Source organism: Solea solea, chromosome 2 (assembly GCF_958295425.1).
Source record: "Solea solea chromosome 2, fSolSol10.1, whole genome shotgun sequence".
In the NCBI taxonomy this organism is placed as follows: Eukaryota; Metazoa; Chordata; class Actinopteri; order Pleuronectiformes; family Soleidae; genus Solea; species Solea solea.
The window spans coordinates 26,861,103-26,922,050 of record NC_081135.1 but is presented as its reverse complement, the minus strand read 5'-3'; the positions used below and the strand labels follow the sequence as shown (position 1 = coordinate 26,922,050).

Sequence of the window (60,948 nt, the reverse complement as noted above, 5' to 3'; positions counted from 1 at the left end):
TTTTTATTACACATTTTCTGACCATGTGTCCATATTGTGATATCAAGGATCAAAGTGCAACCAGTAAAATCAAATTTGATGAAATGCTGCACTTACAGGTTAGAGCAAATCCAGTGTCTGCTCATTTTCCCACCGCAGTACAATGTGTCACTGAACAGGGGCGCTGTTGAGGCTTCTCAAACTGCTTTAGTTCAGTGAAATTGACATTGTGCTTTTCTTTTCTTTTCTTTTCTTTTTCCATCAGTCACACTCGACACTCGAATGTGATGCGAAGAGACAAGAGGAACCAGAAACACCAACCCTTACATGCTCAGAATGGCTCAACAGGTAGATATTAAGTTGTTGTTTTTGGAACAGTTGAGTAACAGAGTAACAGTTTTTACTTTTACTTTTTCATGTTTTCCAGCTAACAAATGAAGAAGGGACCACGTTAATTCATTCACAAAGAGTTGCTGGAAAATCAAGAAGTTCAACGATATCTGCAACTTTTAATTTTATCAATTCCATCATAGGATCAGGGACTATAGGTAAATATCCACTTCATCATTTCAAAAGCCTACATCATATATGCTGCTAATATTTTCTTGTAAATACTGTTATTATTATTTCTGCACTATTCTGCACTATCCCTAACTAGTCATTGTGTTAAATGCCCTGTGTGGTGCTTTAAATTGAATTGAATTGCATATTGCTGAATGATAATGCACAGTCTGTTGTAGATTCCAAGCTTTAATGTAAAGGTTATTAAAGAGATTTAGCTAAATAATCAATTGCAGTTGCCTATTACAGTAGAGTGCAACAAGTAGAAGCTTTCATACCGTTGAAGCCCTGCAGTGTAAAAGCCTCTGGATCATATGACTTGCGCCTGTTGACCCCCATTCTTTAATTTTAACTCTTTCCTCCTCAAAACAATCTGACTACACATGCACATAGAACTTAATATTTGCCCTGCAGCAGCAGCAGCAGCACACTTGTGACTAAATGCATAGCTTATTTGGTTTATTACTTGACAACCGTGTCTTAGAATGTTATTTTATAGATTCTATGTATTCCATTTACCTGATTTGTCCCTAAATGTGTCCCCAGATCAATTAACCCAGATGTCCTTTGAGTGTTATTCAAATTCTGCAAAATGTGTGTAAACTGCATCATCTACTGCAGCCGTATGTTTTATTTACCCTTTTAAATGAAGGATTGCCGTACGCGCTGAACCAGGCAGGGCTGCCATTTGGCCTCCTGCTTTTGACAGCTGTTGGCTTAATCACAGGTGACTATCTTGGATATGTTCTTGTGAGAATGAAGACATGTGTCTTCCAAACGGACAAATCAATAACATTTATGTTGGTATTCCGTTGCAGACTACTCAATCATTTTATTAATTAAAGGAGGCAACCTCTCCGGGACAAACAGTTATCAGTCACTGGTGCAAAGCACATTTGGTTTCTCTGGATTCTTGATTTTGTCTGGACTGCAGTTCCTTTATCCTTTCATTGGTACGTTTGTTTTATTTGAACGCCCCTTCTTTATTATTACAAATAAATACGCATGTTGTTTTACCGTGCTTTTAATCCCCAGCCATGATTAGCTACAACATCACGACTGGTGACACACTGACCAAAGTATTTCAGAGAATACCAGGAGGTACAGTATGTTACATAGAGTTTCTTTTTTACCTCATATAAAACCTTAAATGACACCACGAGCATGCATTGCACACGTGAATGTAATAAATACTTGTGTTTGCAGTCGGCCCCGATCACATACTTGCCGAGCGTCACTTTGTGATTTTGCTGTCAACCGTTGTGTTCACGCTGCCCCTTTCCCTGCATCGAAACATAGAGAGACTTGGGAAGGTGAGGCTGATGATGAGACACTTTTCAGTGTAATGTGATGATTTCAAGGCTGCTCGTAAAACCTCAATGTGTGTTTACCAGGTGTCCTTACTGTCAATGGTGCTCACACTTGCGATCCTCGTCATTGTAGTCGTCAGAGCAGCTACCTTCGGAGGCCAAATGTATGTGTCTGCAGTTTATTCCGTCAAGATTTCAATTCACTGTTCTTGTGGGCAAACATGGGGTTCTCTTTTTAAATTTCTTAAATCCTGTTAGACGCACATTTTCTGGTCTGTGTTCCGTCATGAGTGAATATGAACATTGCTCTCTATAGTCTCCCTACAGAGAACGCATGGGCTTTTGCAAAGTGGAATGCAATTCAAGCTGTTGGTGTCATGTCTTTTGGTGGGTATTCTGTTGCTATTGGAGCCGCCTCGGATTTTGTGTTTCTAAAAAGTTTGCACCGCAGGAGTCAAGATAACATATTAATTACTCGATTGTGTAAACATGAGTATAGGCCATCTCTTGATGAAAGTCAGTATCTGAATATAAAATAATAAACTGAGTTGGTGGTGTCCAAAACAGAGCTAAAGACATGTTTTCAGTAGCACTATCATTTCTTTTAGGCATGCAATTGTTTTTCTGCCCCCTACTGGCCAAAATTGGTTTATGCAGCTTAAAATGAACACAGATGTCATTTGCACCCACGTACGACAGAGTATAAGGGCCGTGCATGAAGACAAAAATATTATTCTTTTGTCATGACGTCACTAAAGAGAGAGACTGTAGGTGTTGGATATTTTACCGCTTCCAGTCAAGAAAAGAGTTTCAGGTGGTCAAAAACTCACGTTCACATTCCAACCACGTCTGAGACTGACTGTCCAGATTCAGTGGAGCGTTTTGTCTCTGGACATGTCGAGACGAAATGTGGAGATTAAAGTCGATTTAAGTCTCGACCAGACCCTCCAACTTTATTCTCGAAATGTTGAGATTAATCTTGTCATGGCAAAAATGTTTTCTTCTCCACGTGTGGCCCTGTACTCGTCGTACACAGGCAAAGCCAACAAAGACACAAGTCACTAGGTATGAATACCATTATCTCACACAGACGTTGAACAGTGAGCTTGTGTGTTCCTTTGCCTGAAATAACACAGATAGTTGTCAGCCTCTCCATCCCCGATGAATTGGATATACGCTCAATTTAGCATCAAATCCCAAAACACTGTCTGCCTCTGTTGTGTTGTTTTTATTTAAGTAGAACAATATGATATATTCAAAACGGCTTCTATCTAATAACAGATCTCTGTGTGATTTTCTGGCCTTGTGTGTCCCTGTAGCCTTTATATGCCACCACAACAGCTTTCTCATCTATGGCTCTCTGAAGCAGCCCACTCTGGCTAACTGGTCTCAAGTCACTCACGTCTCAGTTGGTTCTTCACTAATAATCAGTGCAGTGTTTGCTGTTGCTGGCTATACCACCTTCACTGGCTACACACAAGGTAAACAATACAACTGACGCCACTATGACATTATGACACGCACTTCATTTATTTTGGAATACCACGTATGCATTTTTCAGGAGACATTTTTGAGAACTACTGCAGAGATGATAACCTGGCAACAGTCGGTCGGTTCTTTTTCGGCCTCAGTATAATGACCACATATCCACTGGAGTGTTTTGTGACACGAGAAGTAAGCAGTACCCTCCCAACTTGAAACTCAACAAGTGACATGACAACATTTATGTTCGAGCTGCATATTCTTTGTATGTACAGTATATGGCTTTGTTTACATCCAGCCAGTGACAGCTCCACAATCTGAGCTTAGATGCTGTTGATCCTCTTATTCTCAACATGCAACACACCGTGTTAATTAAAGTTCCCTATATTTAATTCCAACAATTCTCAACAATTCAACTTCATATTAATATGTTTACTTTCAGGTGGTAGCCACTGTCATTTGCAGTCGGGATCTTTCAAAGTTTGAACACGCGGCCATAACCGTGCTCATTGTTGCAGTTTGCACATCGATATCTTTGGTCTACAACTGTCTCGGAGTTGTTTTGGAGCTGAATGTAAGTCCAGTACCAGTTTACATTATTTTCTTCTTAAATCTTACTATATTTCTTTCCTTCTTTATTATTATTTTTTTTTTTTTAAATCCAGGGTGTCCTGAGTGCCACACCTCTGATCTTCATCATTCCATCAGCGTGCTTCCTCAAGCTCTCTCCTGGCCGCTGGTTCCAGGGTGAAAACTTGATATCTACCATTTTGATCATAATTGGCTTGTTTGTCATGATCACTGGGTTGACCATGACCAGCCTCTACCCTCAAGACTGTACACATGGTATAGATATGTTCTACTGTGCAGATGTCAACGTCTCTGGCACGGCATCACCTGAATGAAAGGAAATGTCCTCCTGATGTTGTTCGGGTATGGCTAGTCAGTGACAATCACTACGTTAAGTATCTGTGGTATCTTTGTTTCTTCCAGACGCACAAAGCTTTTTTCTCTATGATGAGCGCCTAAGAAGAGGAAAAAGCAGACAGCATCCATAATGTTTGGATGTTTAGATTTTTGGAGAGGTGAAAGTGGGCATGACTAGATGTTTCCACGAGAGATTTGGTGATGATCGATCTCTGTTTTCAGATGTTAAGTGTTTTTAAAATGTCCCCACAAACACCAGTTAGGTACTGCCAGAGGTGGAAAGTAATGGATTACTTTTACTCACGTTACTGTAATTGAGTAGGGTTTTTTTGTGTACTTGTACTTTGGAAAGTTAAGTTAAGTTTTTTTTTGGAATACTGTACTTCACTTTGTTTTAAATCACATCCGTTACTGAGTAAATGTGAGGACAGGTGAACGATAAGGACAGGTGAATTGGAGTGAATTAGAGTGAGTGTGAAAGTTAAAGCATTTGTGACCTTTGACCTGTTTTGACTGATACATTATGTGTTTCCATGTTATTTTATCAGAACTTTAATTTGTAAAGGTTTGCCTTTAATTGAAAACAATAAATGTGAGGTTTGTGTCCCCTTGTCCTTTTTGCACGACACAAGAAAGAACCCCAACCTTGTTAAAAAAGTAACAAAGCAACTTTTAAACGACACATTTTGAACGAGCTACTTTTTTTTTTTTTACATTTTAGACCAGTACTTTTACTTGTACTTAAGTAATCTTATGAAAATAGTGGTACTTTTACCAGAGTAGAATATTTCAGCACTCTTTTTACCTTTGGGTATTGCTTGACAGAGCATCATACAAATAATGTTACTTAATCTCTGTTCACAAAGACCAAACAGAGACAGAATGTAAAAAAAAACCACTAATAGTTGCACACTGTTGTTTTATGGTTACATTTATTAAAATTTAAATAATAATAGTAATACAGGGATTTCCCTTTAAAGCGCGGAGTTATGATGTTAAAGAACCTCCTCATATGGTGGCATGTTCTGCATGTATTGTACTGTCATTGCAAAGTTCAACCACAAGATGTCACTGTGGGCAAATAAAAGGTATGAAAAGGAAGTCCAGATGTCTTTTGGTGCAGCTTATTCGACTCCAAAACGAGTGAGCTTGTTTGTGTTGTTCTTTTTGAAAACACTGTTTACATGATGTGAGGTTGGACTCGGTACCGTTTGGTCAAAAGCCCCACGAGGATCCGGAGGGGTGAGATAAACTGGATCATAGAGAGAGGGAGAGAGAGAGAGAGAGAGAGAGGGAGAGACACGTCCCACTTCCACGGCTCAGCGTCGCGATGCACAGGATACACAGGGAGAAGTTGGCAGAGTCGGGGTTTGGTGTCAGGAGGGAGATGATTTAAACTGCACGCTTTAAAAAAAAAAGAAAAGAAAAGAAAAGAAAAAAGAGAGAAGATCAAAAACGCAGTTAAACTACACTGGAGCGGGACGCGTTAAAGGCGCAGCACACACAATCTAAACGGAGTCATGGAGCGTTTTTATCCTCACAAGCTGTGTGTGTGTGTGTAGCAGCCTAACAACAAACTTCCCTGTTTTTGTTTTTTTGTTTTTTTTGAAGACCGATGGAAGTCGACAGCTGCTTCGAAAACCCACTGCATTCATGGTAAGACACTTGAGTCGTGAAACCATCAAATCTGGCGAAAAGAAAGGAAGAAAAAAAGGAATATAACAGCGATGAGCTCATGATTCGCCCACATATCGGTGTCACTTGAAAGCAGCAGCAGCAGCTTCTGCTGCCATTTAGTCTGTGTGTGAGTGAACTGCTACCAACACAATGAAATGTGCTTTTTGTTTGTATTTGTCTAGTCCGAGGGATTTTGTTAAGCCACTGAGTTTAGTCATGGATGATCATGGATCCCTGCCACATCCTCGGAGCTCAGGTCTTAGGTATGTCATCTGTCATTTGCATTAGCTGCCTCCATCATCTCCTCTGCTTATTTTTCTTTGTCAGTGCAACTAACAGGACCATGTGTGTGCAGGCAGGATTGTTTTTTTTACTATGAGACATGTGTGTGTCATAGTTCAGTTAAAAGTATAAAACAAAATCAAAGAAGGAGGCAGTAGAAGTAAAGAGCAGAGAGCCGAATGCAATGCAACTCACGGATGCCAACTACTGCATACCACCAATAATATATAACGATAAACGACAACAATCCTAAAGTATATTAAAAAAAGAAAAGAAAAGGAAGGGAAAAAAGGGCCTTGAAATTGTTCCAGTCTGTTTGTGTACAATTATAATACCACGCACACAGAAATGGAGTTCCTCTGTGAGTGGCAGCGACTATTCTAACCAGTTGTTTGTGAGATAATGCCATCTTTGTAAAACAATGCAACTGCATCATCCACTCTCAAAACTAACATCCCTTTCACCCAGTACAACTCTGCAACGTCACAGTTGCTGCAGACGCTCCGACCTCTGAACTCTCCTCATTTCCTGCTCTCTGAGTTTGACTGAGGAATCGCCTCAGCCATATGTAGAGGTCATGGGAAGCATTCTGCAGGCACAACATGCGACCTCCTCTTGTCTCCGCGATGAGCCTGACGATGGTTTCCCTCTGATAAACTGATCGTCTCCAAAAGTACTCGTACGTCATTGCCAGGAGACGGAGAAATTCGTCGTTAAATGGGGCCTGTGAGTATGTGACATGTCGGAATTTCTCATCAGTTATGAAATGATGTCAGCTGCCTTTATTCCAGTGGCTGAGATCATTAAAAAAAGGGGGAGTAGATTTCCAGACCCTTCTTTCTTCTTTTTTTTTTGACACAGTCACTACTCACTCCTTTGGCATTCAGAGTCTTTCAGATTTTAATTAGAGGTGAGAATTTAACATTCGATAGTTTCCGATGCAGTATTCCATGAAAGCGAAGTTTCCAGTCCTGCCCTGTGTACTGTAATTTTCCTTTTACATACACAGTTAATGCGGAAAAACACCATCTTGGTATTATTTCTGTTCAGATTTCATAAGTATTTTGTAATTTGGGAGCACAGCCACGCTCTCTGGCAACGGAGCGAGCAGCAGGGTGCCCGAATCACTCGGTGGTTTGACTATTATAAGTACACCACGCTCTTCCATAAGCTGTTGGGGTGTGGGCACAGAGACATATGTTCTCTGTCTTATTTGCGGTTTCTTATATTTGGAGCCAATAGAGCTGCAGCCTCTCACTTTTTCTAATGTGAAGATTTAAATTTGACCCTCAAAGCTGCACTTCATTTGTTATCCAAATACTGCCCATGCCAGAATCACTGAGCGGGCAACTCTTCCAAGCACTGCTATTGCTCTGAAACTAGCAGGTATGTACTTCATTATTTAACAGCATTAACTGCATTGCTTGCTTCCTTAGCTCCGTGATCCTTTGTGCATATCTGTTCATTGCGCTGGAGCTCGGAGTCCTGCTAAATTGGACACACCTTAAACCATGATCTCACATGGCTGGCTTTCCTCAGGGCAGAATGTGGAATTAGTTAAGGTATCGTGAATCCCCACAGCTGTTTCCCGACATGCAGGCAGTCCAAGGGCACAGCTGCTCAGCTGAGTCTTACAGATGAAAATCGTGGACGAGGATGACGGGCCAAACCTGAGATAGCTGAGGAAGATTGGCATGTGGAGTGGAAACACAGTGACCATCAGAGACTGGAGCTGGGGGAAAAAAAAAAAAAAATGACAGGGCCTTGAGTTGACTGAAGAATATCACAGTATTCTCTCCTTGAAATGATGCCCAGACACAACAAGGCCGTTTTTATCAAGTGAAAGCTGTGTCTATAGCATGCTGCCCTCAGAAAGCCCACTCGCATCATCTGTGGTCCGAAATCGAGATAAAAGATTCCATTCAAACAAATCCACCCACTTGAAATGAAGGAGTCGAGGAGAAAACCAAAGTTTAAGGCAAAGCAAACTTGCTCTGCTAATGAGCTGGTGCGTCGTTTTGAATAGTGGGAATGTTTTATCTGGGATATTTTCTGCCTCACGGGGCTTAACGCACACAGAACGGCTAACAACCAGGGGGACAGGGAAGAATGTGTTGCCTTTGTTGTCACACGAAAAACCAACGCTTTGACTGTAAATACCAGTGAATGCTTGTCAACATCAACACAGTCTGTGTTGGTCATAATAGCTTTTTTTTCCCTTTACATCAAAAGTAGACATTAAGGTAAAGTTCACATCTATTATACTGCAGCAGCACATTTATACAGATTTGCCTTACAGATTTAGTTTGATCTCTGATGAAATAGCCTGGAGGTCTTGGCCCCTCTTTGTTTCTGTTACGCACTCTTCCTGGGCATAACAGTTGGATGCCTCCCACACTCAGGCTGTCTAGTTTGACCCCGTCATGAATACGTCCTTTGTGCGCTCGCAGTAAGAACTTTTATTTATCTCCGATTTTTACGTGACTAATGAACGATTTGCGCTGTTCTGCCTGACCTTTTATTATCGTAGCGTTTGTCTTGTTGCGATGAGATAATGTGTGTATAGAAGAAGCCTCATGTCTGGCAGTGGTTGAGTTAACAAGAGGTTCTGTTAAAAAATGACCTTGACAAGCTGTCTCGCTGTAGTCCAACCAACGACAAATCTTAAACCGATATTGGCATAAACTGAGAAATGGCACGCCTTGACTTGAAGTGTTTCTCCATGTTGTAACTACTCAGATTTTTGTGCTAATGGGTAATGTTGTATTAGTTGCTGTGTGGAATTAAGCCAAACTTCAGACTGAACTTGAATCTTAAACTTTCATCATCGGCAGCAGCAAACATCAGTGCGAGAAGGGAGCGGAGCAGCTCACTTCCATTTCATACTGTGCCTCTGAGGTGATACTGTTGAATAAGTCGAGGAGGAGAAATACATAAACATGAAAATCTAAATCTTATTATTTAGTATTCAGAGAGAAAGTTGGAGGAAAGGAGCAGAAGCTCCTCCCTCTCACCGTGACATTCGAAGACCTGAGTGAGAACATGTCGTCTAATTCTGGAGATTGCGTGTGACAAATGGATGTAACCCTGGTGCCATCAAGATTAACTGGAGTTTTCTTTTTATATTCCATATCTCAAGGTTTGGGCAACACTGACTATTCTGTGTGCGCACTAAGTTTGCAAACATCGGTTCATGTGATCCGCACACAGAGAGAGAGAGCATGCTGTTGTGCTTTTGAACGATGCCCCACTGTAGACAACGCCGCATTGTCCCACATGAAAGAATACGGCGCGAGAGTTATAATTATGACTCAAAGCGGAGTTTTAGTGATTGTATCTACAGACAGAAGACACTTGGAACGTGGTCACCAAAGGTGAAAGGGATAATTATTGAACTCACCTTTTTAAATGTGTTAAATGTTTTTTTTTTTAATTCAAAAACTTTTAAAACACGTTATTTTGTGCGTGTCTCACGTTTGTCTTTGCAGAATCTGGGCTTGCTTCGGTGTTTAGAGTTAAAATATTTGAGCTGCTTTGAGATAAGGTGAGGGTAATGTACCATAGCACATGCATGGGCAATTGTATAGGGAGCTGAGATCATACTGGCCTGATAGCTTAGTCTGCCCCCCACTGTAGGACGTTTACTGGAAGAGAGAGAGAGAGAGAGGAGAGAGGAGAGAGAGAGAGAGAGAGAGAGAGAGAGAGAGAGAGAGAGAGAGAGAGAGAGAGAGAGAGAGAGAGAGAGAGGAGAGAGAGAGAGAGAGGATAGAGAGAGAGAGAGAGAGAGAGAGAGAGAGAGAGAGAGAGGAGAGAGAGAGAGAGGAGAGAGAGAGAGAGAGAGAGAGAGAGAACCAGTGGGAATAACAACGCTGAGTGAAAATGAGGCGAATCATGAAAGACGGATATCACGTCGTGCATTAGAGAGATAACTGCTCCGAGTTTGTATGTGATGGTGTCACAGAGGCCTGGAGGGTTTGAGTTTAACCCGGCCTGTGCTGCAAAAAAATGCTGTGGGAAAGCTTTTTTGTTTTGCCTGCAATAATAAACAGTACACAAAGGAAGTGGGAAGTTCTCATAGGGTCCCTGTACTCTTTCTCTCCCTAATCTCTCTCAACCCCACACTGCCTACGATAATAGTAATGGCCTTTCCAGACTCAGTTTACTCTGAGTGACTTCTCATCAAATTACCAGCTGTGGCCCTGGAGCTGTGTTTTGTCCCCCAACCCGAAACCCCCCGTGTAACTTTGTAACTCCTCCAGTCTGCTCCTACACGCCAGCATCTCCCTTCACCACTTAGCCTCTCCATCATGTGATAGCGTTTGCTGAATGAGACACACATTCCTAAGTGAAAGTGTAGCGGTGCTGCTGACTTACCTCATAACGGATGGTCAAATGTGCTCCCTCCGTATCAGGCCGTGTAAGGTCTGCGAAACGGGCACAATTAAAGAAAGCATTATGGGTCATAGAGCCCAAGACGTCGGGTTGATTGTGTTAATCTATCGCTTCGTGATAACAACAGAAGTCACAATAAGCTTCTACTGTAGGAAGGTCCAGGTTACAGATCGTTGTCTAAGATCAGCAGCTTAGTTTCAGTGCTTTCTCACCATTCATCCTGTTGATTAAATTAACAGTGACAGCATCAGACAGAACATCCAGAGTGTAAAGTCCAAGGTGCTAAATGTCCCATGTCTCACTACACTGATGACTGCTGAAACCTAACTAGTGGTGTTTTTGTTGTTGTTGTTGTTGTTGATGTTGCTATTCTGCCTCTGTTTGATCTTTGGGAACAGAAACAATGGAATGAATTTTTCATCTGAAAATGGGCTCTGTCAAGCAATACTATCAGATCAGACGAATGAACGATTGGATTCTCTGAATCTTCTCGTGGCTGCTGCTTTGTGTTTTCGGTCATACTCCAACCGTCGCCTTGCTTTACTAGCGCAATGTCGCTGTTGCCAAACTAATCATTTCCTGTGCGCAGCGTTGGATTGTCAACACGACATCTCAACATGTGGAGCTGATGTGGAGGCTTAATTAGAATGTAGGGAACCAATTTGACAACGGTTTGAATGTAACAGACATTTGTTAATATTTAGACGTTATGCACGCGACGCAAGTAATTTTTCATTTGAAGTGAAACCGTGTGAAACCGTGTCTGGCTGCTGACCACAAGTTAGTCAGTGAGTCGATGGAGGGAGTGCGCGCGGCGTCTCATGCCGTCGTTTGTCAGGATTAATACGCTTGTTGTTATGCTCAACTGACAAGTCTTCTTACATGATTCTGGAGTGAGTCAGCTGTGCAGAGGGAAGGTGTGGCTCTGAGAAGTGAGCAGCGTTCTTTGCATAATGAAAAGCAAACGCGGGGAGAAGAACCTGATTAAATTAGGGAGTGGAAGAATTCCAAGAGTGAGTGAGGAGATTAGAGTCTATTTAACTCTCCTCCACTCATGATTAAAACACTTGTGGTGATTCAGGATATTGACTCTCGTTGTGTTGCAGTGTTGCACCACTGGCCCCACCCACAGGTTCGTGTCAGCACAGGGAGGCAAAGCTGCTTACCTTTCTGCTCGTGACTGCAGGGGGAGCGCTCCCAACACACGTACCGGAGACACGGTGAGGGGAGTTGGACAGGGGAGACATATTTGTGATGTCACAGCTTGGGTGTGGCATTAAGGTGGGCCCTTGCAACCTGTGCTGATATAGCTTTAGTGTGTTTTGACTTCTCATGGGAGATCCACCGCAGGATGGGAATCATTTAAGGGGAGGCAGCCTTCGACAGAGAGGTAAGAGTGTGGAATGAAACGTTGGCAAAGTGAAGGGAAAAGCAGGTCTTTCACACCTGCTCTCCAAATTTCCGCTTCCGCTTGTGTTTTTTTTTTTTTGTTCTCTACAGTGTTATCTTTACAGCGCAGCAGTGTTGTCTCGCAAATTCCCCCTCAAAGTGTCGAACAGGACCTTGGAATACGTTTGTGTACTTTTCCGTCTTCACTTTGACTGTTCACTGTCTTATGTGTTTTGGCTCAGAGGGAGAGGGTGTGTTGGTCTTGTTGCACTGGCATGTTTGAGCCTGCACATTTTCACTGTACAGCCACAGCTTTAAAAAAAACAAAAAACCCCTGCTGCCATTAGAGTTGTAAGTTTTGGTCAGTGGAGCGTTGAACTGTCACTGCTGTTTCTTAAAATACTTTGGGTGGTGTCAGACAGACCCTTTTTTTCTGACAACCTGTTTTTGTGTTAACATTGAACATGAATTCCCTGTGGGGCCATCCTGCTGCTGAGCAGCTGCTAACATACCACTGTAGGCATTTTTGATAATCCTCCACCTTCTCAGAATCTCAAAGTTAAGTGCTTTGGCCTGCTTTCTTCCTCCAATCTGCACCCATTTGATCATTGTTATATTTGATGTAGGATTTGTCTGAAGGGAATTTCATGGATTAGGTAACAAAACAAAAAAAAAAATGCAATGAGGTGGCCAAAATGTTTCTGGTAAAAGTCATAGCTGAAAGAAAAAAATGAAATACAATTGTTGACTTTAATTGATTCTATTTATTTAATTATAAGAAAGGGCATAAGTGTGGAGTTCAATCATACTTTAAACTCCCTCTTCCCCATCTCTGGCTTTCACTTTGTCTTTTTCTCACATCAGCACAGAAACATTTCAAGTATTTTTACTCGAGGAGTAGCATCTGGATCCTTTGCTGGCCTTTACCTTTCCTTTCGTTGAGGTTAATCACAAGTGATTCAGCTAAAGCCTAATCGAGGCAGAGCACCTCTTAGAACTGATGCACATCCTTAACTCATAAATCATTTCATGGTTGCAGTTTAATCAACTATAGCAAGCCACCATATCTCACAGTGTTTTTTAATCATTTGACACTGAAGTTTTGATACAATAAATTCTTTCAATTTTCCCGATAAATCAATTAGTTTGGTCTATAAAATGCTGAAAAATGTTCACACAATTATCACAATTATGATATGCTCAAATGTCTTTTCCTGTCCACAAACCAACATTATTGTTTGAATGATTTCATTGTTCACCGGAGCAAAGAAACCAGAGCGTATTCACATACAAGAAGCTGAAAAATCAGAAAAACTCTTAAAAATAAACAGTAAAACCAATTGATTATCAAAATATTTGGCGATTTAAATGAAGTCGTTGATTCATAATCGACAATCGGTTGATTGTTGCAGCCCTAAACGACGACAGCGGCGCTGCTATGTTGCGCTAACCTGCGATCACGTCTGTCAGGCATGTCCTTGGGTTTTTGAAAGGGCATGTTTGTGAGTGTCAGACCTCCCAGGGAAACCCTGTGAATGAAGCATCAGCACAGTCAAGTTTCAACACGTCTCTCTCTCATTCAGCAACACATCCTGGCCTTCAGAGGGAGAAGAAAAAAAAAAACAAAAAAACACCACAGTGTCAAACGGCACAAACAAACCCTGTGTGTCTGTGTCTGTCCTGATGACATCGCTGATGACACAGCTGCACAAACTCCACTGACCCTGAACCTGAGACCTGGGTGTTTATATTTGAATGTTTTTAACTTTTTATTCCATGATCAATTATTTCTAATGCTGGGATCACCACTGAATATTAGGTGCAAGAGTTATTATTTATGTATTTATTATTTTTTAACACATTGCTGAGGGATTATTATCCATTTGCCAAAAAAACAGCGAGAGCCACGAAACAAACTGGGACTTTGTACCCAGAAGAGACCACAGAGTTTTACTTTTTAGTCTCTTTATTGACACGTTCTTGCCGAGAATTCATGATCACACTGCTGGTTCTTACACAACAGTGTCTGATCAGTATATTTGTTTTAATCTCTCCCCCTCTTACGACTGGAACGATCTACTATAGCGCATGGGGCTAAAATGTCAAAACTGAAGGTGAAAGCACTACACTGCTCCGCAGCTGTGTCCTTACTGTATGTAAATCGGCCTCTTTCATCATGTTGGCTTCGTGTGAAGTGTGAATGTTACTCATTTATCAACTCAGATCAAGTGCAGAAGTGAGAGTAAATAAAAACTCAACATTTACAGTAGCTCAGCACTACTTATTTAGTGTAATTGAATGAATTCATCAGTCGGTTTAAATGTTAATGTGCTTATATAATCATTGTAACAGTCTGATTCAATCAATACTGCGAGTAACTCGTCATTGATTATCTCAAAACTGTAGAACTATAGCTTCTAAAGAAATATTGCATGTAGCTAGATGGAAGTAGATCTATCAGTACTACATCGTGTGTGTGTGTGCAGCCACCTCCTCCTCCTCCTCCTCCCTTCCGTCTGAAGTTTCTCCATAACAAGTCACTGGACCAGCATTGGTTTGATTTATTAGATGTTTTGTAGTTGGTGACAGGCGAAAAGATTACATGATCACTGTCGTCCAGAGAAAAACCACTCCAAGACACATTCTTCGTTAATCAAATTTCAGCCACTGGAAGAGGGACAGGTTCTAAAAACAGGCTGATGTATCACCAAGACCTTGTGACATTGTTATGTCAGTGTCATGTCATCTTACTGAAGCCTTAGGTTTTGCTTCCACAAGACAAATATCAAGCGCGTTATTCGCAGCATTCTTTACGCCGCATGTGACGTTGAAAATATGTTGTCTTTTGTTCTCGTCAAACTCATTTGCGACATACTGTAAGCATGGCGCTGTGTTGTTAGAAAAGGAAATACAGCTGTCACTCTTTTGCACACCGTTTTTATTAGACAGTGGAAAGCAGAAGCATGAAGTGTCTGTTGTTCTATTGTTGCCTCAGCTCTTCTGACAAATTCTAAAATGACCGTGCATCTTCCTCTGCACTTCCTGTAGAACAGAGGAAGATGCTGGCTGACAGCATAGTGCACGTGCCTTAGGCACAGCTATATGGACACAACAGCCTGTTTGAGTTGTTTGAGGAATAGCATAGACGTTCAAAAACTACACTTTAAGAAACAAATTAAACTATATTGTATGTTTGTTAGCAACACGTGACAGCTACCGTGTGTAGCATTTCAAAAACCATGACTGCATTTCCATATACAGTACGTCACAGTCGTAGGGTTTAAGGGCAGCCGCCCCATAGTGAGACTAATAATCCAATGCTAGACGTCCTTCATTGAAGCCGGTGACCTTGCATTGCTCAGATTCCTTTGTTTGAATAAGCAGTTCCCCCCCCCACGTGAGACATTACAGGCTGCACTCTTTCATCGTGCAGGGTCTTTCATCTACTCGTATGCCAGTGACAGTTTCTATACGTTAGTAGATTCCTTGACTTTCTTCATGACTTGATAGCTTTTTTTGCTGAGCCGATGCCATCTTGTGATGACTTGGGGCTTTTTGATCGTAACATCAGCAGCTCTTCATTTCAAGTGAAACAAAACAACACGGGTTACTGCTCATCTTCGGACATCCTAATGATGAGAACCACTGCAAATCAAAACATTGTTTTTGTGTGTTTTTCATCTCTCAGGAGCATGAGAATAGTATCATTATTTTTAATTTAAATACGTTAATTAAACACACACTTGTACACACATTTGCTGTGTATCAATGTCTGACATGGACAGCTGAAACCAGTAGTACATACCATTGTTCTCACGTGACTGCTACTGCTCTCCCTCTCTCTCTCACACCTTATTGACACAGCTTCCAGGAATGTCAAATCCATACACACACTCCCTAAAAGTTTACTAACAAAATAACACAACTGAAATCTCTCTCCTGCTTTTCATTATCCATCCCTCTCAGAATTGGCATCCTCTCACAGCCACATCCTCCAGGCGTAAAAGTGTCCGCTTGGTTGTCTTGTGACTTGTTTGCAAATAGGACTAATAATAGAGTGCTTTTCATGTTGTAGCTTCACTGCTCTCTAAAACCTGAATCAGGTTATTGTTTGAGTGGACAGCCAGTCCCACTCATCTCTGTAGTGTTGCCGAAGCTGTGGTCAAACTAACAAAATGTGAAGCGGGAGAAATCTGAGAATAACGCACACTTTCTTGTTCCAACGCAGGGTGTCGACCAAAAGCAAGGCCCCATCCCCACCAGGACTAAAGGATCCGGATTCCCCAGGTTTCTCGCAGTGGTACCCAGGCAACTCTCACTTAAACATGGACCAGAAAGAGAACCTTATTGATAAAGACCTCTCTCTGACTGTGGTTCTGCCCGGTGGAGTGGAAAAGATTACCACTGTTCACGGCAGGTACGGTAACACCACCGAATCAGTGTCTGCCGCGGATTAAAGACAATTGCATACATGCGACACGAGCTGCTGAGTGTGCACACGGAGGGCGCTTTGATTCCATGGCCAAATTCAGCCGGGAACACCGTTCGTTTCTTGTTTGTTCAGAGGGAACGTCTCCGTTTAAACATTACGTAATAAGTCATCCCATAAAGTTCAGTTCCAGTCAGATTGAGTCAGATAGGTGGAGTCCCAGAATGCGTGGTATTAACTTAATATTTACTTGTGGAGCACTTTTTAAAATTGTTTTTTTATCCCGTTAAATGACGTGTGTAATGTTTTATTAACTCTCACTTCTTAAACTACAACAACAGACACACACACACACACAGTACATTTAAAGCTGAAATACTTCAGAATATCTCTATATCGTGGCAGCTACCACCGATCGTGGCGACATCACCGACGGCTGCTTTAAATATTTCAAGGAAAACTACAGCACAGGGTGCCTTTTAAGAACATGTCGTCCCGTGAGTCGACTCACTAACACGGACTCAGGCTTTCCATCAACAGAGAGTTTACTCAAGATATCATTATCTTTCTCACAATGCACAGTTTACAAACACTCTCGCGTAGATATCTTTTTCGCAGCTTGGCCTCTTGAGCAATGACTGAGACCGATCTGCTCTGACAGGATTAAGCATTGCATTCTTAACCCTCTTTTCTCCCACTAAACCTCTGTGATGCTCTATTTTGAAGATTACATTCAAGGCATTGTGTGCGTTCTAACTTTATTATCCGTGCTGAACGCTTGCTTTGCATCACTGCCACACATTCTGCACGGTTTATTCACATTTTAAGTTTATGTAAAATCAGCGCCTGTACTGTAACTGACATAATTGTCAATTCAGGTATCAATAATGTCAAATAATTTGTATTTTTTTTAATCTTATTTTAAAGTGTTGTGTTTTCTTTATTTTATACGTGGCATCTAACCATATTTCACTGCTCGTCTTCCCTCACATTATGTCTTTTCAGCAAACCGTTAATGGATCTACTGGTGACGCTTTGTGCACAATATCACCTGAACCCATCGGGCCACACTTTAGAACTGGTCACCACCAACAGGAACAACATCAAGCTCAAGCCCAACGCTCTCATAGGAACTCTGGACGCGGAGAAGATTATTCTTAAACCTAAAGGGGAAGACAAAAATAAGAAGACGAGTCCTCAAATGCCTGAGGTATGCATGTTCTACACATGAGCCACCATGCTGGCTCATGTCCTAAACCACTTCTGCATTATGTCGAGTAAACAGAAACGTTGTTTATTTTCCAGGCCACTGTGCGGATGGTGATAAACTACAAAAAGACACAGAAAACAATACTGCGAGTTAATCCCAGGGTTCCCTTGACTGAACTTTTACCGGCCATATGTGAGAAATGTGAATTTGAAGTGGCGACTACAGTTCTGTTGAAAGATGTCCAATCACTGTCCCCTTTGGATTTGTCCTGCACCCTCAACGACTATGCGATAAGGGAGGTGTACGCAAGAGACACAAAAGGTAAGTGCTCATTTATTGCTACATTTTCGACTGGACCTGCTCAGCTCATATTATCGCGTCACAAGTCAATTGCTCTGTTCTCAATCTCCGCAGGACAAACTGCTTCTCCCGTGTGTCCGTCCTCACCAAGTCATGCAGGTAGGTTTGTAAACTGTGATAAACTGAGTGATAAAACAGAGCTGCGATATTTCTGACTGATAAGATCGACAATATCATTGTCCTGCAGGTACAGTTGTGCCTGGCAAAGATAAAAATCAGAAGGAGAAAGAAAACAAAGGCCTCTTCAGCAAGTTTCGAAAAAGCAAGAAAAACTCTGAGCAGGTAACATTTGGATTGTGCATGTGTTTTAGAGAACTTTAAACATTCAGAGGGAGGTTTCCTCACTTTGGTTTGCCATTGGTTCATGTGCACTGGTGTTTGGGAACAGTCCTCCTTATCATGCTCTGGTTGGATGTTTGCACTTTAAAGGCCACAACAGCCAGCGCCCCGGCTTCTCCCGTACTAGTGATCAAACCTCGACCACTCAGCATGGCCTTACCCGGCACAGATTTGCCTCCGCTCAGCTCCCCCTCGAGCCCCACCGATGTGCCAAAGAAGAGACGCGCACCACAGCCTCCACTCCTTGTTTCTCAGAGCTTCTCCTCGGAGTTTAGCCCCCGCAGGAGAATCCACTCTGAACCGAACTATCAACCGGACAGTGACCAGGTGAGTGGACTGAAAGTGACTATGGATTTCTGTGATTACATGTATTGACTATGTAAATGAACTAAAATGCTTGTCTGTTATGCAGATGGCTGGTCTAAGTCGTGGGTCTTCAGCAGAATCTTCCCTGAAAAGAACCAAACGCAAGGCTCCCGCACCTCCTGTTGTCCAGGACTCAGTTGGTGCAGATGAAAATACAGGTTTGTGTTTGCTTAAAATTGGCGAGCGATTCTACTCATGAGGTTGTTGTAGTCATTCTTATCAAATGTGGAAAATATTTCACGGCTGTGTTGAATATTGTTGTGTGATATTATGTCATGGATTCTTACTTTGGCCTCCACTACTCCACTTCTCAAACTATGCAACCTACATTTTTTTTATTGAATAAGACTCTTGTGCCTCCTAGTGGTCATTACTGTACAGTGCTTATTTTAACTCAGCAGCAAAGACACATAGTCATGGGAACTTCATGGTGGTGAGAACATGGAAAATGATTCATTCAATGGATTTTATGTTCGACTCCTAAATAATTATACACCGTGCTTCATCTCTCAATAAGATTCTGTCAAAAATCCAAAACCACAATCAGCGTATAGGTGAGAAATCAGTTTCTGAGAAACCAGTTCCCCCCCCTTCATTTCAAATGACTGTAAGTTGCGAGTTCGTTGGAATGTTTCCTTTTGTTGAATATATTTAACCTGCATTGGCATACTTTCCTGTGATTGTATAGACATGTTTGATCCTCACTGTGTTGTCCTGCGAGGGAAACACCACCCTTTCCTGTATACAGAGAATTTTAAAGCAAAACTATGATTATTAAAAAACGTTTGTTTTATGTTTTGGAAAAACATTTATTTTCTTTTAATTGCCTAAAATAATAAATATTACCTTGTTTCAAATTCTTAGTGCATCTTAGCACACACACACACACACAAAAGGTCTGTGGTCTCTGTGTGTCTCTGTTACCAAGCTGACACAACTGAGCGGACGTTTCGTTTCGTTTTGAGATTTATTTTATACCAAAGCGAGACAACTTTTTTTTTAGTGCCATTAGTGACACAACCATCATGTTAGACAGTGAATCCAAAAGTGAGGGCTGCAGCCCCCTGGTGACACATGAAGGTACTTCAAGTGGGCCTTGCAAGGTCACTTCATTCTAAGTTTTAGTTCTGTAATGAAGCATCAACCATAAAACTTTAACAGTTGATATGGAGAAGTAATCTGTGGTAGTAATGAAACAAAGGCATGGGGATTACATAAAGGCATATTCTTGTTTTAATCTAGATTTGTATGGAGCCTGTAGACCTAGTGAAATGGGTGTCACCATATTTGTGTCCTCTCACACTGGAACATACAGTATCTCATATTTAGTGGGGTTCATATTTGATTGAATACTTCATTATGTGCTGCGTTGGGCATGATGGAGACGTGACTTTCAGGTGAACGAAGTAAAGTGTGTTCAGAATATTTAAAAAAGAACTGTATTTGTTCTGTGTATTGTACACAGTGTATTGTAAAATAGGAAAATATCTCAGCTTCTCTACTAACCTTATTGTGTACACCAGCAGCAAATTTCCCTGACCTCAATACTGGATAATGTACAAGAAAATGTTTAGAAATTTTACAACTATTTATTCATACGCCACCGAGTCTGTCCTTCCATTGGGTTCACAGTGACAGATCTCTGTTTCCCAAGCAGCTTAGTGCAGATGTAGAGAGCAGAGGTGGAGTTATCTTTAAGTAGCCTTGAAGTTGTTTTTGTTCCCTGTCAAAAGGAAAGTGATGCAAAACACTATTAGGGGGAAGGGGGAAAATAGCTAAAACGAAATGTAATACGCTAAACCAGTTCAAAAGTCAACTGTTGACTTTCCACATGTTTTATTTAACAGATGTTGGTGAGATACTTTTTGATTTTTTTTCTTCTTTTGACTGATTTCTCTTATGTTGATGTGTTACAGGAGGTGCAGCAGCAGCAGCAGCAGCAGCAGCGAACACACTGGAGGAGATTATGGAGCAGGAGGAGACGACTCCCTCTATAATGCCCACTACTGCTAATGCTAGTGATACCCAGGGAGAGGACCGCAGCATCAGCACGTCAGCTGATGTCTCACTGCATTCCCCGTCCCCAGATACTGAGATGTTAAGCACGGTGACAATGGAGGCCATTGAGGAAGATCAGTCTCCTGGTCTGTCCTCAGATGGCAAGTACGAACTCTGGTAAGACTCCTTAAGGCTGCGCCATGTTTATTTTTTATTTTTTTCATTAGCACGAGCAATACTTTTATTTCTTTATGTCTTTGTGATTTTCACAGTCAAGTGCAGAGCACTGCAGCTGATGCTGTACCGCTCAGTGATGTGAGGACAGCTGCTGGCACAGCCTCATCTGAACCGGAACATAGAAGTGAGTTTGTCTGTGGATCGTATTGTTCACACATATTATTCATTCTGAAGATGTGTTTCAAACATTCTCATGAATATAGGCCTTAAAGAAGCCTTGATGTGCTAAGGCAGGGGTGTCAGACTCAAATGACCTGGGGGCCAATGAGCATCTAGTCTGGTCAAGCGGGGGCCGACATAGAGGGGAAAAAAAGGAAATAAGATATTCATTATGATATTAGACAGAATTGCAAAGTAAAATTGCTTGTTTTGATATAAAATGATTTACAATAAAAACATATTTATGATGCACAAACCAGAGAATTAAATTTAGAATAAAATTTAGCAAATGATGACGAGGATAATTGTGATTAAAACAGCTTAAATATATGTAATACATGTGGCCCCGGGCCACCAGTTTGACACGTGTGCTAAGGCACTGTGTTTTTGTTTGTCTAACATGAAAATAACCCCTGCTTATTTCTCTTATATAGATGGTGGTTTGTGTCAAGTTGAAAATGTAACCCAACAGCCCGTCTGTGGGGATTCTGCAAGTGAAAGTACTGCAGGTGATTGCAGGACCATAGCCAGCAGCAGCCTCTCTCAACCTGCAATGCAGGAGGCAGACGCCCAGACGCCTGTTCAGGCAAACACTGAAACCCCCCGGGAGCAGAATGGCAGGTCGGAGAGCCCAGTGGCCATCAGCACGTCATGCCCCGTTGGAGAGGACGCTGAAGTGCAAACAGATTTCACACCGCTCCCTGTGCCTCCTCAACAACACGCGGACAAAGTTCCCTCCGGAGCCACTGTGCCTTCACTTGAACCACCAGGGAAAAAGGATATGGCCACTTTGACGGATAAGCTGAACCCGCCTGACCTCGAGAAACCTGCCTCATCCCACGTCTCAGGCACATCATGTCAAGACTCGACACCAAGTATCCCTGCCACAACAAAGGCACCAACTATTTATGCCGCAGACTCTGAGCCAAAACCTAAGCCTTCCAATGAGCTGACTAGGGACTACATCCCCAAGGTGGGGATGACAACATATACTATTGTGCCTCAGAAATCGCTTGAAAAACTGCGATATTTTGAAGTCGCTTTGACACTGGAGGCACCGCCTGCAGCTCCAGAGGAGACACTTGATATTGGTTCTCTCCACTTGGAGGAGAGTGCAGCACTAAGTGAACAGATGGGCGAGTCAAAGGAGAAAACAGAGCTGCATCCTACTGTACCCAGGAAAGACTTACTGATAAGCACTGCTACTACTCAAGACACTGTTAATAGAAGTACACCAGACTCTACTCATCCCTCATCACCCGACGGTTCACTTAGAGCAGATGACAAGATCTCATCCTTTGTTGATGTGGCGTCTCAAACAGCAGCAGAGGTCAAGGAAATGAAAATTCCACCCGCAACTAAACCTAAGCCTGGTTCTTTCCGCTTGGCACAGCACAAAAAAACACCTGGGTATTATGTAACTTCAGCAGCAGACAAAAGTTCAAGTGCTAGTCCTGGCCCTGGCCAGAGGGAGGCTCCTGGAAGTACACTGAGAGCAATGTCACCACCCCTTCCTCCCTCACCTCCAGTGCAGTGTCGAGAAGAGATGACAGGGGCCACTAACATCCAGCTGAGCCCGAAAGAGGATGACAAGAATGTAGCCACGCGAATGACCAGGCAAAGCAGTTTGCCGTGTAAAGAGCCAAGTTTGGGGTTAAGCCTGGAAAAATTAAGAAGCTTTGCAAGCCCTAGGCCCTATTCTCCTGCAACCCCAACCCGCTTTGCCCAGGCAGTGTCATCTGCTGTGAAAAGGAGCCAGTCCTTATCCCATGGCCCGAGCTCACCTCGCACACCACCGTTCTCTCCAATTTCAAGTCGCCCACAAGTCATAGACACCAAAGGATTGTCGAAGCTCAAGGTGAGTTCTTATAGCACAGCAAATAGATTAAATATGGAAACAAAAAGTGAATGATTCAAGTCCAAGAGTAGTAGTAGAATAGTAATCTGCACTTTTTGGGGTTTTAAACCCCTTTAAATCAGATAATTGGATGAACCATTGTTGTACATTGAAGAACTTGCAATTGTGACTGCAGTTGTAATCCTAATAGTGTTGCTTATCACACTGAGGGTTCATTGTACATTTCTTAATCAGAAAAAGAAAAAACAAAAGTTTGATTAGGTGTTCAGTGCTACTTTTGGATAGATATTGGCATGTCGTCTGAGTTACATCAGTTAACAACAATATTGTGACTGTTCAATGTAGATTCTTAGTGCTGAGTGGCTGCACCGATCAATGATCCACGCACCTTTTTTTTTTTGCATGAATGACTCAAGTGTATGTCATGGAGATCAATGTAAAAAAAAAGCTTCTTTCTGTCCCTTTGTAGCAAAATATCTTGGATATTAAGTGTTTCTTTACTGTATGAAAAGAAAAACCCAACAAATGATCATCATTGCCTGCTAATAGGCCCTTTGTGCAGCAGTCAGTGGGAAAATCAAAGGTCTAAATGATCAAATTAATGATGACGTTTAGCTTCCACGGTGTCGGAGTGTGTGCTGGTTCACCATCACACTGTCCTGACTCACGTGAACTAATGTGATCAATAAAAACCTGTGCTTTTCCTGCTAAAGCATGACAAAATGGCTGCTATGCAAAAGGGCACATTTTCCATAATGGGCGCACAACAGGGCAGATGAAGGGAATAACAGATTATCTCATTACAGTGGACCCTGGCAGAGAGAGGGATATGTTAGGCAACAAGTAAACAATTTGTCCTTTAAGTTGATTTGTTGAAAGGAGAATAGAGCAAACTATGATGGCTAAGGCTGCATTTATACTGCATGTCTTATATTTGATTTCTTTGGAGGACCTGCGTACATTGTCTTTCAAAAGTGACCCATATCTGATATCCACATTTACACTGGTTAACACTTGGGTAACAAAGCACAGGGTTGGCAGGGTTAATCTATATTATTATAATAGGATGAAATGGAAGTGAGAGTGGTGCTATTCTGAAATTTTTAAGGCTTAAAGGAATACTCCCAACCTTGAAACTGCAACGCTAATTCTGCACTTTTTAGACCCACTCGTAGGGGGGCGGGACCTCATTCCCAGAATGTAAACAGTGTCCGCCATCTTTGCTAACAGTTACACTAACAGGACCAAGTGTCACTCATGTAATTGTTGATGGTGTATTTACATCATTCACCACCGTCCTGTTTTTAAGGGGAATATCTGAATATCTGTCCGCTGACATTGTAGATGCACACATGTGATTTATTTCCACATACGAATGAGGCCTGATCTGACAATATCTGAATCCATATGTTTCCCCCCCCTGCTTACAGTATCATGGATTATGTCTGATTTGTGCCACACGGGATCAAAATTGGTTCAATTGCACCATGTAGTGTAAATGCAGCCTATGTGACAGGGATGTTCTCAGTCTGCAGAGGTCAAGACTCTCAAGTGCAAAGCTGACGTATGGTCTGTTGTTGGTAGAGTTACCTGTTGTTGTTGTTTTTATTCTATAATGTGTGCACATCAGGAAATACATAGTTGTCATAGTCTAGGAATAAGTCAAGTCACAATTTAATGCAAAGTCGTTGACGCCGTGCCTGTATGTGACATCGTGACCTGTAGAAATACTGCTTTTATCTTTGTGGGATGTTATAAAGTTGTTTTATTGGGTCTTAAAATATGTGCAGCCCTTGTTTTCCCTTTTCTTCCTCTTTAATTGTCTGGCCCAGTGAAGTCTTCAGTGACTGCATACATTGTGTCTCTTTTCTCCCCCCCCCCCCACACTGTCGCAGGATGGTGGAAACAGAGAGGCGGATGGTGACAAAGGCTCTATTCTGTTGGGAGCAGAGGGTGAAGCACCATCTTTTACTGAGGCTGTTAAACTGGAAGGAGAGAGCAGCCCATAGCAGTGCCTTAACACTTCTGACAATCTATCATCTACTGTAAGCTAAATCCAACACATTTCAGCGCGATATTATCATGTATACATGTACTAATGTATGGAATATATGCTCTTTTTTCTTCCCTTCCAGGAGTAGCTAATCCTGTCCACTTAAGGTTCTCCAGGACCCTTTAATTCCCATGAGGCAGAAGCAGGGACTGTCTTTTGTTTTACCTCTTTTGGTAGATTTCGATGGTGTACACAAATAAGTTTATTTTGAAAATTAATAATTGCTGTATATTGGTTTATTTCTCACACATCTTCCTGAGCAATGTCCCTGGCTGATATTTGTAATGCTTTGCTTTTGTTTTGTCTCACGAGGACAATTTTGCATTTAATGCATCGTGGCTGTGAGTGAACAGGAAAATTAATTTAGAACAATTCTATAAATTATTTGACTGATTTTCTGTGTTATAATAATATTGGATTGATTCACAAAACGTATTATCTAAATAATACTGGGACAGGTGTGACCTATGGTACATAAATGCTCCATAGACTATACATGGAATTTATATTTAAGTATTAAGGAGTTTTGATTAAGCTATGCAGAAAAACACTGTTGTGCACAGCCCACCTGTTGTTTCTGTTGGTGTTATGAATAAAAATCTTTTTTTTAATATATATATATATATATATATATCATTTCAGTTGTCTTTATGATTACCATTGTCCCCGGTGCGTTTATAATGTACTCTTTCCTGCAGTATAACACCTGAAAGTTGACTAGTAGAACACCTCTTTTAGTGATAATAATATCAGTAATAATAGCAACACATGAAAGAAGATCATATAATGTAATAAAAGGGCAAAGATCAGAAGATATAGAAAATAAGCATCAAGGAAATAGTACAGTGAAAAATAGTAGACGCTGATTCACTGGGATATTACTGGAAGTGAGTTATGTATGTGGCTGAGTTTATGCATTTTGTTTAATGGGTTTATTGAATTAAAATGTGTGAATCAAACATTTTGCATGCAGAATAATGAAATTAAGCGGGTATTTAGGGTCGCTGTATGTTGGGGTCAACATGGTAACAAACTTCATTTTCAGGGCTTGGATCATAAACAGAATTTATAGATGCTAAGTAGTTTAAAAAGTTTAAATCTGTCCTGAATTATCCAGGACGACACAGGAACTGTTTTTCCTTTTCATCACACGACTGCAACTTCATAGCTGACAAAAACAAAAGGCTTACTTGTTGTTGACACGGACACGTCTGACAACCTCCACCTTGATGACGGCCATTACCAACTGGACGGCAGAGTGAAATGTCCTTTTTTTTCTCCGTCCGTGACATGTAGAGGAGTCACCTGCAGAATGGACAGTGATAAAGCATGGATGAGGTGCTGTTTACCTGTTTGAGCAAACACAGAAGTACCTTAATAATAATAATAATGACAATACTAACAATAATAATAATAATAATGCATTTTATTCATAAGCGCCTTTCTGTCACTCAAGGACTCCACTAGACTAGTAAAGATTGCAGAGAAAGCGAATGACAACAATCTCATTAGATGAGTTCATCTGACTGAACTTCTTGTACAAAATATAAAGAAAATTACATAGAATTAACAAAAAAAGAAAGAAAAGAAATGTATTTTTGTTGGTCTTAATATATATTGTTATTGGCTCTTTATATCTGTGTGAAAGAAAGTGTTTCATTTCCTTTTTGCCACTCTATACAGTGCCTGATTTTTAATATTACGGGATGTTGAAAACACAGATGTGGATAGTAATAAAGTCCATAAATACAAAATCCATGTAATGAACCCACATCTGCATGTTGCAGAAATGTGAGACGCTGTTATTAACTCCCTAAAATAGATCTGGCATTCAGCGAACACCAATGTAATTAGCATTTGCATTGACTGATACCAAAAGAATGTGTTCCAGGCTGCGAGTTATTTCTGGCCCCCTCATGCTGCCTGGGGTTTCTTGTCCTTGTATCAATACACTGTAGGACCTCAGCTGAATCATTCCTCTACCCCCATCTCCCTCTGCACTCTCTCTCCTCTTGCAAAAGCAACCTCAAGAAACTAATATTAACCCTGCAGGTTTTTTGCAGCAGTGCTGGCACATCCTTATTCCAATCACGGATTGTTTTTCTTGCACAGTTTTGTTTGTAAAGCACACAGAATCGAGCTGAGGTCAAAGAAATCCCGAGCCACGTGGAGCCGATGTTGTGACATTTGCTTTGGTAGCAACACTTCAAGGAATGGATTATCTCCAAACAAGACTTCATTATTCTATAAAATCAAGTTTAAACCCATGCTGCCTGTTAGTCTGTATCTCCAGTAGCCTGTCAGACACACTCTGTTACACATTACCTTTCAGAGATGTTATCATCCCAACCACCCCCCCACCAGGAGGCTTCTGCCTTCTTCAGTTTACTAAGTTTAAAGCGCTATTTGGATCCCCGAGTGAAGTCCATGACAAAGGAACAGAGGACATCCCCCTTTTTGTGTAAGTGTGATTTGTGCGTACACCTCCTACTCTTCACATTGCAAAGGGGAACTATATAAAAAAAAACAGAAAGAGGGGAAGCATTAACAAAAAATACCGATTATTAATACACTACTGTGTCAGGGCAAGACTGTTTTGGGAGTCGGTGTGTTAAAAATATCTTTATTGTGGTGGATCATGTTTGGGTAGGAGGGGTCGTTTTGCCCCACTGGGCCACCCTCGTGGGCAGCAGATGAGCCAGAGAGACCGTGTGTGCGTGCGCGCACGCGTGCGTGTGTGTGTGTTTGTACTCTGCTGAGCTGTGAGCAGAGGAGCCACACCAGTCAGCATGCTTTAACTGTGCTCTCTGCACACACTCCACTACTGTAACAGCTTGTCTCTTCCCGCCGCCGTAGATGATGCCTTGGATTTAGTTGGGCCACATGAGTGATATGAATAACACACTGGACAGAATACGCACTTCCAGAAGCCTCGGAGAGAAAGCAGAGATTTTCCAGAGTGGCAGAGGTAATGTGAGTGGCTTTGTCAGCCCAGCCCTCATCCCTCTGCGAGCTCCTTCACTAACACCAAATGCCCAGAAGACCAGGACTACGCTGTGCAAGGGTAACAGGTACGGCTCCTTCTTCTTTGAAATTGCCCTGAATGATGCCACTCTTGTTTCTAAGATTCAAAAAGAAAAACAACTACTGTGTGGTTTATTTTGTCCTCTACACTGCCCTGCAGAAGAATAGTACACCCTCTGTGTTGGCAGGAGTGAGACAGAGAGGTCTTTTAGAGAACTGTAGTGCAGACTTTGTACCTGTAAACATAATTGGTTCGACCCAAATGCAGCTGTCAATGGAGAGTAATGTATTATTTCAACAGTACAGTTAAAGACTTGGCATCAAATCAAACACCTGTTAGTCTGTGGGAGATAATTAGTAACTCAGTAACCGCTGTTTTTACAGAGCAGTAAAGAAAGCTCCAGTCCAACAACTGCACCTTTCACAAACCCGGGGCCCTTTATTTTGCAAGTGTGCTGACATTTTACCTCCATTTATAGCTTACTTTATCTTGTTTTGAGGAATACTTTTGATTTACACACAGATTTTACACAAAAGTGTAAAATGCATTTTCTTTTTTTCTAGAAGAAATGAACTTTATATGGACTGTTTTTTTTGTCCTGCACACAATTTGGAACACTACATACATGCCCTCGTTTGTAAAATGTGAGAACAACATGATTTTGTGATTATAATACAAAATAATCTCTTTACATTATTGATTATGTGATTTCTTGATTATAATGAACGCTTGCCAGTGCTGTACCCGTTTGCAGCCTGCTGTGTTTTTATAGTGGCAAAGTCAGGGGCGGTTCATGTGTGCACTTTATCTCCCATCTTATCAAAAGTCTGTTGGTGACTGGGGTGTGTCGTGTGAGCGGTGTGTCAGTTTGTTTTTCACCCGCTCCGTTCATACTCAGTACTCCTGTGTATGGGACGTGAGCAACGGAGGACGCAGCATAGATATGTTGTCACACAGTATAGCGTAGAGTCTCATAACATGACTGCAACGCCACAGTCAAAGTCTGTGAAATCAATTGTTGAGCAGCACTTTGCCTGCGCGCAACCATGTGTCTCTTTCACTCACTGTGTCTGTTTTTCATTCTTTAGGAGCAATAAAGCGGGAGAGGACTCACTCTCTTCTCCTGTTCCAAACCCCTTTCCTGAGCCTCTCTCCTCCAGCCTCCCCCACTTTGTGTCTGAATGTTTGTTACCATGGACCAAACGCAGTGCAACTCAGGTGAGTGCTTTATTGATTTACATCACACCATTCACAAGACTTGTGTTTATTATGCGCACGTTACTATGTGCTACTCCAGGCAGCAAAGTCTGAGTCTTAGATGATGTTTAGTGTGTGTTTTGTCAGCGAGTTAAGGACCTATGGATGGTTGAACCAGTTATGTGAGTATGGAAATCAGTCACAGTGAGGAGATAAAAAATGCAATGTGAGCACAGTCACATACTATGTTTGTTTTTTGAGCTCTTGAGATTCGTAATTGCATTTGCTTACGGTGCGGCCTCTAAATAACAATACAATAGACGTGCATTATATTGGAAATTAGATTATAACTTCAGTAAATACCGGGCCTTGTGCTCAACAGCCACTCTGACACATTTGTTTAAGCTCAGGGTGTGTGTGTGTGTGTGTGTGTGTGTGGAAATGTTTTACTGCAGTCTCGATGTGGAGCCATATCTGACAGTTCAATAAAAATTAAAAACGCATTAATCCCAGTTTGACCATTTTGCAAAGCCCTGTCTCTCTTAGTTACTGTTGCTATGCCTGGCAAGTGTTTTTTTAATGTAGCACAGCACACGCAGCTGTCAGTCACAATCGCCAAATTCACTGCTTAGTTTTGAATAAACAGCAACAACTCTTTGATTTTTACCGTGATCTTTAGATATTAGGGCTCATCATTGCCAACCAGTGGCTTTTGATTTATTCGGCTGAAATGCCTCTTGCATACTAATCAGCTCTCACTGCACGGGTTACCCAGAAAATGCCTCCATTTTCTTCAAAATGAATGAAGACCCTCCACTTTCCAACGTCCTCTACCACAGAGCCACTGGTGCCCTAAATCTACTGTGTGCTACACTTGTGACAGCTAAATCTGAGCCACATCCACACTTATCCCATATCACTACAGTGGTAATTGATGAAAAGTTACCAATAAGAATTCCACACAAACAAAATCGTAATCATAATTACATTACCACTATAACTCTAAAATCTAATAATCTCGTATTTTTTTGCAGACATAATGCAGGTGATACACAACTGATGATGAATAATCATTTCCTTCAGGTGAGGATATATAATATGTGTGCATATGCATCAGATATGTATATATATATATATATATATATATATATATATATATATATACATATATATAATATATGATGATACACACCTCAGAACACAAAAAACGACACAAACATTCAAATAACACAACAATAAACACACATAGTTCATGAAAGAACAGTGGAAAGGAGAACATATTAATGATGTCAACAATTATGGGTCTGTTTGTGCCAGGATTCTGTCTATACATTTTCCAGGGCTGTTACAGTAAATGAGTCCGGTTTGTCAACATTTCCTGGATGTGGAGCTCTGTTATGTAGATTTCAGCTTTTTTTCCAGTATCTCTGTGGTCTGTGGTCTGTGTGTGTGTGTGTGTGTGTGTGCAGCAGCAGCAGCAGGGGGGCAGCTCAAAGCAGTGACTCATGGGAAAATGTAACATTACAGAGCTTGGCAGCTAAATGACCATTAGCAGTGTCAGACCTCGCTTCGTGTGTCGTCTTCAGACCGAGGATGAAAATATTTACAAAGATTTGCATTGGGCATGTTTTTGCTACGCTGCAGTGAACACACGGACACGTCAATTTAGAATTCGCTCCTCTGCAAGCAGTGTGATAGGATTGCTTGGGTTATGACACTGGAGTGTCTCACATGTGCCCTTCTATTACATCCTCACTCATCACACTGTCAGAGGTTTGGGATTTTCATGAATTTGGCATTTTTGTGTGTGATAAATAACTTTAATATTCTTAAACCCTCTCAGTAAAGAAGCATCTAGTCAGGATATTTGCAGACAAATCTGGGCACGTATTTCGAGCTAAAAAGACCGTACCAACACCATATCCATACCTATTCAGATTCATATACATATGAATCTGAGAGCCAGAACTGCTATGTCAATATTCCGCAGACTATAAAAGCTCCATGTGTAGAATCCATATGCACATGGTTCCATGACACATCGTATTGTATGTCAGTTCACCCTTCAAATGCACTTGAACAGATGCCATGGAAACTCAGAGATAAACAAATCATGGTGTCCTCCTCCACAGCCTTCTCCTTCTTTATGTAGGAAAATCTGTTGTTATTTGTCCACAGTAATAGATTAGAAAGGGGACTCTGGTAGTGGGAAAGTTAAAAATCGGACTGCTGTGAAGCAGAAGATTGGCTTTTTTTGAAAAAGAACCGAACATGTGTCTCACAAGTGCCATCGTTGGTGTTACAGACTGTTCCACGCAGGGTTCTTATCTGTCTGTGATCAGGTTGACCTCGCCTTGCAACAATAAATCAAATAAATCACCCCTGTTAGCTCATTTTGTCAGAGATCCTTATGTATCTTAAGGCCGGTGTGTGCTGCTCATGGGCCTGACAGTCAAGACTTTGCCTGCCTTAGCAGTATTATGAAAACAAACATAGCATACTAGGCTGAGCTGTTGTTTTTGTAGGATAATCCTCATTTCACAGCTTTGTATTTAGTTCCAGTAGCACTTCAGAAACTTGCTGGATGGGTGTAGCCCCTCATCGCTCACTCACCCCATTCCAATTTTTCTTATGGCAATTTTCCACTACACAGTACACCGGCACAGCTCGCCTCGGCACGGCTCGACTCTACGCGGTTTGGTTTGGTATTCCATTACTATAGTGCCTCCTCAACATGGGCATGTTTTACATGCGACACACACAAAGTAGTGACTAGTGACTAGTAAATCAGTTGTTTTCAGTGTAACTGAATCATCACTTAATTAAATAGATTATTTCACTGAATCGTTCAGTGCTTCCTGCGTGACCGGAGCCGGAAGTCGCCGCTCGCGATCGCGTCCGTGCAGTCCCAAATACACCAGATCCTTCTGTTCAATGTTGAGATTTGAAACATTTCCTTGCTAAATGTTGGAAATTAACACATTTTTTCAGGATTTCGAAGTCTTTTTTAATTGATCTGACATTCGGCATTGTTCAGTTTGATTCCTGTGTCGGACGTCACGCTCGTGACCCTTCCAGTGACTACACTCTGTCACGTATAGTGTCGGCTCAGGTCGCTTGGAACCTCGCAATAGCAGGTACTAAAAGACTACCAGGTACTATCACTAATGGAAAAGCAAAACAAAAAAAAACGTGCCAGGTCGAGCTTTGCCGGGACTGTGTAGTGGAAAAGCCCCATTAGTGGGGAAATACATTGAACTGAGCCATGTCATTTGGGGTCATATTTTCTCCATCACTTACACTTATTTTAAAATACTGTAGTAATAATGTTGTACTTTATTTATTATTAATAATTGAGCATGTTAAAGAAAGACAACTCAACCGTCTATAGTTGAGACCCATAGCTTGACACGTTTTAAAACTATTGCCCTAATGTGAAACTAGTTAAACAGAGGTCCACTGTGTTGGCACTATAGTTCATTTCATCAATAGCACCATGTCATGACAGCCTTATTCTGTCAAGGGCATAAAGAGAGTTGCCATATGTCAAAATGCACTTGAAGTTGCTGTGTACTGAGGTGAACCTGGCATAAAAATGCAGTGTACATTAGGTTAAGACAGCCGGATTGTTAGGAGAGATCAGTTTCCATGGTGAATAAATCAGTGTGCGCGCTGTGCTACCTCAGCTGTTTCAGACATACAACTGTGACATGAGAGATTACTTTGTGAAATGAAATCCTCCTGCACTTTTGAGCTTGACCTCAGGAAAAGTGCCCACTGGCAACGCCGAGGGTTCAGCTTCTCAGACTGCCGCCATCGCGGCGGACACACACACACACACACACACACACACACACGCTGTGCGGACAGTGGCATGTTCCAAATCAGGGAAAGGTGTCACCTGGCTTCGACTGCGCCACCATGACAAAAGGGCTGTATGTCCAAAATGCACTCGTAAAAATCAATTCTTTTTGGGGATGTCCGAGTACAGCTGGCACTGCCTTCACTTTCCAGGAATATAGTGGGCAGTCATGGTTGGACTCTCACCAGAAACCTGAAGCACACAGCCAGACGGTGCTGAGTGCTCAGTTTAACTGTATGACTCAGAGGAAATGCCCGTCACTTTGGAGATGTTATTTCAGATGCAACACGCATCATGTCCATGTTCTCACCTCAGAGTTTCAGGCTCTCCTCTACAGCAGATGTTACGTGGTCCTCGGGGTCATAATTTAATAGAAATAAATCGCCGAAAGATGTTCTCACTACCGCTAAATTATTAAAACACTGCTTACTGTCAAAACAAAGCGGAGCACGTGAAACATTAGACATTTACCAACGTGCGTCGACATTTAAACGAACAAACATCCTTAAATTAGGTTGGTAACATGACCGGCTCATACTGAAATGTGTCTCTGGCTAAGTTGATCAAAGTCTACTGTAAATCCCTGTACCCTGAGGTGGATTTACGCCGTACACCTGCACATGAGCGCGACTGCACCTCTGTTTGGCATCTCGTTACACTTACAGAGGCGGCAAAGAGATCTTGATTGAATCAGCTGTGGTCAAGGACAGTGTGTCTGCAGCGTGGTTTATTATGAGAGCCGTGGAGACTCTGTTATCATTCTGGCTCCATTAATTCCAATTCATTTTAAGCGACGTGATAACTCGCAGCGTCTGTTTGTCTGTGCTCTCCCGAGTCATTGTACCGTGTTTTCAGATAAACACGCATGCTGCTGTGGGAGGTTCTTCTCCCATCTGTTCTCACAAGTTGAAAGAGAGGACAATGACTGGTTCCAAGCGTCCACAGTCAGCGCAGTGAAGGCAGATGTGATACGTGTGAGAGTTTACGTTTAAAATGCAATGCAAATGTTTTGTTTTAAAAATAACTGCAAAGACATGGTTGCAGGACGATCTGGAACAGATGAATGTGCATTTCTTTTCTTTCTTTTTTTAACTTGGCGGACATTTTTACATACACACAACCCCTAAAAAAAGCATGACATGTCCCTTTCAAATCAAAGCTGCTCCTACTCTTTTTTCCCCGCCACAATTGTGAATCTGCAGCATAACAACACAAATATGTGACACTGACTAGACAATAAATACAAACATACATAAAAGGCAGGTTGCAGTATTTAACCTTCATTTTGAACGTACGTTTCTAGACAACACAAAGGCCACGCCGACAGTTAAACATACGGCTATACAACTATATATATACAACTGTATAACTGCATACAAAAATCCTCGCTTATACATCATCTATCAGAAACAAACAAAATAGGACAAGATCTATAGAGATTACAGAAACAAGAGAGCATGACTGGACCTGTTGTTAAATACCTGACATATCTGTCTATTCTGTGCACTGGTATCTACTGTAAACTTGTCAAATGACTCCATATAGTATATAGTTATATATAGTTAGAAACATAATATGGCACACATGAATTATATACAGTGTTTAACACATTTATTAGACCACCTGTCATAAAAAAACCAACAATATTTTAGAAATCTTTCAAAAATGTTATCCTTATTTATTTGGCAAATAGCAAACTGAATTCACTTTTTTATAACCAAAGCATAATTATTCAACCACTAAAACTATTATTTATGTTCAGGAATGCAAGTCAATTACTATCATTTTACATCTTAATCAAGAAATACAATTGTGCTTTACTATTTTTTCTTTTTTTTTGGAAAACATTACATTTGAAAACTGGATAGCAACAATTATTATATTTCAGCATTAAAAACATAATTTTGGTTAAAGAGCTTCTACATACTGGTGCATTAACATTTTTTTGATAATCACCAATGCTGTTAATTTAGGGCAGCTGTGGCATAAACTTTCAATTGGGTGGTGGTCTATTACATTACACTGTTAAGCACTGTATATGATATAAAATGTACATTATTGTCAACCTCCAGAACTCTCATATTGATTTTAAAGGCCGACCTGGATGTCACCTTCTGCTCAATTATCTATCTATCTATCTATCTATCTATCTATCTATCTATCTATCTATCTATCTATCTATCTATCTATCTATCTATCTATCTATCTATCTAACTTAGTTCTCACTCTTGTTCTCACGGGTCCAAGTGGAAGACATCAGATCCACTATTATTTTTTCTGTGTCAAATTTACATCTGTGCTGCCACCGATTGTCAGTAAGTGAAAAGTCACACATCGGGTGCAAAGTGTGCCTAAGAGCACCCTGAACATAGAGGAAAGCAACCAATTGTTTTCTTTCATGTTTTTGGAGTGAGCGGTGACCGATTTTAATTGGAGAGGGCTAAAAAGTGACCGGAGCAGAAAGCAATAATCAGGAGAGTTGGAGGAGACTGCAGCTCTGAAAATGAGTGGAAGTTCTCATTGTTCTGCTCTGTTATGACCTCTACCACTACTTCTTCTTATAATAATAATAATGACAACAATAACAGCAACAACCCACAAACATAGTCTTAGTTTTTAACCGATTTTTTCACAAGTGATCACTTTTTGCCAATATCCTTATCAGCAGTGCATGAAACAAGTGGCCATTTTCATGAACATCATGTACTGTGTGGGAAATCTTCAGCTCCATTACTTTGGTTTTGACATTATCAGATTGCCAGAATTTGTTATTTTGATTCAGTTATTTTAGCTTTCTCTGACCTTGAATTGTATATTTTTGAGCTTTATTTTTCAGAACTGCCTTTCTAAAAGTAGAGAAAAGAAACAAGCTTTTTATGTTTCCAAGGACAAAGGAGGAGTTTGCGTTGTGGGGAGGCAACATGACTCGGTTTCTCACACTTTCATTGTCAAGGATCTCGCTGAGAGTGGTTTTCCGTAGTATCCCGTAAAGTAACCATGTAGGGAAAAAAACCAAAAAGTATACAGTATAAATGATCATCCTCGCTTCAACCACAATTTGTTTATAGTTATTACTTTTCGGTGCTTCTGTATGGATATTTTTTTTGTCGTGCATCCAAGACAGAGGCATGAATTTCCATGCAAGAAGAGTCACCTTGCCTTCCATCACACCGCTCTGTCTGCAGAAACGGGTAAGAATCACGGATGAATTTCCTCTATTACTGTAACGATACTCCTTATGATCGCACATTGTTTTTGTCCAAAACCTCAGCATGAGCACCGTGTGATAATTCCTCATTATATATGTTCTATTGTAAGTTTTTATCTTGATAAATATCCATGTGTTGTTCACATCGTTTGTCTGCAACAATTTGTCAAAATGGATTCTTGGAAAAAAAACGTTTTGCCCGTAGCGGCAAAATTCTTTGAATTAACTGACTCATTGGAAAGAATATAACCATGGCTGGGGGCATTTCTAAACTGCCCTAATTAATTTTCCTCGTTTGTGAATACTACTTGTACAGCACTTACAGCCCTTAGTTAAATACTTAGTTGACGTAACACAATAGTAGTACCAATAACACAACATACTGTACAGCTGTTATGGTATAAACTAGGTCTGGCCATTATAGATTGTCTTATATTGAGGTTTGAGTTTCATTTTTCTCTCGTGTTGTAACAGTGGGGAGCAGGGAGCACATTTCTCAATGTTTTTTCAGAGAGACGAGGCTGGAGGCAACCTCCTCGCCGCCACCACTCAGTGATAGAGCTGCAGCTGTGAGAGTGCGATTCAAGGTTAAATCGTGCTAGTCTAATTGGCAACATGGCTCACGCTGTCCTGTCCTTGAGATAAGAAGGTCTAATAGAGGAGTCTCTATTCAACAAATCTAGTCCTGTCTAATCCATGTCTGCATTTACTCTGCATTGTATGGACTTTATGCTGCTTGCTTTTCCTTGAAAGCCTCTTGAAAGCCATTTAAAACACAACATATTCTGTTGCACTGTCCACCATTTAAAGCTGTAATTAAGTGGTCTGAGGTGGTGCAAAACAATACTTTGAAATTAGATAAACATATATCATATCTGACCCATGGAAATCTCAAAGTGCCTTTCACAGTATTGAGAAGAAATATCAATGCTATCAGGCTACACAGAGTGATGCATTCATGGTCAGTGCGGTTGAATTGATTTATGTAGGAAATCTTTGAGGGACAGTAAAAAGTGTCTCTATTTTTTTTCTCAGTGGTTCTACTCTAGGGCCACTAAGAGGTTGCTTTTGGGCCGCATGTGGCCCACGGGCCGCCATTTGAACAGACTGGTTCTAGATCCACTGTTGGGGGAGGCGGTGTAGGATTTGCAAAGTTGATTTAGAGCCAAAGCGGACTGGCTGTTTTGTTCTTGAGAAACAATAATCTATCTGTCTGTCATTTGTGCATGTCGCAACAGTAGGTGTGCATGACTGACACTGTGTGGACGGACATGAAGGCCTTTCAGGTGAAAGCATGTGTACATTTGGATCAGGGTTACATGCTGATGAATGCTGCTCTGTGTTCACTGATAAAACCATAGGGCGGATTACGTGGCGTGCTACCTTGCCTGGCCATTCATTATAACCTCTGAAACAATGATTAACAGCACTGTCTGCTCAGGGGTTTTGATTGCCGAGTGTAAAACATTGATGCATAATAACAATACTGATTGTAGAATTAGATTGTAGATTGTAGATCGTAGAATTAGATTAACTACTTTGAGAGTGGTAATTACAGTAATTACGATACCATTGGACCCATCTGTTCATATCCTAAACTGCCTCTTTATTTCTCAATTGATGGCTGAAAGTTGTCATTTGAAATGCAACATTACTTGAACCCAGCTAACCATTTTTGGTTGCCATAACTGGGAAACGTTAGCTTTTAGTTGCGGGAACGTTCCCTGAAGGTTCTCCTGCGGTTGATATGGAAAGTTTTCCAAACATTAGTTTTGGGTTGCACATTTGGTTCCCAGAACCTATGGGAACGTTGCTGTCGTTATTCACATTACTTACAGTAAGAATCAAAAAGATGCTAAAAAGAGCCTAACTTTATCTGCTCTATTATATCAAATGGAGAACCCTGTATACGTATGTTTATACATCTTTGTATTGAGAGTGGATAAGTGAGATACATCTAAAACTATTTTATGACCAGAATTAAAGAGGCTATATGTAGTACAGTTTAAAAAAAAGGGTTAAACAGTTAGTTTGAGGAAGGTAAGAACCAAAACTCTAAGAGGAGCTACACTTTTACTCCTTTCCCCACAACATAAGCAGAATTTAAAACCATCATTGTTGTCAATGACGTATTTTAAATTAACATTAGTTATCAATATTTCTTTAATATATCCTTGGTAAAATAATTTGTGATCATTTTCAAAACAATCCAATAGTGAAAAATGGAGAATATAGCTGAATATGCCAGTGAACATAATGTGATGTCAGCATGTCTTAATTAGACTGTGCCTGGTCCTGGCTGTTCATCTGTTTGCCTTCATCCCACTCTTTGTTCTCACCTACTGTATATTTAGAAAGTAAATGGTCTGTATTTATACTCTTATATATTATATAGTCTTGACGACCACTCAAAGCTGCTTTACAAAACAGTTTCATATCCATTCACAGCCGATTATTCAAAGGCGACTCGCTCTACCACTGAGCTGCCGTTGCCCCTAAAGCTGAATATGAAACATTTCCTATGGCAAGGATGTTTGTCCGTCTTGTTGTGAGCAGCATAACTTTACAAAAAGTAAAGAACATGTTTTTTAGGGGATGTCTGTTTTGGCTTAAGGACAATATGATTTTATTTTTGTGGTGATCCAGAGTGGAGTGTACTGTATACTGTGGGGGAACCGCGTGTCCTTGGTGGATGTGTGAAGTGCTTTCACTTTCTCTTTAATTTTTTTCTATTTCAGTTGAAAGACAGTGGAACTTAAAACGTCATTTTAGCGATGTCTGTTAAAATCATATTACATCCATATTACCCTTACACACATGCTGTACACAAAAATGTAGTTGAAAAATCAGGGGAATGCTATTACATGCTATGACATGCTATGACATGCTATGACATGCTATTACAATTCATCCAGAAGCAAATACATGATATGAATGTCTCAACCAAAACCACATGCCAGCATCATGGTGGCACTGACACAAGGAAAGGAAAAGGCACAGGATTACCAAACTCTGTAGGATTCATCCTCTGGGAACCATTCATATTTGTACCAAATTTCATGGCAAGAATCTAATGCCATGGTTCTCAAACTGTGGTATGTGTACCACCAGTGGATGAGAGCTATACCAGTGGATGGGCTCAATATTTTCCCAGGTGGTACTTGGTATAAAAAGTTTGAGAAACCACTGCTTGTCCTTCCACACCTCAAAAAGCATATACAAAAGTGCATAGTAGCAGCTGTAACTATTTATTATCTCAGATGCAACTCAAAGTGCATGAAATCAAAATCATTTGAATTGAATCTTCTCTAAAAATGAATGGTATCTTCCAGGTGAGGCAACCAAACAGCAGGATTCTGGAACGTGTATTTTCTGTTTATTGGATCAGTGATTTGAAATCATGTGATCCAACTTCCAGACAGGCAACACTTTGTTTGCAAAGTGTGTTTCATCTCAACAGTGGAACACAGACCCACCCATGAGCTGGCATAGGTATTACAACACAGCTTACAGCATTAAAACCACACAGCACCATATACTGTAAACTTCCCGTCTCGTCCACTTGTGAAAGAGCTAATTATTCAGAATACAGAACTATGACCAGCAACAATCCACTTCTGATTTCAGTTTTAAATCCTCATACACTTAAGTTACGGATAAAGGCTTTGCTGTAGTTTCAGCAGTATTTACTTATTCACACTCACAGTAAATTACAAGCCCAATAATGCTGTATAATACAGTATATAAGAGTATACAGTATGAGTGCATGCGTGCACCTGTGACATGTGTGCATGCCTGGATAAGTTGTGACTCATTTCGTGGGCTGTGTAACGACACATGCTACGGTAACATAGGCTGATAATCATAAACATAGAACTGATAATTAAGCCTTCAACACCTAAGCCTCAAAATGCCTGTCTGGACTTTTTGACTTATTTTAACCATAAAAGGTTAAACCATTTTTCCAGAATAACTTTCAATATCTGACAGTTATTTACAGTTTACTGCATGTTAAAATAGGGAATTAACAATTAAAAATGAAGAAAAACAAAAAGTGTTATTTAAAAGAACACTGTCGTTGTAGTTTCCATATTAAGAGACATAAATAGTCGTCTCAATCACTTTTAGTACAGTAACGTTCGTCAAAGGCACAATACCAGGTGTGCTAATTCTAAACTTTAAACAATGTGTTTTAGGATTACCCCCCGCCCCCCATTCCTCAGTGGTTTGGTCCACTCACAGCACTGCACTTCTTCTCTCACTGATTATTGCTGTTTGTTTGCAGGTGTATTCAGTGTTATGTTGATTAAAACCTCCATACATAAGTGGACATTAAATCATTTATTCACTCCACTTGTTCAACAAGCACATACAGAACATAAAATGAAATGAATGAAAAAACATTTTAGTGTGGTACTTATTGTACTTTACTTTCAGTAGATAGATAGATGAGTTGTATTTTATTTAAAGACCTAATTTATAATTTGAATGTTTTTATTTTTTTTTAAGTTGTGTTATTATGGGACAATTTCTTTTGTTTGGCTATTCATTGCAGTATTTTTTTTTTATATATATATATAGTTTTAGAAATGATTTTGAGCTGTTAAAGTGTGTAAAGCCATGCACTGTAGCGGTGATTAGACTGGTTTAACATGCACAACTGTACATGGGTAGGATACGGACTAACAAGGAACACATTATTATCATTATTTCAACATTTTCACATGCTGAGGACTCAACACTGAAAGACTGGTCAGACCTCAGTCTGGTTGGAGAGCGCTGTCGTCTATTTCCACACAGGAATCAGACTCGTCCTGCCCAGCTTTAATTTAAGGCCATGATGACCCAACTACTACTATAATTAAGCAACACCACTGAATTATTCTCTTGACCAATGCAGGGCATTATGCTGAAAACTCTACTTGCAATTGGTGTGTGAGTGTGAACAGAGAGGGGGTTGGAGCTTTGTGACTCTCTCTCTCTCTCTCTCCACCCACCAGTGAATAAACTGAGCCACAGTAATACAAATATGTGGAGTCAGAAAAGCACTCTGCTGAAAAGCAGTTTTATCTTATTACCTCTTTTCAGCTCCACTGCAGCACAGGCGGAGTAAAGTGACTAAGAGAGGGAGGGAGAGAGAGAGAGAGAGAGAAATGCTGTGTACTCAGCCATGTATAGGCTACAGAGCTTGTCCAACATCAGAACTCTGTTTGGTTTCAAACAGAGGGACGGTAAGTTACACTTTGAGATGGATTCATTCGTGTTAAACTAGGCGTTGGATGTCGACTGCATGAGATTACTGCAGGGTTTTGTTCTTTACACGCTGGAACTGTGTGTGCACATAGTTTTCTACGCAGATTCTACTGAACTGCAGTTTCTAGGTCAAACTGATTAGCTGGTCCGATGCATTTCCTCATGTGTAATACTGATCATTGCTTTACAACGACTTGAGCTCCCGATGAACGGTTTGTTGTTGCAGGTAATCAAAGTGTATAATGAAGATAACACCAGCAGAGCGGTAGAAGTTCCAAGTGACATCATAGCACGGGACATATGCCAGCTGTTCGTCTTGAAGAACCACTGCATTGACGACCACAGCTGGACTCTTTTTGAACACCTCTCCCATCTGGGAATAGGTAGGTTTTTGTGCTCAAGATGTGTTTGAACACAGGACCTCAACACAGTCAGAGCCACATGATTTTCTGTGTTGTAAATTGTAGCCAAGAAACACTCCTGAACATATTTGTTGCCAGTGCAGTTCAACAGCAGAATTAAGTTTGATCTAAATTGCGATGTTAAACTGTCATGATTCTACACACATTATTAAACACCAGCCATTTCAATTGGTTTCTGCTTTTAAGACATAATATGTACTTGTATTCATAGTGTGATAAGGTAAGGCAAGGTTTGCTTTATTTTGAAAGGAGCAGTAAATGGTGGCTTGGTGAAATGTGATAGTTGAGCGAATCACTGTTCTCTGTGTGTTCTGTTGAATCTCAAACCGCACCGGTGGTGGATCTGATGTTAGACATTAATTATAGATCTAAGTCATGTTTTTTTTCTCGTATTTCTCGTCGTCTGTTTGTACCGCATTAGCAGAGACACAGCGCGGTGCATAAATGAAGACATCACTGTCTACCTTGAGCCATAGAGATTTTCTCTCACTCTGCACTTTTCGACCCTTAACATTTTCTTTTGAGCAACACCACCTGCTGATCTTTGAACATTTACTGTCAGGTGTGAATATAATATACTGTGATGTCAGTATATGTGAATCAAACAGCTCACTTTCATTTGCATTCACCAGTGGTGCATGACAGGTAAAACAATATTGTTATTAACAGGCCAACGTGGAAAACACATACAGTATCTCACAATCATGTAAGTGAGAGAGGCATTATTCCAATTCATGGGGATAACTGGGTTCATGGCATTTAGGCTGTAGATTAATGCTGTTTGTTGTTTGTTGTTGTTGCACAACACTCACAGTTCATATGGGTGTATACAAACACCTTTTCTGTTAAATCATTCATTGAGCAGTTATGTGTTGCCTAAAGGCTTATTTGCCTTGACATTGTTCATATTTAAAGGGTAACTGAACCCTCCCTTCTTAGGCTAACTCTGACAAAGGCCTGATTGAAAAATGCCAGGAAGTGGGCTGAGAGCTGAGTTAACGAGAGGAGGAAGAAGGGTGGTCGGGGAGCACAGCGGGGGGGCGCGGTCTGGTAGTGAAATGTGACACCACGTTGCAGTTGTGTGAGGTGTTCAGTGAGGCCACATCCACACGTAAACTGAGTGAATAGTAAATATCTTGCTCTTTGCGGTTTTGAAAAAAGTTTCCTATATAATCAAAACACTGTTGTACATATGCCAGGCCTGTAAGTGGCGCTGTAGCGCTACACTAAAAACAAAGAAGAACATGTTATACACATATAATAACAGAAGTGGAAACAGAAGAAAGGGAAATAAAGACATTTCTATTTCTCTATTTCCTCTATCTGTAATTTAACACTGTTTTTAGACTCACTAAAGACGGGACAAATCACTAGAACATGTCCTGTGTTTTGTGATTCTTAAAAAAAGTGTCTTTTCAGACTGACTTTAGTTACTTTTCATTGACAGTAGTATACTGTGAAGGTAACACAAACAATCTCCAAACTCAAGACAAGACAGAGGAGCCAAGACGATAAAAAGCAGTATTCCTATTCACCTACACCTGTTTCCGTGTGGAAACAAGCTTCCACACTCTTCTCCGGTGTTTCTAAGAGGGGGAGGAGTCTGGGACAAGGAGCCTCGTGCTGATTAGACAAGAGAGCCAATGGCAAATTTGAATGCAGTCGCTGTTGTTTGACTGGAGAGGCAAAAGAATGCTGTACAATTTCAATAACTTACAGTATACTGTGAATATTTGCACCTTTACCCATTTAATTTATACTTAAAACACTGGCTATCTGAAGCAAAAGGGTTTCCCATTATTTTAACATCATGTCCCTTTCTGGGAAATTTATATTTATGTTAATGTTGTACTTTTTGACATGAGAGCCACACTCAACAAGAGAACACGCACACTGATAAAAGGTTAATAATCAAACTCGGTGCCTGAAAGGTCAGAAATATAAAACAGGAAAAGTTGTTTATTGATCTTTGGTTTGGCATTGTCCCTGCTTAAGATTTCTGTCTTTTATCTACAGAGCAGTTGCAAACAGATGTTTTATAAGATATTTTCCCCCCTCATCTCACTAGAGAGAACCATTGAAGACCATGAGTCTGTTATGGAGGTGCTATCGGGCTGGGGGATGGACTCGGACAGTCGGCTGTATTTTAGGAAGAATTATGCCAAATATGAATTCTTCAGGAAACCACTGGTGAGTTTGTTATGAAATCGTGTGAACGGTGATCCATTCACATCGTTTTGAACTAACTCATCAGGAATTCCCACCAGAATATGTCTTGTATAAGTATTTAGAGATGTTTTAAAACTGTTTTCATGTTGGTAGGAGTTTTTCCCAGATCACATGGTCTCCATATCCAGTGAAACGGATGGAATGGTGGATCCCTCTCAACTTATACAGGTAAGACTTCTGGTACTGAAATCTCTTTGACTTGATCAAGTGCACTTAAGCGTGTGCTGACACATGTTTCTCTACCCAATACAGACCTTTCTCAGCTCTCGCACTTGTCCTGAGATACATGGACACCTACACGCCAAAGAGCAAAGCAAGAAATCTTGGAAGAAGTTTTATTTTGTGCTGCGGAGGTCGGGCCTTTACCTTTCCAATAAGGGAACTTCAAAGGTCAGTCAAAAAAAAAAAACATCCACATTTTCCGGAGAATCAAAAGCTATAAAATCCCAGTGGGAAATTCAGTTAAATAATGAGGTCTCATGTGATGTGTAATTGCATTACATTCGTCTCAGTGCTTGAATTAAATGAGTAAAAAGCTGGAATAAAAAAAACAAACAAACGCGTGGCACGAGTTGCCAAATTAAAACACTCCATCAAATGTATGTCGTCTGTTTTTTCACCACAAGTTCATTCATATCGCTCGTGTTGTGAGAGGGGCAATGGAACAGGTTGAGCTTGATTTTCCTTAGGTCAGCTGGCACAGCAGCCAGGCAGAGACAGCGCCCTGAAAGCTGCTGACAAGTGAACCTTATACCTCGGCACCAGCCATGCCAACACAAACTCCTCAACTGCTTTCATTTCCTACAACAGTAGACCTTTTGTTGTCATGCACAGGAACGCTTTGGTACAGCGCACACACATTTGTGGTCGGTCGGCGCAGACACTAACAGCTGTGGCTTTACTTAAAACAAGGAAGTGGGAACGGTGTGTCACATGAAAGCAGAACAGTGGTAGTCCTTGTGCTCTTTTCCCTTGGAAATGTATCTCTGGCACAATTTTGCTGTTCATGCCGTCTCAAAAAGAACCGCCATCAAAATTTCTTTCATTAAATGTATTGTTTAACCAGACCTTGAAATACTGATAGGTACAGAGCCCCAGACATAACATGGGGGGGTGGATTGACTTTGTGGCCACGAAAAAAGGTACAACGTGTGCACCTAATATTACTTTGTGTAATAATTTGGTAATAATGATTCTGCAATAATAATCCAGGCTTTTGAGAATATCTTTGTAACTCTTTCCCAACCTAAAATAAAACTCAATCACACTATAATCTCTGTCCATCGTGAAGCTTCAGCCCTCTTGCTTCCATTTTGTGCTTATGCAGCTCATTCATGGGAATGATATTAATATTATTACTTAGTATTTAAGGCACATGTTATAACTATTTTGTGGCCACAAATGACTATTTCTTGGCTACAATTTAGTATTTTGTGGGCACAAATGAGAGTTTTTTCCCCCCCATGTCATGTCTGGGGCTCCGTAAATAGATTTATTGATAAATAACCATTTTATACTGTATAATTATGCAATGAGAGTGAGCGAAACTCCACCTGTTCTAAATTTGCCTTTATGTGAATCTTTCTCTATTAGATTCTGTGGAAAAGACACAACTCTACTGTATGATTTAATGTCAGATGAAAGTACACATACCTATTCTGCACTTCTGTGTATTTAATAACATCCACGTCTTTCACAGGAACCAAGGCATCTCCAGTTCATCGTTGAATTTAGCGACAGCGACGTCTACACCGTCCTGTCAGCCAAAAAGCTACACGGAGCACCTGCAGATTACGGCTTCTGCGTGAAGGTATGATCACTTTCTTTCAGGAAAATTGATTTATTTTTATTTTTTTAATTGACTTTGTTTTGTTTTCATGCATCTTCTCTCTCCAGTCCACGAAGTGTAGTTCGGCCCGAGACTTGAAGCTGTTTTGTGCAGACGATGAGCCGACCAGGACCTGCTGGATCACAGCCATGCGCTTGTTAAAGGTTGGCTTGCTGATCACATACTTGTTTCTTAAAGGAGGAATGCCGTGTCAATGCTTCAATCAGATTTAACTTTTGGAGAAGGTCAAGGGAAAATGTTGCGCGACGCAGGATTAGTGCGCTCACTCTCGATAGATGCAGCATGTGTTCATTGTCTCGATGTCTGCTGGAGGCCGTTTTTAGCATCGCACGCTGTCATGCTTCTCTATAAATAATATACTGTAGAGCACAAGAGACTGATTTATTTGTATGTGTCTATTTGCATCACTATGCCTTTTTAAATTTAGCATGTCTCGGGCTATAATTGACAATTGTCATGTTCATCTATTTCAGTATGGGATGCAGCTGTACCAAAACTTCATCCAGCCTCACCAAAAACAAAAAACCTCACCGATGGTAAGCTGAAGATCTGTAGCTGTTGTTTAAAAAATGTTTTTAAAAGGTCTTTTTCGGCTGTTGTAATCCATAATTAATACACACACAGTAGCAGTGTAGCGTTTGAGCAATAGATGCACAAATTAGGGTCGTTCAGTGTGTGTCGATGTAGGATTGTTGTCCTAGAATAGTCTCAGACTGGACTGAGGGTATTTTCGTGGCAGTGGCCACGGTCTATTTATGGCCTTTGAGCATGTCCGCGAGCCCTCTTCTTTCTAAAAATACACAGTGATCAGCTGCTCTCAGCTTTAACAACTCGCCACCTCTCCTCTGCTGTTAAGAGTTTCAGATGTGACCAGCGGCCTCGCCAAGAGGATTAGTGGGAAAGATAGAGGAGTACATGAATCAGCAAAAACCCGGGGTAGATTTATAGGTTCAAATAAAAGTCATATTAAAAACACAACATGACTGCAAGTAGCACTTACTAAGAATGCATCTGTCCTCAGAGTAAACACTGCTGTTTGTTGCCCACTTGTTTGAATTGAAAGCTTAATAGATGGTAGAGAAGGAAGTGTAAGTAAGTTTCTTGTTAAGCCTGATTCCTGATAAGAAGAATTTCTTTGTGCTCAGCGATTAAGAGCCGCCCACAAGATGGCAGCTTAAAAGGAATAAAATGTGTCCATATGTCATTCTCCACCACTGCCACTCTAATCTTTCTTCTTTTTTTATTTTATTTAAATGGTACTTTCTGTCTGGAATCATTGAGTAATGATGAAGATGGAGTCGTGTTACATAGACACTAGATGGCAATACAGTACCACAGCACCAGCAGCTTGCTCTCCACAGTACACAAAGGAAACTGAAAAATAAGATTTCTAAATGTAACACATTTAGTTTTTCCCCTCTGTGTTTTCATCTTTCTCATAAAACGTGATGAAGTGTTAACAAAGCAGAGGCTCATATACAGTCCATCCAAAAATAATAATAATAATAATAACATGGTATCAACTGTATCATTTTAGAGAAGCATCTCAGAGAACTCATTGGTGGCCATGGACTTTTCAGGACAAAAGAGCCGGGTGATCGAGAACCCGTCTGAGGCGCTGTCTGTGGCCGTGGAGGAAGGACTGTCATGGAGGGTAAGTCGTGCGTCGTATTTGACGACCTGCTCCTCTTTTAAGTAAAGCAACACAACAGTTGTAATACTGCAAACGAGGAAATGGCTAACCAAACACTAGTAATTGAATATGTGTTATTTCTATAACTAAATGACAGTCTCTAAAATAAATGGGTGTGAGGGAATAAGAATAAAGTATGTGCTGTTATTGTAGAGTTATTAAGAATTCATTTAAAAAAAAAAGTGATGCTGAATTCACACACACACACATACACAGACAGACACACACACACAAGAGCTGGTTACACAACAGCAGACTAAATGATCTGTTATCTAAAAATGAATTTGGCTAATGTTGCGGCTCTCTTCTCTGCCTCAGAGGAAAAGCTGCCACCGGCTGAGCGGTCACATGAGCCCCTCCACATCCCAGAGCTCAGTGTCCAACATAGGTTCGTTGAACAAAAAGTTGTTGTTGTTGTTGTTGTTGTTGTTGTTGTTGTTCTGCGTGTACACAAACTGACATAATAATAATCTGTAACACGATTTCTGTTCAGCTCTACACTTAGCGCAGCCGTGGTTCCACAGCAAACTGTCTCGGGAGGAGGCTCAGCGTCTCATCACTCAGCAGGGTCTTATTGACGGGTAAGCAGACTAAACAGGGCACTTCACACTCTTGACAGTGTGTCAGTATACAGACAGCTGCACGCAGCGCAGTGCTCTGATTAAAGGGTCCTTCACCTTAAAGATACGTTTGACCTGAGTCACATTCAAATTGTTTGCACCTCACAAATCGCATAATCAATGTAACTTGGATTACAAGTTTTTGTATATGTATATATATATATATATATATATGTATATAATGTATAAATAAATATTTTAAGAGAACATAATAGACCATAACTAGCACACATTTATGTCTTTATACTGTAACAAGGCGAGACGGCTGAAGCCAAATTGTCTGGTTACTATGCTTTATGACGCATGTTATGCTTTATAATAATAATATCATGTTTTGCATTAGTTATTATTTGCATTTCAAAAAGTTCTCAGGAATAAGTAAGGATTCAATTAATAAAAACAGTAAAATGTGTTGTTTTTTTTTGTCGTCGTTTTCAGAGTATTTCTTCTGAGGGACAGTCAAAGCAACCCTAAGACATTTGTGCTGTCTCTCTGCCACATGCAGAAAGTCAAACACTTCCAAATCTTACCCGTGAGTACGATTCCCTTCGCGACACAGAATCAAAAGTGTTCCAAAAATGAGCGTTATCTTTATTATTAATATGATTACATTGCAGGTGGATGACGAAGGGGCGTTATTCTACAGCCTGGATGACGGCCACACACAGTTTACAGACTTGATCCAGTTGGTGGAGTTCTATCAGCTGAACCGAGGGATTCTGCCCTGCAAGCTCAAGCACCACTGTGTCCGAATAACCCTCTGAACAAGGGAACCAGAGACCCCTGAGGGGCCACGTGCAACAAAACTCCAGGGCCTTTTCTGGACAAACACTCCCAGTGTTCTTGTGCCTTAAAACAAACAACAACAAAAAAACACAATTCAAACAAACAACTGAACAGCCATGCTTACTGAAAATGATGGGCCAGTGAAAGTGGTTCTCCTTGGTGATAAATCCACTATGCAAAGTTAAAAACATGTCAAAACTGAAAATTGTACTGCAAACTTAATCATGCCAACAAAGACAGCGGTTTTTGGTTAAGTGACACTGAGTTAGGTTTTCACTGAAAACATTGAAATCAAAAGTCTGCTGCGGCACATATACAGTAATTATATACTGTATAGCTGTCAGTTATAGTCCGTCAAAGCTAATGAATCCCACCAAAGGCCGTCGCCCTTTGTCCTGTTAAATCTCAGTAAAACTAAGCTAGCACACTTTTCATTTCATCTCTCTGAGCATTCAGGGTTTTTTTTTTTGTTCTTTTTGTAAGGAGATTTTTTTTGTTTCTATACGAGAGATGAAATGCCCTCTCAGGAAGAGTCGCTGTGCATGATCTGTGTGCCGGGCTGACACTGCTGTAGAGAGAAATGCTAATGTACAAGTGAGAAGTGGCTCACGAGCTCACTTTTCCACACTGTAGATGAATTTTAAATGTGTGTAACTGAATAAAAATGTTTTTATTACGGGGAATTAGTGTTGAAGTTGCTCTCGAGTCAGGGCAGTGAGAATACTGTGCGTCACCAATTTTCCTCATAAGCCATTGAGGTGGAAATCAGAAATACTGTATGACTGACTCTGAATTGAATGTATACTGTAATTTAGCTTTTGTATTTTCCAAAGATTCAGATGATGTTTGTAAACCCCTGGGTTGTACATTGATGTTATTAACGCTGCAGTGCGTATACAGTGACAGATAGAGTTTTTGTTTGTTTGTTTTTTTTGGAATAAAAACAATAGCTTTTCACTTGACATGATTAAAAAGTATCATCTGTTATTGTTCAACTGGACGACACTGAGCAACGGATGTCGTCGCTTTATACATAAGTCTGATTTCTCTATGATTGATTGTCACTTTGCAGTGTTTTCAGCCTCCCTAAAAAGAGTAAATTTCATGTTCGCAGTTTGTTCACAGCAACCATAAACTCTAAAAGCATGAATAAGACCTGGTGCGACGTGAGATAATACATCACACGGCGAATAAACTCTGCCTTTATTTAAAAAGTAGAGCAGTATACATCGCAGTCTTTGTTCCTCAGTAAGTAGGACGTACATTGTCGTGGCGCGAGGCATCGACCGAACCATCTCATCACAACACAGTGGGGTGGCTCCTCTCTGCTCAGAGAGATGTTTTTATAGTAAACACATTACTCAAGACTGAATCCAGCAGGTGGATAAACACAGTCGCGCGGCAGCGAGTGTACACGCGACGTATTAGTTAAACATTGTCAGGCGTGATTAACTGATTTCTGTGGCCGTGTGCCTGCGTCCTCCGTGGCACCATCGCTGACCTATCGTTCATAACCACTAGATGGTACTAGAAGCATTTGGCTTTTATTGGGGTTTGAAATCACACTGCATCGAGTTCCATTTTAATTACATAATACGTGCCGAACGTGTCAAATCATGTGCAACTGAGATCTCATTAGTATTGATCATTTGACGTGAAAATAGTTCGCTGAGAGCACACCAACTTATGTGTATGTAGAAGGGAAATAGACAACAGTTCCTGTACATTTTTATAATTTGCAATGCAAATTATAAAAATGCAAACAGCCAGTTTGAGGGAATCATGCTCTCATTTTCGTGTGACTTTTATCGTTTGCACAAATATAACCTACCTTTACATTACTGTTGCCGACGCGGCGAGGGTAGAAAAAAAGCAAACGGCCTCATCTCGAAGCATCTGTGTTAAACAATCTTCTCTGTTGTGATACAAACACATTGCCCCATATACCTCCCCTGCTCTGCTCTAATAGCACATTTTTGAAACAGCTCTCTCTCATCCAGGGGAGATGTGCACACACAGAGAAGTCTTAAATGCACCCCTGCTTCCGAGGTCTTGTGCTAAATGTTGTTTTGGATGTATTCCTGCCATTGATCGGAGTCTGGCTGCAGGGGGAGAGATGGCAGCTGGGAGAGACTGCGCTTCCTTTAATGAATTCATCCAGCTCTGTCCAGCCCAAACGGCCTGTGGATACAGCATCTCTCCCTGCATCTCTGCTCTGTCTTGGCCCTCATGGACAACCAACACTACTTGCAACATTTCACTCCACTCGACTGGATTTTCTCCTGCCTGCACTCTTATGACTCCAGGTTTTATACTTGAACATTGTCAGCTTCATCCTGTACTTAAATGCCCCCTCGTCTTGTTTTCCGTTGTCTTGCTCTGATGGCGTTGGCTAAATACGGATGTTCTTAAATAAAGTGTAAAGTGTGATAAAGTGTGATTGTTCTCGTCCGGGTACACACCGGGCAGGATCTGCGCTTGGTTAGGAGTCCATGAACCAATGAGGCGACGTTGAGGGCTTTAAATATCCCTTTGCAAAGAGCTTTCCTGTCATGAGTACCTAAAGCCAAAAGCAATTCCAGCAGCTCTTTGCTTTGACTGCTGTGGCCAAAGTGGAATGTAGGCAAGATAATCATAGGATGATTTAAAACAATTATTGAATACACGAAAGGAACAGTGACAATGAACCGGTATAATTGTAAATGTTCCACCTTTCAACACAGAGCTGGCATCCGTGCAGAATATTTTTATGGACTTTGTAAATAATGTGTTATATTTGCATGTCAAGTGAAAAGAATACTACCTAATAGACTGAATAAATGTTTTATTTCTCTTTCTGGTGGTAACATTATTAGCTATTATTGTCAAACAAAAATAATAAAAGAGATTTTTTTTATGGCGCATAAAATCGTCTAAGCATTTTCACACGGTTTCCTATTTTCTTAGACTTTTGATGTGTGTTCCTACAAGTGAAATCTCTTGGCCGCACAAACTTATATTGATTATTCTTTGCTTGAAAATGGAATATTATTTTATGCAGGTAACTCTCGGGCTGTAACTACAAAACCAACAAAAAACAACATATTAACACATTTAATCTGCAGCTACCATACAATTAACTTCTTTTATGTTTTTACACACTGCGATTGCCTGAGAAAATGGTGGTGTCAGGGTGTGAAGGGGATTTTATTTTCTCTTTCTTGGTGTATTGAGCATCTTTGGTATAATGTATTATGTCTCAGATAATTGCCCAGACAGTGCTCGCTCTAGAAGTCTCCTCTCTAACCTCTGATATATCTTTTCTGGAGGTCTTGGAACTGGCAAACGGTAAGTGCCAAGCTTTGTTAATTACAAGGATAACATATGCGCTCGTCAAGTAATGGATGTGGTTTGCAATTTTAACTTTTAATAATCAATTACTGGCTGTAATTCTCTGTGGAGTCACAGGATAGTCATTAAATCTCAAAAGGCAAAGCAATGTAGCTTTCTTTCTTTTTTTTTTTTTTCAGAAGCCCTATTTTTAAATACATAAGGGAACAGGCTCTGCTTTAATCCAGTGCATTTTGTTGCCTTATTACAATGTAAAGTAGCTCAATTAGACGGCGACAGTGCAGCTTGAAAAATACCTGTTTAAGACAGTGAGTGATGGATGGTCATATCAAAGCTTATTCCTTCAGGAATTGAGCCAACAAGGACAAGAGTGGAAAGATGCTCTGTTGGAGTAACAGAGCAGATTTACTGCTTTTATTATGTTGTAGCTTGGTGTTCTGTATAAACACACATTAAGAAGACATATCTGTCCTTCATGTTCAACCTGGAACACCTCTGCAACTTGCCTCCTAGATCTTAGCAAACAGGTAGTCGCCATGGTCTCAAAATTGGCGCGCCCCCCCCTCTTTTTTGTTCCTATTCAGCGGGGTTCCTGTTATTCTATTTTTCCAGTCCACCTTCAAAAACCCAAACATTGCAGAGGTTCTTCTTGACCTTGAGAAATTAACATGGGAGGACTGGCTTTGCTCCGAGGGAGCCCAATAGAGGCCACGTCCCCTTTCTAATCCCAAACCTGAAAGGCGTACCACCACTGCTCAGACGATACAATCCCAGCAGGCCCGGTGTTTACATGATATCAGACAATAATGCTGACACGACACAAGACATAAAAGGTTTCGTTTAGAGCTGCAACTAACGCTTACTTTCATAATCGATTCATCCGTCGATTATTTTCTCGATTAATCGTTTGGTCCATAAAATAACACAAAACCTTAAAAAATGTTGATCGGTGTTCGTCAAACCTGGAAATGATGATGTGTTGTTTTGTCCACTTTTAATGATTTCTTTGCTATACGGAGCAAAGAAATGAAGAAAATATTCACATTTAAGAAGCGTAAACAATCACAACTCTTATTTTAATTGTGAAAAAAAAGCTTCAAACCGATTAATCGATTATAAAAGTAGTTGTTGATTAATTTAGTTTATCGAGGAATTGTTTCAGCTCTAGTTTCATTCAGATCCTTTAATTTGGAGATAACCTCTTTGAGACCCACATAGGCTGTGTGTGTGTGTGTGTGTGTGTGTGTGTGCAGAGAGAGAAGGTGAGAGACAGGAATGAGTTTGGCCCTGCACCGATGAACAAACAGTAAATCTGAAGTGCAGCGCCCTGTGTGGCTGCCAACAAACTGAACAGCATTAAGGCACTCCTCCATGTAAAACCTGCTCACTTCTCCCACAGACACTCGAGTTTGGCAAGCGGGAAGCGGCTCAGCAGGTAGGAGCTCTCACTGGAAGGCAGACAGTGAGCTATGGACAGCGGGGAGACATGAACCACGTATCCTGGTGGTGATGGGCTGATGTTTTGGGTGATCAAAAAGATGGGAGAAGAAAAGGAAAATGACAGGGGTAAAAGCAGGAGGGGGGTCACAGTGAGGAAAACATTTTTGGACTTTAAAGGTCGAAAGGCATGAATAGTAAAGTAAAGCTGAGTTGTTTGACAGTGCAACACTTCTGGGTGAATATTGTTGTATCCAGTAAAAAAGTGAGTGCGCGCTCTCATGCTCCCTTTCCCGTTTGCTATCATTGAAACCGTAACATGTAGTTGTACAAAGAAACTTCAAAACAACATGATGTATATCATAGGTCAATTTACTTCAAGGTCACAATAGAGCACATCTTAGGATGATATATTGTCCTTGTATTTCTTAGGAAAAAAAAACAGGTCGAGAAGGTTCACAGTGCATGGCACGCACTGTATATATATGTGTGTCCGTGTGCACAAGCAACAAACTTATATCAAATTTACAATTCCTGCCTACGTTTCTCTCACATTAACATAGTGTGTGAGTGACTCCTGGAGAGTGCAGGGAGCCTTGTGGAAGAATTTAGGAAACACTCCGGGTTTTTTTTTTCTTCTTTTTTTGGAGAACACAGTGGAGTAGAAGCAGCGCAGCATATGTTTGGATTTGAATGGTCAATCAATGAATAACCCAAAGCGTTATTTTTTTCCTGTGCAGATTGGCAGGCATTTCTGCCTCTGTGTGTGTGTGTGTGTGTGTTTGTTTGTTTGTGTCAGAGAGAGGTAGAGCGAGAGATGGGGGCATGGAGTAGTGGGGATTCATCCTTCCCCAAAGTATTACGCAGTGGTCAAAAATATTTGCAATGCCGGAAGGTATTTTGAAAAGTATTTGAAAAAATTCAATACTGCGCTGACCTTTTGCTGGGCATTTGTGAACAGATACACTCTCCGTCTAATCTGGCTCAGAGTCAGGGAGGATCTGTGCAACTGTATCATGTGCTCCATTCCTAAATTATGTTAATCTATTCCGAGCGTACATCATCTTTATTAAAAGGTTTTGTTTTAATTTCAAAAGTCAAGGTGGCAGACTACACATTTAGCAAAACAAGAGCATAAAGATTTAATTGAACACACTGGGCAAGCATTTGCATTAAACCGACGGTAGCCTGTATAATTTATAGGGGGAGAATTGAGTATTTATTTCTCTTTCGTGTTAATTTAAGTACACGCACACACACACACACATACAGTATATATATATAGACACACAGACAGACACTTGGATCTTCTTGGTGATGATCTTATGCACCTCAGTCAACAAAGTACCACCACAAGAGGGCAGGAAGCATCCAAATCTAAAGAATTTACTATTCATTTTTATTAAATGCCTACAGCATTTGTACGAAGTGAGGAAAGTATATGAACTAGTTTCAAAAAATGTGGTTTTAGAGGATGTGGTTTCACAGTGTAAGTGTATAATACAAATATGATGAATTAAGAAGAACACAATGGTAAAACCACTGTAATGAAACTGCACTTAAGAAAGTACGAAATGTTAAAAAACTATTTTATAATCAGTAAAATCACACCACACAATAAAACACTAAGTATTTTTTTTTTTAGACTTCTCCCAACTAAATGCTTCCATGTTTTTACAAACATAAAATATCCAATATGTAATAATTACATATGACAGTTACACAACTTAAGCTTCCTGACGCACAACATTGCATCTTCTTGACTCTGTTTTGCTGAGACGTCGCTGACCGCTCAGTCTTCTGACGCCGACCGATGGCTTATCGGGCCGGACGCCGTCTCACACGAGGCCTGCAGCAAACGAGCAGTGGCACAAACACGCGCCACATAAAGGCCCAATGATTTACTCACGGCGATGACACTAATGACGCGGCGGCGATGAGCGTTAAAGCTCTGGGTATATACAGGGTTTACGCGCTGTGAATACATGTATATGGTGTGTTTGTAAATGATGGGAGATCTTTTTATGTGTTTCACATTCGTCAGTGCGACAGACACGGAGATATGACAGCAGTCCAATTTTAAAACAAATGACATAAAGCCGATGATGTCCTGATGATACGGTAAAGAGTGACAGTGACCTTGGTGTGCGGTTGAGAGACAACAACATTTTCTGTGTTAAGATCTGTGACAGGATCTGACGTTGTCCTTTCAATCGGTGTTTCCTAAATAATGCAAGCATTCAAATTAAAGGGAACACAGGTTGGTATTATTCTAGTACAGAGCGATAATCAGAAGTAATATACCATTGAAATGACCAATTGTTCCTCCACCATTCGTCCTCCCTGCCTCTCTCTCTCTCCCTCTCATTGCCCGGAGGCTTTCTCTCCCTCAGATAGAGGCCAGTATAAGAAACAGCTCATCCTTCAACTCCCAAGATTTACAACACAGCTCGCAGACTTATTCAGTTTACCCACACGCCACACTGCATAGACGGATGCAGTCGACAGAAATAATTGTGCGCATACAACGTTTCGCGTTTCCGGAAAAGAAAAAAAAAAGGAAAAAAATACACAAAATAGAATGTTTTCTATTTGTTTACTTGATGCTTCCTTTCATGCTGAGGTTGAATGGAGGCTAACGTCAATCATACCTCTGGACCTGAGTTGTGTACTGCTAAATCCCAGTCTGTGCCCCTTATTATAACAAAAGTTAATTGAATCTCTTTCCAGTACTGCCTTCCAGACGCTTCTATGTGTGTAAAGGTACAAAAGTGATGGCGCAGGTGTAGCAATATTTGCACTTAGGGTGTTTCCACTGAATATCAGTTTTGCTCTGGTCAGACATTAAAGAGAATAGCTGCCGCTTTGTAAACCTCTTTCATTTAGACCCAGGCAGTATTCCTATCTTTCAATTTTCAAAAGATTCCTCTTTGACCCACATATACCAACAACAGAGAAGAACTTCAGTTAGAGCGAGAGCACAGCTCTTGCTTGACTTGCTAAAGATACACCAAGAAATGGGATATGGACAAAATGACCATGACCTCAGACAAGACCGCACACTAAAAGGAGAGGAATGTGTCTTTGTCCACAACAGACGGACAAACACAGGGATCACAAGGTATTTATATGTAATGGTTTGCAGAGGTGGTCGGCTCTCGCGGTGATGGAGTAATTGCTGTCATATTTTTTTTCCAATGATGGAAACATGGCAATAAGAATTTACCAAGCTATGTTCTCCAGACTGGATACAGCAAAGCATCACTGGCATATGAGCATGAATGCGGAAATACAATTACATGATTGACCTGCCAGAAAAAAAAAAAAAGGATCTGATGACCACATTACGTACAATATTAGAATGAAAAGTTGGTAGGTAAACAGAGTAGATATTTTAGGGCCCCAGATATTCCTCTAGGCTTTTGGTTTGGTAGAGCACAACAAACCTGAAAGAAAAATGGGTAGTCGTCACAAATGCAACTCCAAAATCCGTGCCTCTATTATTCTCAGTGATTTTTTACAATTTCAAGCTTTAGAAACTTTTAAATTCAATCAAAACATTTTGAGTATTTTTTTGCTCAGCTTGGTACAAATAAAAAAAATTAAATCATTTCCTCAGATTGCTTAGGTTGTTCCAAAAACAAGGAAATGAGACACATTTTTTATAGCCTCTAATTATACATTTCAACATATACACACAATATAACACACACACACACACACACACACACACATATCTATCTTTATGTATATATATATACATATATATATACATATATACATATATACACATATATATATATATATACATATATACTGATATATACATAACAATTATATAAAATGAAATATAAATAAATAACCTGGGAAAAAACTGCCTAAATGTTCTAAGGGTTAATAAATAAAACATAATTAAATAGATAAAGACAGTTGTTCTGGAGCTTTAAAGCAAAAGAGATTAAGGACTTTGCTCGGTCATTATTGCAGACTGCACATAAAGAGTCTCCACTTCTTCCACTAAAAAAACATGAAGAGAAAATATCCCAGAGAGCTGCCAACGTGCTTGACCAGATCAAGATAAAGGATCAAGACTGATCCTTTATCTCTCCTGTATTACGGTACAATCGGTATTCATTAGCTGGTGAAATGACTCGTTCGACAGTCATGGACATGATTATCAACTCCAGTTCCAACTGGCAGAGATTGTGACATTAAATCTGGATGCACATGCAACATTTGCTTGGTTTTCTGCTGTAAACACACCTGTCATCAGCCCACCACGCTGCTGTTAGACCACACCCCACTGCTTTCTTATTTTTTTGTAAACAATCCTAACGTTGCTAGTCACGCTAACTAGCTAACTAGCCGTAAACTAGCGTCTCAGATTTGCCGAGAGTGAACTGCAAGTTTTTTTTAAAGTTTCAATCTGAACCAAAGACATTAAATAAATAAACAAAATAACATTGACAGCACCACAAAGTTAAACCAAAACACCTGGATCACCCCCTAGTGGCTGGCCGCAGTATTGGTCATAAAGCCTGCCCACTCCATGTCAGATAACAAAAACTAACCCTCCAAACTAATACAACTACTACTACTAATAATAATAATAATTGTTCTTATCACACTAATGCAGCTATGCAGCTAACCTATGATTGCCATAATCTATTTTAGATTTTTGAGCCCTACCAACACCTTAAATCACCACTCTGATCAAATATTTCCATACTTGTTTATTTATTTATTTATTTTATTATTTATTTAAGGGGCAAAAAAGACAACTGTATATCGAGAATAATAATAATAAAAAGAAACTATTCTATAAATTGTACATAGATTACACATGGAATTAAAATGAGTCCCTAAATACAAAACTTAAATTAAAAATGTCTCTCTCTGTTTGTCAGGGCCAGCCTGCAGTGCCGGCATGGCCTACGAGAGGTTTGCGACCCACACGTGTGTGTTTGTGTTCCCAAATTTCAATATGACGCGAGTTAGTTGTCAAACAATGGTCATTTTGGTGTAAAAAAAAAAAAAAAGAAAAGAAAAAGAGTATAACTAACCTTGTTTGATTAAAAATGCAAAAAGCTGAACCAGTGTGTGTCCTGGGGAGGACTTTTTACTTTCCCTCTGCACAGCCAAATCTGCCAAGGACAGATATGCCAAGACACTGCCTGTGGTGGCCATGCACAAGCCAAAGATTTTAGCTGACCATGCATAAGGTCAGCTAATTTAATTATGTAATCTAATACATAACCTGCTGGGTCTGAATGTAGTCTTGACTCTGCTGTCTGGGTAAGTCACCTCTTCCCCTCATAAACTACATGATATTTTTGACCAGAGTACAGAACAGCTGTACAAACTGTGGCTGGCAAAGAAAATGGTTGTCCTGATTACATTTTGCACCTTGGAGCGTAACATTAGGAATTTATATTTACTGTAATGTAAACTCCCGAGAACAAAGTATACAAACAGTTAAATAACAATCTGGGTTTTAATTGTTAATTTATTACATGTGATGAATGATGATGATGAATGAGACATACAGTACATTTATGTACATGATAAGACATGAAGGGATTTAAATAAATGGGCTGTATGTCTTTGAAATGTAAAATATAGACATATTTGTATTATGTAATTTGGAAGTCAAGGAATTAAGTACTGATAAATAGAAATTGTGTAAATTTCTGTGGAGTTTAAAGATAGATTGGAAATGCAAAATAATCTTTTTTTAATAATCTTTTTTCTGGAATATCTCATGGATTAAATGGGAAAAACAATTTTTTTTTAAAATGTATATTTTGTTGGGGTTTTTTTTGTCAGCTGCATTCACACAACCAAGAATATATCCATATATCATGTCAAAAAGCAGACATGCACTGATGTTTTTGTTGTTGCTATGATCACATACCTCTGGACATACATACCGTGCACCCTAGCTTTAATATGTAGGATGTAAAAATCTCTCGCACACGTCAGTAAACATAGAAAAGTATGTTCTCTCTGCTGCTGCTGCTGCTGCACTGGGAGCCGTGTACGGCTGCACCGTGTATGGCTGACTTTTACTTTCCTATCCTGCTGCACACATTCTAACCACACTTCACTTCCACGGACCGCCGTATGGAATCCTGTTTACATCATGCTTGACAAACAGTTTGTTTACTCACATTGTTTCCTTTTTACATTTGAAGGTTATGTTACTGACACTGCTTTGATTCGGTTTGGTATAAATAGCATAAACTATCTCCCCCTTCAGTCTAAGTCTCTTAATGAGCACTTTAAAAACAATCCGCTCTTTTTTTCCCCCCCCCATCGAAAGCAATGTCATTGTCAGACAAAAATAAGTAAATAAATAGTTACTTGAGATAAGGAAAGCTACATTATATTCCTAAAATAAATCATGCATTTAATGCACAGTGCTGACCACAGATTTGACCATAGGTTGCATGTGGTTTTCTTCTATCACTCACTCAAGAGATTCACTGATAACTTATGTCATCTTTTACGTAATTACATACATATTACAAAATAATACAGAATGAATCAAGAGTCACACAGCACTTTAAGATGGGTAGATTATATACTTTTATGATTAATTTAATTCAGTTAAATTCAGTTATTACAAAATTAAGAAAGAAAGAGTTGTTTTCTTTAGTTTCTCTTAGGCTAAAACATAAGATCACTGAAGCTGTGTCATGAAAGGATAAAATCCTGATGTCCAATTTCAAAACTGTAAATTTCAGTCCTTTCTGACCTGCCTGATATATCAAGATTATCTGTTAGAAGAATCCCACAAAGACTGTAATACATGCATGCCTTGTAATCAGACAAACATTACAGGTAAATACATGAAGCATGTATATCACTCTGTATAGAGTAGCACACAAAGAAAAAGAAAAGTAGAGTAAAGTGTAAAGTAAAGGAGAATTCCAGGTGTCGCCCCCTCCTAAGCTCTCCAGGTGCCCTGATGTTGAAGAAATGGAAATCCGTGCGATCAGGATTCAACACGTGACGTCCGTGTGATAT

At 40.4% G+C, this 60,948-nt stretch overlaps 3 protein-coding genes and 1 long non-coding RNA gene across 12 annotated transcripts; 3 read left to right on the top strand and 1 right to left on the bottom strand.

Annotated features, from left to right (window-relative positions):
* The first annotated feature begins 249 nt into the window (after positions 1 to 249).
* On the top strand, positions 250 to 4,258 carry slc38a11 (solute carrier family 38 member 11). The gene is made up of 12 exons (XM_058622568.1): positions 250 to 327; positions 407 to 527; positions 1,193 to 1,267; positions 1,359 to 1,493; positions 1,576 to 1,641; positions 1,747 to 1,853; positions 1,935 to 2,014; positions 2,167 to 2,237; positions 3,170 to 3,331; positions 3,412 to 3,524; positions 3,775 to 3,906; positions 3,998 to 4,258. Exons 1-12 carry the CDS (start codon positions 307 to 309, stop codon positions 4,235 to 4,237), a joined length of 1,323 nt encoding a protein of 440 aa, XP_058478551.1. The 5' UTR covers positions 250 to 306; the 3' UTR covers positions 4,238 to 4,258.
* A 371-nt stretch (positions 4,259 to 4,629) lies between these two features.
* Positions 4,630 to 10,941, bottom strand: LOC131446877 (uncharacterized). The gene is made up of 3 exons (XR_009233978.1): positions 10,593 to 10,941; positions 7,722 to 7,950; positions 4,630 to 5,663 (listed from the first exon to the last, which is right to left on the bottom strand). It is a non-coding gene; the product is annotated as an uncharacterized LOC131446877 (long non-coding RNA).
* On the top strand, positions 5,599 to 25,623 carry cobll1b (cordon-bleu WH2 repeat protein-like 1b). 3 transcript variants are annotated; one of them, XM_058618270.1, is made up of 14 exons: positions 5,599 to 5,915; positions 6,119 to 6,199; positions 16,228 to 16,416; positions 17,434 to 17,638; positions 17,734 to 17,959; positions 18,053 to 18,097; positions 18,186 to 18,280; positions 18,428 to 18,664; positions 18,750 to 18,861; positions 20,620 to 20,878; positions 20,974 to 21,062; positions 21,532 to 22,955; positions 24,851 to 25,000; positions 25,091 to 25,623. In XM_058618270.1, the coding sequence occupies exons 1-13, from the start codon at positions 5,875 to 5,877 to the stop codon at positions 24,962 to 24,964; spliced, it is 3,117 nt and encodes a 1,038-aa protein (XP_058474253.1). In that variant the 5' UTR covers positions 5,599 to 5,874; the 3' UTR covers positions 24,965 to 25,000; positions 25,091 to 25,623. The 3 variants fall into 3 exon arrangements, with proteins under 3 accessions (XP_058474253.1, XP_058474254.1, XP_058474256.1); XM_058618271.1 differs by lacking the exon at positions 6,119 to 6,199 and having other exon boundaries at positions 5,600 to 5,915; XM_058618273.1 differs by lacking the exons at positions 5,599 to 5,915; positions 6,119 to 6,199 and adding an exon at positions 11,783 to 12,000.
* A 1,829-nt stretch (positions 25,624 to 27,452) lies between these two features.
* On the top strand, positions 27,453 to 50,114 carry grb14 (growth factor receptor-bound protein 14). Of its 7 annotated transcripts, none has more exons than XM_058623174.1 (15): positions 27,453 to 27,469; positions 27,865 to 28,079; positions 29,122 to 29,251; positions 41,780 to 41,936; positions 44,044 to 44,165; positions 44,298 to 44,372; positions 44,457 to 44,594; positions 45,904 to 46,014; positions 46,101 to 46,196; positions 46,527 to 46,589; positions 47,591 to 47,707; positions 48,065 to 48,134; positions 48,240 to 48,327; positions 48,805 to 48,898; positions 48,984 to 50,114. In XM_058623174.1, exons 2-15 carry the CDS (start codon positions 27,892 to 27,894, stop codon positions 49,128 to 49,130), a joined length of 1,596 nt encoding a protein of 531 aa, XP_058479157.1. In that variant the 5' UTR covers positions 27,453 to 27,469; positions 27,865 to 27,891; the 3' UTR covers positions 49,131 to 50,114. The 7 variants fall into 7 exon arrangements, 6 of the variants coding, with proteins under 6 accessions (XP_058479157.1, XP_058479156.1, XP_058479159.1 ...); XM_058623176.1 differs by lacking the exon at positions 27,453 to 27,469 and adding an exon at positions 30,265 to 30,313 and having other exon boundaries at positions 27,904 to 28,079; XM_058623173.1 differs by lacking the exon at positions 27,453 to 27,469 and having other exon boundaries at positions 27,708 to 28,079.
* The last annotated feature ends 10,834 nt before the right edge of the window (positions 50,115 to 60,948 follow it).

Bases quoted from the DNA above. Each gene is read 5' to 3' on its own strand.
- slc38a11 (XM_058622568.1), top strand. From the start codon at position 307: ATGCTCAGAATGGCTCAACAG. The intron at 528-1,192 runs GTAAATATCCAC...TTTTAAATGAAG, and splicing joins CATAGGATCAGGGACTATAG to GATTGCCGTACGCGCTGAAC. The intron at 1,268-1,358 runs GTGACTATCTTG...ATTCCGTTGCAG, and splicing joins AGCTGTTGGCTTAATCACAG to ACTACTCAATCATTTTATTA.
- cobll1b (XM_058618270.1), top strand. From the start codon at position 5,875: ATGGAAGTCGACAGCTGCTTCGAAAACCCACTGCATTCATG. The intron at 17,639-17,733 runs GTATGCATGTTC...TTTATTTTCCAG, and splicing joins CGAGTCCTCAAATGCCTGAG to GCCACTGTGCGGATGGTGAT. The intron at 18,665-18,749 runs GTGAGTGGACTG...TCTGTTATGCAG, and splicing joins ATCAACCGGACAGTGACCAG to ATGGCTGGTCTAAGTCGTGG.
- grb14 (XM_058623174.1), top strand. From the start codon at position 27,892: ATGAGTGATATGAATAACACACTGGACAGAATACGCACTTCCAGAAGC. The intron at 28,080-29,121 runs GTACGGCTCCTT...TTCATTCTTTAG, and splicing joins ACGCTGTGCAAGGGTAACAG to GAGCAATAAAGCGGGAGAGG. The intron at 46,197-46,526 runs GTTGGCTTGCTG...CATCTATTTCAG, and splicing joins CAGCCATGCGCTTGTTAAAG to TATGGGATGCAGCTGTACCA.